The following is a 72,089-nucleotide window of genomic DNA, read 5'->3' as shown; positions in this document are numbered from 1 at the left end:
ATTAAAGTCTGAAATAATTGAGGTCAAAAGCAGTAACGCAAAAATGTCAGCCAGTAATGTTAGAATAACAGCTGAGTTAAAATCTGATTAAATTGAGGTAAATAACAGAATTGTGCCCAGCCAAACCAATTTTAATAAACGGTTTGAGGCAATGGACAATAAATTAGAATCCAATAAAGCTGAATTAGAAAATTCCTGCAAGGCTAGTTGTAATAAGTTGAAAGAGGATCTGGACTGTTTGAATTATAAAATTGATTACAACCATGAGGATATTAAGAAAAAGGTTGCTCAACAATTTTCTGAAACATATAAAACAGTAAAATCCGAAGTTGCTGAAGTTCGCAAAGACTTCCAAATGGAAGATGCGAAGCTGGAGCACAAGTTAACAGAAAAGATCGAGGTGGAATCTGAACTGTGCTCAGATAGGTTTAAAGATGTTAATATAAAAGTAAACATATGTCAAGCAGAAGTAGACGCAATCAAAACTGACACTACTCATATTGTGCAAAGAGTAGATAATGTTGAAATAAGAGTAGAAAATATTAGTACTAACATTGCTAACATTGAGAGTAAAGTACCTTCAGTAACTTCTGGTAATGGTACTATGCAACAAGTTGTAGCTGCAAACGCCGCTTTTATCGGGTGTCGGCAGTTCTTGCGGTTCGATCCAGATAAAATTATCCACCCGCTAGATTTCTGGAACGATTTTGAAGGTGTGATTCCACCAATTTGGTCTGAACGAGAGAAAATCTCATTTATTACAAGCCATTTAGCAGGTGACGCCATGCGTTGGTCAGCTGTTGTTAGGTTGAAGTGTAAAACACTAGCGGAATTTAAAACTGCTTTCATTAGTGAGTATTGGTCTAGCAATAAGCAAAATGAAGTGTTGAGAGAATTTTGGAGTGGAAAAAGCTTCAATGCAGGCAAGGAATCTATTAAAGAGTTTGCCAGGTCATGGATCTCCGTTTGTCACATTTGGCCAAAAAGCTAAAACCTGAAATGATAATACTGGGTCTTGAAGCCAACCTGCCATGGTATTGGCAAACTAGAATTATATCTGCCCCTAGAGACAATCTTGATCGTTTCATTGAGTATTTGGAACGTGTAGAGCGTGTTGCTGCCAATGAGGAGCAAGCACGCAACAACAGAAATGGTAATAACACTAGTAGTAATTTTAAGAACGAGCAGAACGGCAATGTAAACATCAGAACAGTAGGTGTTCGCCATCCTAAGAGAGGTAGGAATTGGAGAAATAATTATCAGAACCAACAATGGCATCCAAATGATAGTAATTTTGTTCTGAACAGAATTATGCAGGTAAACAACAGTGCGGAAAGCAATGCTGTGCCAGTTAACTATAATGGAAATAAAGGAAACAGTAGTAGGCCGAGGCAGGAAAACTAGTTCCCGTCTATGAGGACACTGGCGCTCCCCAGGCGGTTACTTTTCCTAAGCCAGTAATTATAGTAATTGGTAAGGCAGATCAGAATACTCAAACTGAACATGTGGATGAGGGATCGGTAGCATCTAAGGATACAGTAGAAATATTAGATCACTCACAGTATTTGATAGATGCCATGTTGGAGACGCTTTCTAAGTGGGAAGAGAAAGAGAAGGCGCAGCAGTGTAACGGTAGGGAAGAGCTACAAAATACTGAATTGTCAGGTGAAGAAGCAGAAGAAATTCATGCTTATATTTACGATAAGGATGATGTGCTCTTATCTAAAGTGCCTATGCAGGATATTGATACTGTATTAATAAATTTAGGGCAGGAGGTAAGTGAGAATGTAGAGGGTTGCCTGTTGGGGGTCGATGAACCCAGTAGCTGTGACCAGTTGTCACTTGAGAAGGAACGCGACGATAATGGTGAAAGTGGTTTAGCTGTAACTAGTGTTATGCCCAGTCTGGAGGCACAGAATCGCTCAGACTGCAATAATTAGGGTCATGTTCAGCAAACTAAGTGCAATGAAGTCGTGCGGTGTTTCGATTTAAAATTATTAGACTGACTGGAAAAGGCAGCTGAAAATGTAATTCAGGAAACCCCTACACACTTTGACCTAAATGCAATGAAGTCAGATGTCGATCACTTTAGTTGGAGACAAATCAAAAAGGAACTATTGGATGAGTTTGAGGAACCACCTGTACAACCTAGAATAAGCCACCCTATAATAATAGTGAATATGTTGGGTATCAATGTACGTTGTCTCTTAGACAGTGGAAGTGAGGTGAGTGCGATATCTCAGTACTTCTTTGATGCGTTACCTGGTGAATACAAGCTTACAGTAATGAGGGTATCAGGACTAAGAGTATTTGGTGCTACTGGCAAGGTGTCAAAAACGGTAAAGCAAGAAGCTTTACTGCCCTTTGATATTAATGGTAATTTAATTGATCATCCGTGCTTAATTGTAAACAATCTCAGTATTGAGGTTTTAATTGGCATAGATTTCTTGTCGAAATATCAGAGTGTTGTTGTCTTTGAAAGAAGCCAGTTAAAATTGGTCTTGCCGATAACAGGAGTAATTATGGTACCTTTTATTGATAAACATGTAGTAACTAATGATGAAACTTGGGAGCTGCCTATACGAGTTCTGAAAAATAGGAGATATTGGGACGAAGGTGTTAATCTTAGTAAACACCAAGGACTTTTCAGGATCATAGGAAAACCACATGCCAATGAATATAGGCTAGATTACCCTAAGAGTAAAAAGCTATTCGGTCTCAGGAACGTGATCGACCTAAAGAAGTTCATAGGTAGTGAATGGTTGCTGTAGGGAGGAGGTTGTTCTGTAACCTCCACACAGTGTGGCAGCTGTGCAGTCCCAGCTGTGTGAGATCTTCTTTCCATTTCAGATCTCACTCATTATTCATCTTTCCTATCTACCATAGTTTCGACTCCTACTTTGCAATACAAAAATTTTCGTAATGGCTATCAAGTCATGAGTTCTGTAACCATTCTATCCACCGATTAGTGAAGAAAATACCTAATGTGACAAACCTAAAAGTGACATAAACAATAGAGAAGTATGACGTAATTAAGATACAAATGTATTTGAGTAACAAGTATGTATAGAACCATGGTAATATTGTAAGTACAAAGTGTTGCTTTAATGGAAATGGACAAACAATAATATTTTTAAAAAAAGATATACAAATTCGTGTACAAGCAGGATCTGAAGTGGCAATGTGAAACCTAGTGTATGCTGTAGAGCTAACTAATTAATAGTAAAAGAGATTGCTTAGTGTTATGAAAAATAGACAGATAAGTTGTAAAAATGAACTTATCTTGTGTAGCATGGAATGGCAGTGTAATAGAACTGAACAGTGTTTGTGGTTGAGACGTGAAGGACACGTCCCTGAAGTATTTATAAGGTTGGAGCTGGCCATTATTTGGTGTTGGGTGTGCGGTGACACACCTACAGGTATTGAGGTTATGAGTTGGAGGCGTGAATGCGACCATAGGTACCCTTATGTTAGATGAGACAGAGTAGCTCATGGTGTCCTATAGGTTTAAGGAATTTAGCATTACGCTCGTCCATAATTACTTAATGCACTTTATTGGTAGGTCGAGAGAGACTACCTGTGGTTTCAGCGTCCGATCGAGTGGAAATGGATTGCCACATGAGCAAACTGATCAGCTGCAATACACTATAGATATGAAATAAATGTGCTATCCAATGCTTTAAATGTTAATAGAGTAAGTGTTAAATACATACACTAGCAACATAATTAAGTAACATAATGGAAGACGTGAAACATTATTTATAGCTCAGCATAAATACACTTCGATGAAGTAAGTACCTAATTGCAGATGTGGAACTGACACAGCAGCAGAGGACCAATAAGTGGATTTAGTAGTCAACTAAACATAGTGTGTTTTGAACACTCAGAACTGTACTATTACCACAAGTTACTCACATGTACAAAAAAGCTGAGAAGACAACTACTAATCAAATATACTCATACTATTTCTAAGAATAAGGTAACTGAAGATGAGTCAGCTAAGTAAATAAAATACAGATTTATCAGGAATGTACCGAGCATTGGTTCAGTGTTCCGGTCCAGAAATAATAAATTGAAATTGAATAGAATTTATGATTGTATGCCTTGAGCATAAATTTTCTCTAGTACGTGACTAATGGCGTTTTGTGCAATTTGTTTACCGATTTTATGACAGTTAAGTAACCGCGAGAGTAAAATTAAAAAAAGTTCTGTTAACTTTGTTCCAGCAACATATTAAAAGATAAAATGTATATATATCCCCATTTCACTGTGACCCACCCTTAAATATTAGGTGAACAGAGTCTGAGGCGCTCTTTTTGTTTGTTCTACAGGACAGACCAGATAAAGGCAGCCTGGTAGCTGTGTGAAAGCGTGGAGTGACTTGGACACAACTCACAGTGACCCATCCCCTTTCCCCACGTAAATTTACAGTGAACGTGAAGGATGCACACCATAGCAACTTCCCCTCCTATACCCTTGTGAATGGAAGTGTAGAACGCAAGCCAAAGTGGCTACAACCACGTGTGTAAAAATGAAATTGTCATGATTTGTGAAACTTTCTTTCAGGTTTAGAAAAGACTGCTAAGATATAATTATCTGTTTATGTATCATGAATAACTGTGTTATTTTCTTTGAATTTGTGTATGTAAAAATGTATTTAATGGATTTAAGATTTTCATATCTTTACATATTTTCATGTGTTTGTTTGTCTAAGGCAATATGTATGCCAAAGTGTTTCATTGATTTTGCTTCAATTTTGAGGGATAATGTTGCTTAAGAGGCAGTGAACATGCCAGCAATTTAAATAATTGAAGTAGGTAATCTGTTTTCTTTTAATATTTCGATATGTTTACATTTCAATTTTAATTTTCATAGGGAGTTAAGCTGTACTCTTGCTTCCTTTTTTGTAATTAAATTTTGTTTCATTCATTATGATTCAAAAAAAAATTTAAGTAGAAGGTGATGTAGGGAAGCAACCTACTCACGCCGTATGAAATTCGCATCAGTCTTTCCATTTGTGCCAGCCTAGCTCTGACGTCATAAATGTTGTGCAATACTTTTAAAATCAAGTAAATAACCTGAAACGTTTCTGGCATGTCAGGAGTAATACTAAATCAATATGTGTTGAATGTCAGTTCAATAACTTTAACCATTTTCGAAATTTGGACGTTTTTCTGTAAAAATCATTGGCGCAACAGAAAACAGCTAGAGACTTAAAAATTTATATTTAGATTCCTTTTTCATAATAACTCAGTAGAAACAGTCTTCTGGATCTCACAAATTAAGATTTTAGTTAAAATTCAATATTTTCTGGTTTTTGTCTTAAAAATTAAGGAAGCAAGATAGATTAAGTAGGCTAATAAATAAGGCTAGGATGTTTAAATTTAAGTAGAATGGAGATCCTCTATAATCATAAAGATGTGAGAAGTTTCAACTCAATAACTATATAACTATAGCGATAGCGTATCTCCAAAGGGCAAGTTCAGAGCTCGTCTACTGCGTGTAGTGTAATTAAATTAATTCTCTCGCGCAAAATATTTGACTTAGCCACGTCAGACTTTTATTATGATTACTTACCTGTGTGCTGAATGCACATTTAAATTGAGAGCTTCATCCACCATCAGCAAAGGAAGCGATGATTTATTCAACAACTTAATGTGGTGCATTACTAGCCCAGCGGCTAGTTGAGAGAGCCGATTTGATCAGGCGTTGCCTTAGCCGTCCGCACCGCGGCTTTATATATAAGAACGCTGCGCGAGGAAAAAAGGCCCCAGTTCTCTCCAGACGCTGAATAGCACACCATCTGTGTCGGGAGTCGCGTCGCGTCGGTATCATTGCTATAAACAGCCTCGGATGCCGTAATAAGTTACTTGGGATACGTGTAACCATGAAATCGTTTTCGAGTGAAGTGTTAATTCTGGGATAACTTTAATGGTATATCTTCAGTTTGCGTATGTCGTATTTTCATGTGCCGCTGCGGGACAGACATTCTACCATTATTTAGCGTGGCATTTGATGAGCATATTCATCAAATTATGGCGAGCATTCACATAAACATTTAATTTGGACAGTTATAGTTGCATCAGCGCGTTAGACTCTGAACTGCTCTGGTAGATGGATTTTATGTTGTTTTTTTTTTTTTTTCATCTGTGACTTTCAGAATATAGCGAACGTTTTTCACGATCGTTTTTGATTATGAATCCCAGACAATCTCCTGATTCCTCAGAGCTATAAGCTGTAGCTATAAGTGTATTTCTCAGATGAAGTGGGCACTAGGAACTCCAATTACAGGCATCACATTTTGCTAATCACTTTCTGGTGTCCAATATTGTAGTTAGAGAGCCAGTGTTGAGAACGGCAAAAGACAGCATAAATAATAGGAACATGTATATAACAATTAATTCCACCCGCCGCCCCACATATGGTTAATCGGCCGGGAAATGCACCTTTTCTGCATCTACATTACATAACAAACCAAACATTACATAAACAATTAATTCCACCCGCCGCCCCACATATGGTCAATCGGCCGGGAAATGCAGTGTTCCTACATTCTATGATTATTAACAACAAATTAAAATCCACCCGCCGCCCCACACTGTCTGTTACAGGACTGATGATAGTATTGATTTGTCTCGAATGTAAGACAAGCCTGATGGATCCATTTTTCTTCTCAACAACATGTAATGGATTGTTGTATGAACTTACTGCAGGCTGAATAATGCCCTCATCAAGCGTAGATTGTATTTCTGTTCTAACGCGGTCCCTATAATGTGCCGGAATTACGTATGGTCTAGCACAAAATTTAGTATACTCACGAACACGAATTTGGTATTGAAATCCCTTGATTGTTCCTGCTTTGTGAGTAAAAACTGTGGCATGTGCTTGCAAAATCTTAAAAAGGTCTTGCAAATTAGTGTCATTACAATTCTCAATTGTTTGAATTTTATTCTGAATTAACTCATTAGTATCAAATATGCCGTCGACGTCATCCCTGTCAGTACTTGCAGAGTGATTGTTAGTGTCAAGTTCCATCGAAAATTCCGAACTGTTGTCTAACAGGAGGTGAAGCCGATTAATTTCTTCGTCATGTTTTGAGAGCCAATCTTCAAATTTCAAAGCTGTTGACTTACCTTCTTTCTTTAAACTTATTTCAGCATCGTAAAAGTTTAAGATTGCTTTGTATTCATTAAAAAAGTCTACTCCCAATATAATTTCCGTCGCCATAGTGGAACATAAGAAAGTTAGTAGAGAAGCTGTGGCTTTGACAAAAGAATTCTAAGTACCGAGCGAGGTGGCGCAGTGGTTAGCACACTGGACTCGCATTCGGGCGGGCGACGGTTCAATCCCGTCTCCGGCCATCCTGATTTAGGTTTTCCGTGATTTCCCTAAATCGTTTCAGGCGAATGCCGAGATGGTTCCTTTGAAAGGGTACGGCCGATTTCCTTCCCAATCCTTCCCTAACCCGAGCTTGCGCTCCGTCTCTAATGACCTCGTTTTCGACGGGACATTAAACACTAACCACCACCACCAAAGAATTCTAAGTTGGTTTGTTGGCGTACATCTACACTTTTTCCAAAGATTGCACCTTGTAATTTAATCTTACGTAACGGAAGTGTGGGGCAATCATTCGATTTGTTGAATTTGCTAAAGGCTGTTTCACTAATTACTGAAATGGGACTGCCAGAGTGAAGTACTGCCGTAAATTTTATGTCGTTTACTGCAATGTGAATCACAGGATATGCAATGTAGTTATGTTTTACTTTGTGTTCCTGAAGTAAGATGTCCCTAATGTCTTCCATAGTTACGTAATTACTAGCTACGCGGCTGCGTCGTCAGTTTCATAAGTACGTTTTGTGGCTGCCAGCGGTATGAGTCATTGCCTATTGTATCTTTGTTGGCGCACGTTGTTACTGGTATTTGGAGACCTAACTGCTACAAATTCACCTTGTCGAGAGTGCCCTGCCCTGTTTGAATCCCGCCAGTTCTGATGCAATACAGGTCTGTCGTTACGATCATATCGTCTGTCGTCATGTCGGTAGATTCCATAGTTTCTTTCTTGTCGGTCACGTGGTGTAGAATTTCTCCCTGAATCGTAACTGCATGCTGGTTCGTTGCGTCTAAAGTTATTCTGTCTCCCTTGATAATAATTATTTTGGTTCCCATATTGTCTGTTTCTCTGATTCTCTCTGTGATAGTCACTACCGCAGAGAGGTGATCTTTCCCTGTAATTATTACTACTCTGCCAATGGTTGTCATACGGGTGGTGTCTGTTCTGGTCACGATTTGTGTTGTGAGGATAGCCTTGCCGTGTCCAGTTATTATTTCTTCCAGCGCGGAATTGCGACAGATGTGACCTGTAATTGTTGTATTCCTGTTTTTGCGTTCCGCGATTGTTAGTGTCAATTTCTAATTCTTGTAACAGTCCCTGAAAAGCTTCAATGTCGTCTTTGCAACGTCCTGCCAAAATAATATGTCGTAAATGTTCAGGTAATTTGATTAAGCAAATGCGGATGAGTTCTGAGGGGCTGTATGGGTCTGACAGGTACTGATTCTTGTGCAACATGTCTTCAAAATATTTCACAATACTGGAAAATTCAGATTGTTCGAAATGTTTCATCATTATGATGCTATGCTTTACTCGGTCTTGTGTAGCTTGAGACCAATATGCTGAGAGGAAGGCATGATAAAATTCTCCTTCACTGTGGCAATCGTGAATGACCAATCGCATTCTTACAGCTGGTTCATTCTCTAAATAGCCACACATAAATTCTAATCTGTGCTCTAATGACCAGTTGGGAGGGAAACAATGAGAGAATTGATGAAACCACGCTTGTGGATGAATGTCGTTGCCAGAATTCTTAAATGTTTTCAATTTACGTGTAGTAATGAACAGCTTATAGTCAAAATCATCGTGTCGGCGAGGCGCATATCGGTCATTGTTACGTCATTTCGGCGGTTCCATTTCAAAATTCGGTGCACCTTGCAAATTTCTTTCATAATTTCCGAAATGCCCTGTGTTATTATTTTGTGGCTTTTCCGTATTTCTAAGTCCCTCTTCTCGTGTTGGAGCGTGAGTGTCCTCTGAAATATGTAATTCTTGTATTACTTGTGTCAGCTGATCTTGTACTTCCCGGATTTCTCTATGGTGCTGCGTATTAATTTGATTCTGATTCTGTTTGAATTTCGTAATTTGTTCGTACTCTTCTGTGTCATTAAAGACTATTGGTCTTGCGTCATTCAGATTGTCATCTACCTTTGTAGATAAATTATTTAGCTGATCCCAAAGTTCGACTACTTTCTCTGATAATGAACTAATTTCCTCCATGTGTCTTTCTGAACCAATTTTCAGAGTATCTACTGTGTCTTTTAAGTTTTCCTGAGTTTCTGAAAGTTGCGTAACCGAATCGGTAGGTGCAACTGAGTCAATTTTAGCTTGCAAGGTGTCGTGATTTTCATGAACAATAGTTTGCAGTTCCTTGAAGGCTGCTTCGTGGTTCTGTAATGCATTTTCATGACGCGAAAAAATAGATTGGAAATGCTCACAAATTTGTGTTTTTACGTCATTACAGGCTTTTTGACATTTCGATTCAATTTTATGTAACTCAGTAGTTAAATCTTCACGTGTTTGTTCAAGCATGGTGTCTAACTTCCGAAGATTTTGTTCCATTGTGTCTAACTTTTGAAGCTTTTGCTTTGTTTGTCTCTGATTTTGTTCCGTTGTGTCTAAGTTTTGAAGATTTTGTTCCATTGTGTCTAACTTTTGCTGTGTTTGTCTCCGATTTTCTTTCATTTGTTGCATTAATTGGAATAATAATGTATTAGTGTCTGGAATCTGTTCCTCTAGGTTTTTCGGCAGTGCATTTGCACCAGCAACATTCACATTTTGACGAGCAGAAAATGTGTCTTGACTCATTCGAGAAAACGGTGAGGACCCAAAGCCTGAGTCTACAGTATTTGCAATATTGTGTTCTGTCATTTCGGATTCCTGAGGCGAGCTGTTGCCGACCGATCGATCGATTATGCTTCCCTGTTCATTACTTGTTTCATTGTCTACACCATTATTTGCCGCCCGCTCCATTTCCCTATGCATAATTACCAAATTCCTACTTCGAATGTCTGTTAATTCACTACACAGTGGTGCTGATAAGCTACGCTCGTCGTAACTATTATTTCTTAGTTTGCTTTGGAGCCTAGTGTTACGTTTTTCACACGCCATTATTTTCACAATATTTCATACGTTAACACAGAAAAGTACGATTTGAAGAGCAGAAATAAGAGGACACATTAACATAGCACTGAAAAAAAATCTAGTTAATTGCAAGCGCAGCTGCGAAATACTTGATGCAAATCTACATGCATGCCACAACTGTTTTACTGTACAACAATGAAAGACTGCAACTACAAAGGAGATTCTCTCTACAATTTCGCGCTAGCAATAAACAAAAGCTACACTAATTACACAAACTACAAGAAAAAATTGGAAGATTCCATTGAGGTATCCTCGGCTAAGGGTCGACATATGAAACGTCCCCTTAGAAAAATTATACATGACTGTGCTGATAAACCTCTTACGTTATTTTATTTTCAAACAGCTGAGCAGAACTGAACGTACTCAGACATTTCTCACTTTACTTATTCTGATCAACGCTAAACTGACACACAATATTTTTAACGCAACGCAGTCTGACTTTCAATAATCCTTACAAAAGAATGGCCCTGACTAACATTAACCTATACCTTTCACAAATCACTTACCTCACAAAAATCTTCGTTAATCGAACTACTGCAATACAGCGAGCGCCACTACTGCCAGCTAAATAAATGATTCTCACTACTGAAGGCACTAACTACTGATAGGCATAGTTAGCACATGAAAGATTTTGATAGAGAACAAACAATTTATTTACCTTAATAGCGTTCAAAAGTCATAATATATATAGCAGTTCATGACATCCAGTCTTACAAATGTACTGTCTCTGATGGACACACGTCCAGATCATCCGCTCTCAAAACGCCGCCATTTCTCTCCCCACATCCACAACTGCGGGCAGCTCACCTCCAACTGCGCAACGCTACGCGCTGTTAACATCCAGCTGCCCAACACTACAATGGCACACAACAATGCAAACTAGCCACAGACTGCACGCAGCACAGCCAGTGATTTTCTTACAGAGCGCAACTTGGCGTAACCAATACGAAAACCTAAACAGCCTACTTAGAACCCATCTGAGCACTGAAGCAAATCGTCATTAACCTGAATCATTGGCCTGTCTGATCATCCGCATCCATTAATGTCCATTGTGCATTCCGACGGACTCCAGCAGGACAATGCGACACCCGACACGTCCAGAATTGCTACAGAGTGACTCCAGGAAAATTCTTCTGAGTTTAAACACCTCTGCTGGCCACAAATCTCCAAAGACATAAATATTATTGAGCATATCTGGGATGCCTTGCACGTGCCGTCCAGAAGAGATCTCCATCCCCTCGTATTCTTACCGATTTATGGACAGCCATTCGGGATTCATGGTGTCACTTTCCTCCAGCGCTACTTCAGACATTAGTCGAGTCCATGCCACGTCGTGTTGCGGCACTTCAGCGCGCTCGCGAGGGCCCTACACGATATTAGGCAGGTGCACCAGCTTTTTTGGCTCTTGATTGTACAACCGGTTTTGCGATAATAAATCGCATCTTCAGGTTAATTTGGTTAGATTACATTAAGCCATTAAAGCAATCCAGCCGTATTCACCTGAAGGTGCGAGGCATTATCGAAAAATTAGTTGTATCTTGATCCCACAATAAATAAGAATTAGCAGCTACAAGTGGTCTCTACAGCTCTTTTTTATATTTTAACACAAAAATTTTAAATGATCTTTTAACTACGTCCAGATCAAAAGTTTTACAGAAGTTCGAAGTATAGCGCGTACTTCAATGAGAGATACTTTTAATAATTTCTACAACGAAATTCTGTCTCGAAATGTGGCAGAAACAGAAAGAGATTGTGATCGTACATAAAGCAGACCAGTGGCAAGACGCAATCAGTACCTTCACAGCGCGATAACAACGGTGAAGTCACTGATAACAGTGCCACTAAAGCAGAGTTATTAAGCACGGTTTTTCCGACACTCCTTCACCAAAGAAGACGAAGTAAATATTCCTGAATTCCAATCAAAAACAGCTGCCAAGATGAGAAACATAGAAGCAGATATCCTCGTTGTAACAAAGCAGTTTAAACCACTTAATAAAGGCAAGGCCTCCGGTAGAGATTGTATACCAGTCAGGTCCCTCTCAGAGTATGCTGATAAAATAGCTCCACATTTAGCAATTATATACAACGACTCCCTCACAGAACGATCCGTACCTAAGGACTGGAAAATTGCTCAAGTGACACCAATACCCAAAAGGGGAAGTAGAGTAATCCACTGAATTACAGGCCTATACCACTAACGTCGATTTTCAGTAGGGCTTTGGAACATACACTGTATTCGAACATTATGCAGTACCTCGAAGAAAACGAGTTATTGACACATAGTCAGCACGGATTCAGGAAATATCGTTCTTGTGAAAAACAACTAGCTCTTTATACTCATGAACTAATAAGTGCTATCGACAGGAGACGTCAAATTGATTCCCTGTTTTTATATTTCCAGAAGGCTTTCGACACCGTTCCTCACAAGCGTCTTCTAACCAAACTGCGTGCCTGCGGAGTATCGCCTCTGTTGTGAGGCTGGATTCGTGATTTCCTGTCAGAAAGGTCACAGTTCGTAGTAATAGACGGAAAGCCATCGAGTAAAAAGGAATTAATACCCGGCGTTCCTCAAGGCAGTGTTATAGGCCGTCTATTGTTCCATATATGTGTTAACGACATAGGAGACAATCTGAGTAGCCGTCTTAGATTGTTCGCAGATGCTGCTGTCATTTACCGTCTTGTAAAGTCATCATATGATCAAAACGACTTGCAAAACGATTTAGATAAGATATCTGTATGGTGCGAAAAGTGGCAATTGACCGTGAATAAAAAAAGTGTGAAGTTATTCACGTTTGTTGTTGTTGTGGTCTTCAGTCCTGAGACTGGTTTGATGCAGCTCTTCATGCTACTCTACCCTGTGCAAGCTTCTTCATCTCCCAATACGTATTGCAGCCTACATCCTTCTGAATCTGTTTAGTGTATTCATCTCTTGGTCTCCCTCTACGATTTTTACCCTCCACGCTGCCCTCCAATACTAAATTGGTGATCCCTTCATGCCTCAGAACATGTCCTACCAACCGATCCCTTCTTCTTGTCAAGTTGTGCCACAAACTCCTCTTCTCCCCAATCCTATTCAATACTTCCTCATTAGTTACGTGATCTACCCATCAAATCTTCAGCATTCTTCTGTAGCACCACATTTCAAAGGCTTCTATTCTCTTCTTGTCCAAACTATTTATCGCCCATGTTTCACTTCCATATAGGGCTACACTCATACAAATACTTTCAGAAACAAATTCCTGACATTTAAATCTAAACTCGATGTTAACAAATTTCTCTTCTTCAGAAACGTTTCCTTCCCATTGCGAGTCTACATTTTATATCCTCTCTACTTCGACCATCATCAGTTACTTTGCTCCCCAAATAGCAAAACTCCTTTACTACTTTAAGTGTCTCATTTCCTAATCTAATTCCCTCAGCATCACCTGACTTAATTCGACTACATTCCATTATCCTCGTTTTGCTTTTGTTGATGTTCATCTTATATCCACCCTTCAAGACACTTTCCATTCCGTTCAACTGCTCTTCCAAGTCCTTTGCTGTCTTTGACATAATTAGAATGTCGTCGGCGAACCTCAAAGTTTTTATTTCTTCTCCATGGATTTTAATACCTACTCCGAATTTTTCTTTTGTTTCCTTTACTGCATGCTCTATATACAGATTGACAACCCTGTCTCACTCCCTTCCCAACCACTGTTTCCCTTTCATGTCCCTCGACTCTTATAACTGCCATCTGGTTTCTGTACAAATTGTAAATAGTCTTTCGCTCCCTGTATTTTACCCCTGCCACCTTCAGATTTTGAAAGAGACGATTCCAGTCAACATTGTCAAAAGCTTTCTCCAAGTCTACAAATGCTAGAAACCTAGGTTTGCCTTTTCTTAATCCAGCTTCTAAGATAAGTCGTAGGGTCAGTATTGCCTCACGTATTCCCATATTTCTACGGAATCCAAACTGATCTTCCCCGAGGTTGGCTTCTACCAGTTTTTGCATTCGTCTGTACAGAATTCGCGTTAGTATTTTGCAGCCGTGACTTATTAAACTGATAGTTCGGTAATTTTCACATCTGTCAACGCCTGCTTTCTTTGGGATTGGAATTATTATATTCTTCTTGAAGTCTGAGGGTATTTCGCCTGTCTCATACATTTTGCTCACCAGATGGTAGATTTTTGTCAGGACTGGCTCTCCCAAGGCTGTCAGTAGTTCTAATGGAATGTTGTCTACACCTGGGGCCTTTTTTCGACTTAGGTCTTTCAGTGCTCTATCAAATTCTTCACGCAGTATTATATCTCCCATTTCATCTTCATCTACAACCTCTTCTATTTCCATAATATTGTCCTCAAGAACATCGCCCTTGTATAGACCTTCTATATACTCCTTCCACCTTTCTGCCTTCCCTTCTTTGCTTAGAACTGGGTTTCCATCCGAGCCCTTGATATTCATACAACTCGTTCTCTTTTCTCCAAAGGTCTCTTTAATTGTCCTGTAGGCAGTATCTATCTTTCCCCTAGTGAGGTAAGCCTCTACATCATTACATTTGTCCTCTAGCCATGACTGCTTATTCCATTTTGCACTTCCTGTTGATCTCATTTTTGAGACGTTTGTATTCCTTTTTGCCTGCTTCATTTACTGCATTTTTATATTTTCTCCTTTCATCAATTAAATTCAGTACTTCTTCTGTCACCCACGGATTTCTACTAGCCCTCGTCCTTTTACCTACTTGATCCTCTGCTGCCTTCACCACTTCATCCCTCAAAGCTATCCATTCTTCTCCTACTGTATTTCTTTCCCCCATTCTTGTCAATTGTTCCTTTATGCTCTCCCTGAAACTCTCTACAACCTCTGGTTCTTTCAGGTTATCCAGGTCCCATCTCCTTAAATTCCCGCCTTTTTGCAGTTTCTTCAGTTCCAATCTGCAGTTCGTAACCAATAGGTTGTGGTCAGAGTCCACATCTGCCGCTGGTAATGTCTTACAATTTAAAACCTGGTTCCTAAATCTCTGTCTTACCATTACATAATCTATCTGATACCTTTTAGTATCTCCAGGGTTCTTCCATGTATACGACCTCCTTTTATGATTCTTGAACCAAGTGTTAGCTATGATTAAGCTGTGCTCTGTGCAAAATTCGACCAGGCGGCTTCTTCTTTCATTTCTTACCCCCAATCCATATTCACCTACTACATTTCCTTCTCTTCCTTTTCCTACTATCGAATTCCAGTCATCCATGACTATTAAATTTTCGTCTCCCTTCACTATCTGAATAATTTCTTTTATTTCGTCATACATTTCTTCAATTTCTTCGTCATCTGCAGAGCTAGTTGGCATATAGACTTGTACTACAGTTGTAGGCGTGGGCGTCGTGTCTATCTTGGCCACAATAATGCGTTCACTATGTTGTTTGTAGTATCTAACCCGAACTCCTATTTTTTATTCATTAATAAAACTACTCCTGCATTACCCCTATTCGATTTTGTATTTATAATCCTGTATTCACCTGACCAAAAGTATTGTTCCTCCTGACACCGAACTTCGCTAATTCCCACTATATCTAACTTTAACCTATCCATTTCCCTTTTTAAATTTTCTAATCTACCTTCCCGATTAAGGGATCTGACATTCCACCCTCCGATCCGTAGAACGCCAGTTTTCTTTCTCCTGATAACGATGTCCTCCTGAGTAGTCCCCGCCTGGAGATCCGAATGGGGAACTATTTGACCTCCGGAATATTTTACCCAAGAGGACGCCATCACTCAAATCTGAAGGGTGTAAATTCAGCTAAATAATTAGGGATTACAATTACAAATAACCTAAATTGGTACGATCACGAAGATAATATTGTGTGTAGGTCTACTAAAGAGACTGCTTACACCACGCTTGTCCGCCTTATTCTGGAGTATTGCTGTACTGTATGGGATCCGCACAGAAAAATTTAAGTGCTCTTTTTTCTCGCAGGCTCTTCGGGAGTGGAACGGTAGAGAGACAGCTTGAAGGTGGTTTATTGAACCCTCTGCCAGGCACTTTATTGTGAATACCAGTGCAACCACGTAGATGTAGATGTAGACGCAGATGTAGAAGCTGCGGTTGGTCAGATAGGAAATTTATTCGTTAATGCCAATCAAACTTTCCACTACCTGTTCTGGTCTGGACGCTTCCGATTATTCGATTATTGTTGCAGGGTGTTTGCTTTCAGACGTCTCACGCCATACAACCATCTGTCTCATGGAGCATAAAATCTGATTTATCTGAGAAGCCCATCTGTCGCCGTTCATTGGACGTCAAGTTACGGTAATGGTGTGCAAATTCCAACCTTCATCGCCGATAAACAACAGCCAGCATGGGTGCATGAACCAGGAGCCTGCTGCCGAGTCTCATACGCAGCGACGTCCACTGAAGGGTCGTCGAGGAGATACTGTTGGTAGCGCCTTGGTTAATCCGGGTGGTGTGTTGCTCAATAGTTGCTCAAGAGTCGCGTCACCCGTACACATCTCTGCAGGTGCCGTTCACCCCTGTCATCTATGACCCTTTCAGCACCACAGTTTTCTGGATGCCGATTTTGGCTAGCGCCATTTTGCCGAGCACGGTATACTTCAACCACCGCGGCAAGCGAACAATTTACAAACTGCGCCGTTTCGGAAATGCTTCCACCCTTCTACGTCTACATCTATGTGATTACTCTGCAATTCACAATAAAGTGCCTGGCAGAGGGTTCAATGAACCACCTTCAAGCTGAGTCTCTACCGTTCCACTCTCGAATGGCACGCGGGAAAAACGAGTACTTAAATTTTTCTGTGCGATCCCTGATTTCTCTTATTTTATCGTGATAATCACTTCTCCCTATGTAGGTGGGTGCCAACAGAATGTTTTCGCAATCGGAGGAGAAAACTGGTGATTGAAATTTCATGAGAAGATCCCGTCGCAACGAAAAACGCCTTTGTTTTAATGATTGCCACTCCAATTCACGTGTCATGTCTGTGACACTATCTCCCCTATTTCGCGATAACGAGCTGCACTTCTTTGTACTTTTTCAATGTCATCCGTCAGTCCCACGTGAAGCGGATCCCACACCGCACAGCAATACTCCAGAACAGGGCGGACAAGCGTGATGTAAGCAGTCTCTTTAGTAGGCCTGTTCCACGTTGTAAGTGTTCTGCCAATGAATCGCAGTCTTTGGTTTTCTCTACCAACAATATTATCTACGTGACCGTTCCAATTTTGGTTATTTGTAATTATAATCCCTAAGTATTTAGTTGAATTTACAGCCTTCAGATTTGTGTGACTTATCGCGTAATCGAAATTTAGCTGATTTCTTTTAGTAGTCATGTGAACAACTTCACACTTTTCCTTTTTCAGGGTCAAATGCCACTATTCGCACCATACAGATATCTAAATCATTTTGCAAGTCGTTTTGATCATCTGATGACTTTACAAGACGGTAAATGACAGCATCATCTGCAAACAATCTAAGACGGCTACTCAGATTGTCTACCATGACGTTAATACAGATCAGGAACAGTAGAGGGCCTATAACACTTCCTTGGGAAACGGCGGATATTACTTCTGTTTTACTCGATGACTTTCCGTCTATTACTGCGAACTGTGACCTTTCTAACAGGAAATCACGAATCCAGTCGCACACCTGAGGCGATACTCCGTAGGCACGCAGTTTGGTTAGAAGACGCTTGTGAGGAATGGTGTCGAAAGCTTTCTGGAAATCTAAAAATATGGAATCAATTTGACATCCCCTGTCGATAGCACTTATTACTTCATGAGTATAAAGAGCTTGGCCAGAAGGCCAGTGCTATGTCTTTTGGAAATCAGATAAGTCGCTCCATTTCGGCATTACGACAACGACAGCACTGTTATCCACATCCCCACCCCCTCCCCGACACGTTTAATGTACCCTTCACTACTAGTGCTATCCACCTGTCGTCTGTGAACGGTTACAGCACACTGACGTCGAACATAGGGGGTTGTATTAATGTTACTGGACCTGTACAAGACTCGTATCGCTGCACATGCTGGAGCGAGAGGGCTTGATTTTGCCATTGCGAATATATTGCTTTACACTTCTTCGCAGCATTATGTATTCTTTGAAGCGCTCGCGCTGAAACATTCTTTTCGTTCGAACCTCTTAGAAACGGGCGTCGTGCGACACAAACTACGCGACGTCCTGCAAAGTCGATTTAACCGGAAACATTTACTGGACAAGTTTTTGAGCCTCTGATCTGCTAGACAATCATATCAGTGTAAACAAGGGTCACCGTACTCGCTTTGACTCGCAGGATAGGGTTAAAGTTCTTACTATTCCGAAGTCGATATGCAAAAGCTCGGAACCAATCCAACTACTTTCAGAAAGATTACGAGATCCGACCATTAGAATGGAAGATGTTCAGCACTTACAACTGGCTCCTGGTTGCTAAATATATCTGACATTGTCAGAACAGAGGAAGGCGATCGTAAACAGATAATCAACTATAAAATTATAAAAATCTTAAAAACTTCCTATATAACTTTATAAAATTTTCAAAATTATCGTATGTAATGTCTCAATCGCATTAAGGTAAAATTTTTAAGAAGTGATGATCAATTTCAGTAGCTACCATCTTCAGATCACATGTAATATTACAAATGAACTCGCCGTGTACAAGACGGTTGTATCGTTCAGAACATTCTTATTTTAAATCTCAGGTAAAATGTGCTACGTGATGATGATGTCCGGTTTGAGGGCGCTCAACTGCGCGGTCATCAGCGCCCGTACAATGTCCCAATTTTTCCGCAATCCAATTTTTTTCACAATCCAGCCACTGACACGAATGATGATGATTATGATGAAATTATGAGGACAACGCAAACACCCAGTACCCGGACAGAGAAAATCCCCAAGCCGGCCGGAATCGAACCCGGGACCCCGTGATCCAGAGGCAGCAACGTGCTATGTGTAGCCACGTTATCTACGAAAGTAATCGAAACTACTGAAACTACTGCTGCAAGTATGAGTACGTGGTGGTCATGTGTCACCCAGCGTACATGTATTTTTATTGTGTGGACAAGTCACACTGTGTCTCGACGTCTTATATATTTTATGTTTTACTGTTGACCTCAAGTACAGCTTACATGCCAAATCTTTGCTTACATTTGCTGACTGTAAGGAAATAATCACACTGACGCTTCGATGTACAAAAATTTTTTACAACACTGTGTAGGCTTTTTGTTTCAGTTACTGTCATTGATATTTACTTGCGAGAGTTAAATCTTGCCATAATCGTCTCGTTCACTAAAACACTACCATCCAACAAACTACTAGGTCTGCAACCTGATGCTGAAGCCTTGCCCACCGAGCAGTGACAACACCATCTGACAGACAGGCCCAACGGCTTTAACTATGATATAATCAGCGTTGGGCTTGTGAAACAATACGTTGCCATAGAAACCTAAATTCACCACAACAGGACGTTACGGTACTAGAGATAATGTAACAGAGATACTTACAGTAAAAGTTAACGAACAGGGTTATGAAATTATTCTTCTGATCGTAAGTTTAATTACTTCGAGAAAAATGTGATTCAGTGGGACACTGACCTACCACAGATCGCATCAATGTTCGTGACATTGTCGCCATGAGTTTAATTATAAACGCTCATGCAACCAATTTTCAACCCACAAAGCAGAAAGAAGTGTTTTATAAGTCTGGCAACTTTATCTGTCTGTGTCATCAGACATCTGAAATATGTACCAGAATATTGCTGTTAATGAAATGGAATATTTGTAAATAGGATATAGGTCTCTTTCCACGCACACCCATTGCTAGCAATACAGTTACACATATCAAGTTGATAAAATTAGGGATGCAGAGACAATGACAAGTGTAAATGATTGTTAACCTTACAAAAAATTTATTCCAAACTACTTTACGGCTGACAATTTCCCTTTTTGATGTTACCGTTGTGATGGTTATCGCTGATTATTTAACGGAATTGTTGAGAAACATTTTGCTTGCTTTTTTACTACACACTGGAGTATTCTATCGTCTCTGTGATCTACCTGACTACAAAAGAGGTCCCTCAAGAAGGAGTCTTCTCTTTTAATTGCATGAATTAAAACTAAATTCCTCTTGGACGAGAACCTCATGAAAGAGTGTTTCTGTTACTCAGACACAAAGTTTTAACCACCCAATGATTAAAAAATAAAGGAATTAATGACCTCATTATTAGGACAATACAGTCTCCGTCTATCTACCTTTCTTGTAAGTTCATAACCTTCATTGGTTTCTATTTCTGATAACATTTTATCTAGTTTTAAGTATTTTTACACGTTTCACACTTCGGCTTCTTAAGAACCGCTCTGGCAGAGGATCTTGACAAGAATATGAAAACAAATATGTATTCCTGAAGGGGTTGAATTATCTCCTCGCTAAAGTTCATTCTGCTGTCAAAGTTTCGTGGTGATGGTAAGGTGCAATCATCTACACAGTCACTTTCATAAGAATCTAAATCTATGCCAGTTTCACCAAGAGCACTTGATGAAATTTTCAAGGATGACAGGATCTGAATTCTTAGCTTGAATTCAAATTCAAATACCTATCTCAAAGATACCAAATACTGAGAAGATGCTATTGTTTGATATTTTCCAAACCTTGCTTCTATTGCATCTGCAAAAATTCAACTCCTCAGTACGGTATTTTGTCAGTTCTAGAAGAAAATAAGTGGTATGTGATATTGCCAAATGTGTATCACTGGTTAACTAAAATGTATGATAGGAATATGTTTCCATGTATCTAGCTATGATATAAGTCTTTCTAAATATCTCATATTTTCATAACCTGTGCTGGAGAATGGTTTCTGCAATGCATCCTTGAAAAGAATGTCCTTACCAGGTGAGTTAACATTTACAGCCTTCCACCAAGTGCAGATTAATTTAATGAATTTAGCAATACTTTGAAAACTTTCAGTATGATGGTGGCCCTGAGGCTACCAAAACTTGGGCAGACATCTCACTGAAAATGTTAAGCACAAGTTTCACATTTCACCACCTGAGGTTTCTTGGACTTTAACTTTATTGTTAATTTTATTGCCTGTGTGCACTCTAGGTCATATAACTTTCTAATTCAGGAGGACTTCGCCATAAACAGTTGCCTATTTTCTGAAACAGTTTCAAACTAAGGGTGTATTATTCTCTGATTAGGACCATTTTTATCAACCCAATTGTTTCTGACACATTTTAATATGTGAACACAAAGTAAAAAACAATGAATGTCATCACAAAGCTGATTGTACACAGTTGACAGTTTGTGAGAGGAAACAAACAATGAATATTGTAATTTGGTAATTGAGTTGTTATCACTAACAACACAGACTACCTTAAAAACTATTGAATGTCATCCAGAAATTGTTTTCTTGATTAGGCCAAAGAGTCGTTCACCTTTTATGTTTATCACTGTAGGAATGTGGACAACGACCTTATATGAAAAAAGCAAACAGTGTATCATAAAAAACTGAGCACTAGTTGCCACATTTTTAGAATTCAATGCAGCACTCAAAATGTTACTTTCGGTGAAGTCCAAATAAGGCTTTGAGTGTATTTCATCTGCCATTAGTTATTTATTATATTCTCAGCCAATTTGATTTTATTCAGCCAAATAAAATTTTTCTCCTCTAAACCTAACCTTATTAAAAGAGTAGAAAAAAGGAACAATTCAGACAAAAAAACCTCACCTGAAAATCATAACAAATTTGTTCTCAACATGTGACCCATTTTAGATTGATACTCTAATGTCATTTTTAATTACTTCCTTAGATTATCTTAGATAATCATTTGATGAATAAGTTCTCTGAAGTTTTTGGTATAAATTCTCAGCATTACCAAAAAAATCATCCAGGTCGATTTATTGAGTTTCATCTACCATTAGTGAACAACACGATCTGATTCACAAAGAAATTGGAACATCTGTTTTATATTCAACAGAAAATTGCCACCTAGTTGCTCAGCTGCCGGATTTGTTTGAAAATGTGAACAAATTTTATGCACATATTGAAACGTCCCCTTAGAAACAATTATACATGACTGTGCTTAAACTGACATACAATATGAAACATCCCCTTAGAAAAATTTATGAATTACTGTACTGATAAACCTCTTACATTATTTGCTTTTCAAACAGCTGAGCAGAACTGAACACACTCAGACATTTCGCTCTTTACCTATTCTGATCAACACTTAACTGACACAGTATTTTCAGCGTAATGCAATCTGACTTTCAAAAATCCCTACAAAAGAATGGCCTTGACTAACATTAACCTATACGTTTCACAAATCACTTACGTCACAAAAATCTTGGGTACTCCAACTACTGCAATACAGCTAGCGCCACTACTGCCAGCTAAATAAAAGATTCAAACTACTGAAGGCACTAACTACTGATAGGCATAGTTAGCAAATGAAAGATTTTGATAGAGAACAAACAATGTATTTACCTTAATAGTATTGAAAAATCATAATATACATAGCAGTTCATGACATGCAGTCTTACAAATTTCCAAACTCCGCCATTTCTCTCCCCACACCCACCACTGCTGGCGGCTCATCTCCAACTGCGCAACGCTACGCGCTGTTAACATCCAGCTGCCCAACACTACAATGGCCAACAACAATGCAAAACAGCCACAGACTGCACACAGCACAGCACAGTGATTTTCATACAGAGCGCTACATGGCGTTACCAATAAGAAAACGTAAACAGCCTGCTTACATAGCCCCCATGCTCCTCACAAAAAATTTTACAAATTGTTTTGGGCAGTGGCCAATAATGATTTGATAAAATTTTTCATAATTACAATAACATAGATATCAAATGCACACACTTATTGATACAACGTTGGTCAAAAGCTAAAATTTTCTCACAGTCCATAAAGACAGTCCTGATCATTCATCACAGTAAAATAGCAGTGTTTTTCTCAAAGTCTGAGCAGTAAAAGAAAATGCACACGGAAGTAGTCGATTTCCATGCAGTCTTGAAGAAGTAGTGTTGTCCTTCCAATGGAAAGACAGTGCTGACACTTGACATGCAGACAGGTAATGGGCCACAACAGAGCCAACCCACCGCAGAGTCAGTCGAAGTTTTGAAGAATATTGGTATGTAGGTCATCACAGAGCAGACCACTGTAGTCCTGTTAGAGATTACGGTATTGGTGGGCCACCAGAGGCACAGAGCCACTGCAGTCCTTGTAGAAATAATGGTATTGGTAGGCCATCAAAGATGCAGACCCACTGTAGTCCTTGTAGAGACGGCCAGCAGCCATCTGTTACGACTGTGCAGGTGCCACAATCACCATCGAAGAGTCTTGAGGACAATATAGCAAGTCCATGAACCACCACTTGTGCACTCACAAAATTTTTTTTGAAATGTCCTTAGAACCATCAATGCTGTTATCCAGTCCCTTGCAGAATTATTAACACATGTGCAAACACTTTGAGTCCCTAATTCTCACATATTGTCCATATACTATGGCCAACAGAAATGTGTGCAGTGAAATGAAACTTACAAGTTACTTAATTTGATGAACTGGTATCAATTACAATTTTATAACATAAGAATACAATAACAAAGGTACAAAATACATCATTAAAAACATAATAATACAGATAACATTTGTAGTACAGGCTTCACAAAAGAATCGAAATAACAGATACACCAGTGTTACAGGAATTATGACATAAGTACATACATAAAAGAATAGAATAACTTTTGAAACATCAAATTCACACATGAGCAACAAAACAGAATAAATAATGTCCAAACATCTTTACAAAGTAAATAACATACGATCAGAAAAATTCTACAATGTAACTCTCATCAGTTAAACACATAAAGACAGGAAGAACATAAATACCCAAGGGTACACAAACACATAGTGGGATAACACAAGGAAAGGACAGGGTTTGTTTTCAGTGTAACATTTGGTACTGCAGTCCAACTCAAAACTTCATTCCATAGATCGTCCCTCTTATTTCAACATTTGCTCCAGCCAAAACAAATCCTATCCAAGCATGTTTTGTGTATTCTGTTCACATCCTCTTTCAAAAATAGTTTTTCTCCACTGTACACCACTTTTTTTTGGCCAAACCATTTTCCTATAGCTTCTCAATGCAGTTCTTACAATTCATCATAGTTAGTTTCTTATATAGTCTACCCCCTCTTAAGCTAACTTAAATCTACTGAGCTCTGATGCTAAACTAAGGTACGATGCAATGCAGCAGCACAAAACAATTAACACAAACAGCATATATGTTATTTATAAGTTAGCAAAGCAAATGCCACATTATCACTAATATGAGCCAATGTGCAGCAAAAAGAAAAATAAAGCAGTAGTAAAACTGGCTTAACAGAGTAATGCAAAGTGAAATTTGGTAGCACTATGCCTGGCAAACAGCAGCAGCTAATGCAATAACTAATATCTGAACATGACAAAGCTCAAGCAGAAAAAATAGTACACTAAAGACAATAACACAGATAAGGGAAATGTCTATTCACATCTTGATATCTATGTCATTAAAGTGGTGCACCACAAAAACTAATTCAACAAAAAATTACAGAGTACTTGAAAAGAAAATTATATATGCAGTTACTGTTATTAGTCCCTTCTTATTGTTCTTTCCATTCCAAGAGCTCCTTTTTCAGAGATTGTGGATCAGAAAATAATTATTTAATAGATCTGTTGACAGAAAGTGTTCACATTAGCAGATGCATTTAAGTTTATTTTATAAAACCAATGCTGCAACACAGCTGGAAAACAGATATCAAATGAAATAAGCACTTATGCAAACCAAAGCATAAAAACATCATTCAATAGCTATGTGGCATTTTGTAAGTCAGTAGCCCTCAACTCTCATAGAAAGACACTTGTCATAATCAGGTTTGCAGATGTAAGAATATTTCCCATCAATTCATAAGCATTTCAGTAAGTAGCACAAAGAACAATATGTTTCCAAGTAATGAGCATGTCGTAATTACAATGCTTTCTACAATGGAACGTCAATAGCGAGGATAATGGCCTCCTTTTTCTCCCCCTGCGCCTCTGAAAGGCACACACTAATGGCTTTTTTCCAGGTGACTGTCGTGCAGCTGAGTGCCCACGACTCATTACGTGAAGGTGGTCACTTAACTTTCTTATTGAAATATTTATGACAGCAGTTTGCATTACAGTGACAGTCTCATATAAAAAATTTCACAGGTTGAGAATGTGTAGAGACAAAATCCAATGAATGTAATAGTGTACAAAAAATTTTCGCCTGCATTGTGATACATTCACACATTTACACACATTTCATAATTCTTAAAGTACGATTCTTGAACATCCTTTATCACAAGTCAGAGTCCATAACCACTACTCAATACTCCTTACCTTATTACACATGTACATATTCATATTCATCAACACGTCTTCAATATTCATCGTAATAACTACATAGCATAATCAGATTCCTCATATAACATCAGCTTATTGATCATAAACATACCTGAGCAGTGTAATACACATCGTCATCGTAATAATATCATAACATCTCAGTCAATTCTCAAAATCGTCGTAGCTTTCTGCAATAATGTCAAAACCTAAAAAAAAATTCTCTGCTCATTTCAAGATTGTCATCTACCTCAAACGTACTTTAAAATCTGGCTCTGTTACCAAATACATCATTCAAAGCTCTCATAGTATCACAATGGTTCCGAAAAATATGGACAGTTCACAAAGTACAGACAAAATACAATTTCATAAGTGTGAAGTTACCCAACTGTGTAATTGCGTAAACATGTGTCACTGATGTAGTAAAAAAATGTTTATCTCTCAGTTAAATGATCAGATAGCTGTGTAATTTGTGTGTTAGAGAAATATGGTACCGATGTGTAAAGTTGTATAAGCAAATACCATATTAGCTAGGGCTCCTTGTGCTTGCCAAACACATGGTACACAAAGTAAGCGTGTACCCCCCTGAAAATTAATGTAATTACACCCTCAGATGTTACAGATTACAGCAATGGAATGAAATGTATCACGGAAAACCTTTGTATCATTGTAATTCAAAAATCTTTAAAAATAAATGTTTTAAGTACATAATTAATCACTCAAATGCGTGTCCTGTAGCGCTAAATTGTGCGTCTTGTTGTAACATAATCTCTGTCATTACTTAAGGGTAAAAAATGTGCCAAATGTCGTAATTATCGTTGTCCGTAAGCAAAGTTCTGTGGAAGTCAATGTACTTACCTCGTCACAAACAAAAGTGAAATGCTTTGCGTATAGACATCGTAGATATTATTCTTACTGCGGTGATGAAGAAAGTACTGTACTGAAACCTATTTTTGTGCTACGGAAAAGGCTGTCTTATTGTAGCTATACCACAAAAGTTACATGTTTTACTTTACAGAAGAATTCAGAAAAACTGTGCGGATATAAAACAGATACACCGCAAAAGCAACATTGTAAATTGTCACTCATTAGTAGCGTCGTGATAAAATCGTGTAGCTGTCACATAAACTAACCACTGTGTCATCTGGTATCTCACAGAAAGTACTTTAAATACAGAATGTATTTTCAAGTAAACCAAAATGTTGCATTAAAATCTCATTAGCATTACTGGTAAATGTTCTAAGTATGTGAGCCTTATAGTCGTTACGTAATCATGCAACTAACAAGCAAGAATGTACACCCACAATAACACTGTGTCGTCTGTTCACAATAACAATGCATTCGTAATTTCTGTTTAAATAAGTTCTCTTGGTTCTTGACTGGATATTTAACTTCAAACATTGTTGCATGTTAACAGATTCTAAGTCTGACAAAGTATACTAGCAATGTAAAGTGAAAAGTTTTATGGCAAGGACTAAGCTAAAAAGCAGATTATCTTTCAATAAACGGTTTTACATGTGGAATGTGGTGTAAACCTTTACTCTTGCTAGTACGCAGAGTTTCAACTTCAACACAATTATCATGTGGTATACGTCGGACTCTGTAAGGTCCATTGTAAACTAGAAAGAATTTGTGACTCAAGTGTTTCTTCTTATGTGACAATGAATGAGCTTTAATGAGAACTTTCTGACCAATATATAATTTCTTTGCATTTGATTTACCGTGTAGTTTTCTCCTTTTGTCTGCTGCAGATTTTATATTTTTAATAGCCAAATCAATTATGTCTCTGTGTCGAAGTTTACGTGTATTCCGGAAAGGTACAAGCTCTCTGATTCTGTTCAGTGGTTCTTCATTCTTCAGTACAAGAGTAGGTGGTAAAGCAGTGGAATCATGAGGCATTTCATTCAGCACATTTTGGAATAAGTGTAAATATCTGTCCCAATGCTGATGCTTTCTGTGACAATAAAGTCTGCAAAGCTTATTGATTTCTTTCATAATCCGTTCACACAGGTTACAATGTGGTGAGTACAATGAAATTAAAACAGGTTTGATTTTATGATTCTGAAGCATGCGTGACCTAACAGCAGATGTGAATTGCAGTCCGTTATCTGAAATGACTTCAGCAACGTGCCAACTTCAAGTAAGAAATTTTTAACAAAGGCGTTGGATACAGACCGTACAGTGGCTTTACGTAATGGAGTGAAAGAAACAAATTTTGAAGTAAGTTCAACAGCGACTAGAACGTACGAAAATCCATTAGATGTTCTGACAAGCGGTCCCAAGAGATCAACAGCAGCAAATTCTTTTAATTTAGAAGGGATGATAGGAAACAATGGAGCACGATGGGAGATAGTAGATGGTTTCAGCTTTTGACAAACTTTACAAATAGACAAGACTCTTCGAATTCTCTTTTCCATATTGCTAAAATAACAAGTCGTTCGAAGAATACGATAACATTTTCGTGGACCAAAATGTGCATAGCTGAAATGAATGTACCAAATGAGCTTATTAACAAAATCGTCAGGAATGCAAAGTACCCATAGCTTGTCATCAACAGTGCAGCGTTTGAAGAGTATGTTGTTTCTAACCAGATAATAATGCCGAATCTGTGTGTGTGTTCCTTTTCATGCCATTTGCTCTTGATGTCTTTCCAAATCGGATCTTTATTTTGTTCATGAGCAATGTCCTTTAAAGATGTGGTGATGAAGTTTTCAAAGGCGACTTTCTGAATGTAAAGAATACTGAAATTTTTCTCGTAGCTGCCTTCTGTGTTACTTTTCTCAAAACCAGCCGGTGCGCGTGACAGTGCGTCCGCAACAATGTTCTCCTTGCCGGGAATGTAGACTATTGTGAAGTGTAATTCTTGCAGAAACAATGCCCAACGTTTTAACCTGTCATGATTTAATTTTGAAGACATAAGCAATTGTAATGCACGATGATCACTGTATACTTTTACGTGTTCACCAGAAAGAAAGATATGGAATTTGTTAAAAGCCCAAACGATAGCTAAAGCTTCTAATTCAGTAACGGAATAATTTTTTTCAGATTTTGTTAACACTCGGCTAGCAAAAGCAATGGTTTTCTGAATGGTAGTGTCATTTTCTAAGGCTTCTTGAAATAAATGGGCACCAAGAACGACTTTAGAGGAATCTGTGCTAAGGCAGAAATCTTGTGGCAGATCTGGATGAGCTAGTATTGGCGCGTTAAGTACCGATTCTTTCAAAGAATTGAATTCGAACTGTGCTGGTTCGTCCCAGTTCCAAATAGTATTTTTTCCAGTGAGAGAACAAAGTTTTGGTGTAACAAGAATTTACATATTCAGAAAACGACGGTAAAAATTTACAAGACCTAGAAAACTGTGGACTTGTTTTTGTGTGTATGGAACTGGAATGGCTCTGATTGCTTCTAACTTTTCAGGATCCGGCTGAATACCTTCAGAAGAAATAATATGTACCAAAAACCTCACCTCTGACCTACCGAATTCAGATTTTTCCAAGTTAACTGTAATTCCAGATTCTGCAAAAATACGTAACAAACTGTTGAGGATGCGATTATGCTGTTCCCATGAAGCTTCTGCTATTAGAATATCGTCCACATATAAGGTCATGTGACGTTTTAAGAACTCAGGTAATACGGAATTTAGTCCGCGAATGAATTCTGCCAAAGAAATGTTCAAACCAAAAGAAAGTTTCCGAAACTGATAACAAACGCCGAAACAAAGGAAAGCTGTGTATTTTCTACATTCTGGACGAAGTTCGATCTGATAAAAGCTGGATCTGAGATCAATGGAAGACAACACTTTTACACCACTAAAATTTTGAAGAAGTTCTTCCAACGTTTGCGGCCTGTCTGTTTCAGGAATAATGATAGTGTTGATTTGTCTCGAATCTAAGACAAGCCTGATCGATCCATTTTTCTTCTCAACAACATGTAATGGATTGTTGTATGAGCTTACTGCAGGCTCAATAATGCCCTCGTCAAGCACAGATTGTATTTCTGTTCTAACACGGTCCGTAGAATGTGCTGGAATTATGTATGGTCTAACACAAAATTTAGTATGCTCACGAACACGAAATTGGTATTGAAATCCCTTGATTGTTCCTGTTTTGTGAGTAAAAACTGTGGAATGTGCTTGTAAAATCTCAAAAAGGTCCTGCCTATCAGTGTCATTACAATTCTGAATTGTTTGAATTTTATTCTGAATCAACTCATTAGTTTCAAATATGCCATCAATATCGTCCCTGTCCGTACTTGCAGAGTGATTGTTAGTGTCTAGTTCCGTAGAAAATTCCGAACTGTTGTCTAACAGAAGGTAAAGCTGATTAATTTCCTCATCATGGTTTGAGAGCCAATCTTCAAATTTCAAAGCTATTGACTTACCTTCTTTATTTAAACTTATTTCAGCATCGTGAAGGTTTAGGATTGCTTTGTATTCGTTCAAAAAGTCTACTCCCAGTATAATTTCCGTCGACAATAATGGAACAATAAGAAAGTTCATAGAGAAGCTGTGGCTTTGGCAAAAGAATTCTAAGTTGGTTTGTTGGCGTACAGCTACACATTTTCCAATGATTGCCCCTTGTAATTTAATCTTACGTAATGGAAGTGTGGGGCAATCGTTCGATTTGTTGCATTTGCTAAAAGCTGTTTCACTAATTACTGAAATGGGACTGCCAGAGTCAAGTACTGCCATAAATTTTACGTCATTTACAGTAATGTGAATCACAGGATATGCAATGTTGTTATGTTTTACGTCGTGTTCCCGGGGTAAGATGTACCTAATGTCTTCCATTTTTACGTAATTACTAGCTACGGCAGCTGCGTCGTCAGTTTCATACGTACGTTTTGTGGCTGCCAGCGGTATGAGTCATTGCCTATTGTGTCTTTGTTGGCGCGCGTCGTTATTGGGATTTGGAGACCTAACTTCTACAAATTCACCTTGTCGAGAGGGCCCTGCTCTGTTTGAATCCCGCCAGTTCTGATGCAATTCAGGTCTGTCGTTACGATCATATCGTCTGTCGTCATGTCGGTAAATTCCATAGTTTCTTTCTTGTCGGTCACGTGGTGAAGAATTTCTCCCTGAATCGTAACTGCGCGCTGGACCGTTGAATCTAAAGTTATTCTGTCTCCCTTGATAATAATTATTTTGGTTCCCATATTGTCAGTTTCTCTGATTCTCACTGTGATAGTCACTACCGCAGAGAGGTGACCTTTCCCTGTAATTATTACTACTCTGCCAACGGTTGTCATACGGGTGGTGTCTGTTTTGGTCACGATTTATGTTATAAGAATAGCCTTGTCGTGTATTATTTCTGTCATTGCGGAATTGTGACAGATGTGACCTGTAATTTTGTGCTCCTGTTTTCGCGTTCTGCGATTGCCAGTGTCAATTTCCAGTTCTTCTAACAGTCCCTGAAAAGCTTCAGTGTCATCTTTGCAACATCCTGCCAAAATAATATGTCGTAAATGTTCAGGTAGTTTGATTAAGCAAATGTGGATGAGTTCTGAGGGTCTGTATGGGTTTGACAGGTACTGATTCTTGTGCAACATGTCTTCAAAATATTTCACAATACTGGAAAATTCAGATTGTTCGAAATGTTTCATCATTATGATGCTATGTTTTACTCGGTTTTGTGTAGCTTGAGACCAATATGCTGAGAGGAAGGCATGATAAAATTCTCCTTCACTGTGGCAACCGTGAATGACCAATTGCATTCTTACAGCTGGTTCATTCTCTAAATAGCCACACATAAATTCTAATCTGTGCTCTAATAACCAGTTGGGAGGAAAAAATGAGAGAATTGATGGAGCCACGCTTGTGGATGAATGTCGTTGCCAGAATTCTTAAATGTTTTAAATTTACGTGTAGCAATGAACAGCTTATAGTCAAAATCATCATGTCGGTGAGGCGCATATCGGTCATTGTTACGTCGTTTCGGCGGTTCCATTTCAAAAGCCAATGCGCCTTGCCGATTTCTTTCATAATTTCCGAAGTGTCCTGTGTTATTATTTTGTGGTTGTTCCGTATTTCTATGTCCCTCTTCCCGTACTGGAGCGTGAGTGTCCTCTGAAATACGTAATTCTTGTATTACCTGTGTCAGCTGATCTTGTACTTCCCGGATTTCTCTCTGGTGTAGCGTATTAATTTGATTCTGATTTTGTTTGAATTTCCTAATTTGTTCGCACTCTTCTGTGTCATTAATGACTACCAGTTTTGTGTCATTCAGATAACCATCTACCTTTGTAAATAAATTATTTAGCTGATCCGAAAGTTCAACTACATTCTCTGATAATGAACTAATTTCCTCCATGTGTCTTTCTGAACCAATTTTCAGAGTATCTACTGTGTCCTTTAAGTTTTCCTGAGTTTTTGCAAGTTGCATAACCGAATCGATTGATGCAACTGAGTCAGTTTTAGCTTGCAAGGTCTCATGATTTTCATGAACAATAGTTTGCAGTTCTTTTATGGCTGCTTCGTGAATCTGTAATGCATTTTCATGCCACGAAAAAATTGGTTGAAAATGCTCACAAATTTGTGTTTTTACGTCATTACAGACTTTTTGACATTTAGATTCAATGTTATGTAACTCAATAGTTAAATCTTCATGTGTTTGTTCAAGCGTGTTGTCTAACTTCCGAAGATTTTGTTCCCTTGTGTCTAGCTTTTGAAGCTTTTGCTGCCTTTGTCTCTGATTTTGTTCCACTGTGTCTAACTGTTGCTGTGTTTGTCTCTAATTTTGTTCCAGTGTGTCTAACTTTTGAAGATTTTGTCCCATTTGTTTATGATTTTGTTCAAGCGTTGTGTCTAACTTTTGTAGCCTTTGTCCCATTTGTTGCATTAGTTGTAATAACAGTGCACTGGTGTCTGAAACATGTTCCTCAATGCTATTCGGCAGTGCATTTGAACCGGCAATATTCGCATTTTGAAAAGCAGAAAATGTGTCTTGATTTATTTGATAAAACGGTGAGGACGCAAAACCGGAATCTACAGTATTTGGAAGATTGTGTCCTGTCATTTCGGAATCCTGAGGCGAGCTGTTGGCGACCGATCGATCGATAATGCTTCCCTGTTCACTAATTGTTTCACTGCCTACACCATTATTTGTAGCCCGCTCCATTTCCCTATGCACAATTACCAAATTACTACTTTGAACATTAGTTAATTCATTACATGGTGGCGCTAACACACTGCTTTCGTCTTCACTGTCATTTCTCAGTTTACTTTGGAGCCTAGTATTACGTTTTTCACACGCCATTATTGTCACAATATTTCACACGACAACACAGAAAAACACAATTTGAAGAGCAAAAATAAGAGAACACATTAACATAGCACTGAAAATAATATCTAGTTAATTGCAAGCCCAGCTGTAAAATACTTGAAGCAAATCTACATGCATGCCACATCTGTTTTATTGTACAACAATGAAAGACTGCAACTACAAAGGAGATTCTCTCTACAATTACGTGCTAGCAATAAACAAAATCTACACTAATTACACAAACTACAAGAAAAAATCAGAAGATTCCAGTGAGGTATCCTCGGCTAAGGGTCGACATATGAAACGTCCCCTTAGAAAAATTGTACATGACTGTGCTGATAAACCTCTTACGTTATTTTATTTTCAAACAGCTGAGCAGAACTGAACGTACTCAGACATTTCTCACTTTACTTATTCTGATCAACGCTAAACTGACACACAATATTTTTAGCGCAGCGCAATCTGACTTTCAAAAATCCCTACAAAAGAATGGCCCTGACTAACATTAACCTATACGTTTCACAAATCACTTACCTTACAAAAATCTTGGTTACTCGAACTACTGCAATACAGCGAGCGCCACTACTGCCAGCTAAATAAAAGATTCAAACTACTGAAGGCACTAACTACTGATAGGCAAAGTTATCAAATGAAAGATTTTGATAGAGAGCAAACAATGTATTTATCTTAATAGTGTTGAAAAATGATAATATACATAGCAGTTCATGACATGCAGTCTTACAAATTTCAAACCTCCGCCATTTCTCTCCCCACATCCACCACTGCTGGCGGCTCACCTCCAACTGCGCAACGCTACGCGCTGTTAACATCCAGCTGCCCAACACTACAATGGCCAACAACAATGCAAAACAGCCACAGAGTGCACACAGCACAGCCAGTGATTTTCATACAGAGCGCTACATGGCGTTACCAATAAGAAAACCAAAACAGCCTACTTACAGTATTAGGATGATGTAGCACAAGATACTGTGCGTCTTACACACTTGAGGGCGTGTGATGATGCTGAAAATAAAGTACTACAAAATATAATACGATCTGATTAGTATGTGTTATGGTTCTTGTGGACATATCTTAAATTCGCTTGCTCACATAAAAAATTAATTTCTCTAGCTGCAATCTCATCAAAAAATTTTACCATATTTTTCACATAATTAGTGACAAATAGCAATTGGTCAGTTCCTGAACTACCAATGTTCCTCCCAGTTAAATTTTCGAAGTTATCAGTAGTGATAATTAAGTCAATGAAATGGCTTATATTTAAAGGGAACTTCCTTGTACGAAGCTTCGTGATCTCACGTGGCTTAGTATTCACCACATCAGAACACATAGATGTAGGGATACTTTTTGTTTCTACTAGAACATTAGTAACGACACTTTTCGAATTTATCGTATGCCAGTTATTGGGAACTGAATACTGAAGCAAGGCATTAAAGTGCACGAAACGTCTATCCTGTACCTAATGAGCATGAGTTGCTACAATGGCTACATTGGTTATTTCTAAGGCTCTAGTTTGCAGACGCTCCCTTCTCTCACCTCCACTTTCCCTTGAACGAGAATCTAACGAAAGGTATTTTTGTCGTTAGGCTGAATTAGTGGTAATGCTCCCGGCTTAAAACGAGGTTTCGAAAGTGAGTAGAATACTTCTTCCCTACTCAGCTGTCGAAACATTAACTATCTCTCGGAATATCCTTAGTGAAGTCGAGTGCGCAGACCTGGAAATAATGAGAAAATCTATTACCACCTACCAATGCCCAAGGGAAATGATGCCATTGAGTACTAATACAAATAATGGATGAATGTCAGGTACCTTCAGAACAAGTCGATTACCACTGTCTCAGTATTTCAAAGTAAAAAGATAAAACTGTTCCTGTATAAGTAAATTACAGTTTGCCAGTGATTCAGTAATGTATGCAGTGCACTTGCTCTACTAGAGAAGGGAATCAGATTGACCGAAATTGCGTTGTTAATGAACAATTAACCAGAATGCTACAATAACCCCATTATGAGTAGCTCATGATCTCTAATTTAAAACACATATAGCCTGAGACTGTCTATCTGAATTGTAAAGACGCTGATCTTAGCTTCGAATTCAGTGTAATCTGGAAACTTCCACGGTGTATTGCAGCTATCAGTTTCTTCTAGAGTTTGACGCTTTTAGGAAAATGAAACACCACTACTCATGGCTCATTTTCGTAATTTCCTCTGCAACGTGACACGCAACACTTGTACACCATTTTGATCGATTAAATACAAACATCAGAATTAAACACAGACGTAATTTTGACGGATCGAGTTTCACGATCAAGCTGTAAACTTTGAATGTGGCTAGCAAGCATGAAGGCGTTATTCTCAATTGCACGCCAAGGTCAATCCACAGAAATTAACGATATTATCATACAGTGAAGATTTTTTACCGGATATTGTGAGCCGTGCGTGGCTCGTGTTCGAGCCATCTCTTATTTAGCATCCTGTTTTTGCCGTACTGCCACCGAGCTATGTTAGTTTCAATTACTTCTGTCACTGAGATGCTGCTTTGCTTGCCCATGAGTTGCAGCAGCAATGGTTCAAATGGCTCTGAGCACTATGGGACTTAACAGCTGTGGTCATCAGTCCCCTTGCAGCAGCAGTGCTTATCGATATAAGCCCTGCTGTATTATCTTTGCAGCACTGTTATTGCTTCCCAGTCGTCGTATGTGGGGAAGTCAGTTGGAATGCGCCAGCAGTGGGGTTCGGACGTGGCTGTTGGACAGTTGGGACGCGGCAGAAGTTCGATCGGGTTGGAGCGAGGTTCAGATAGCCATGACTCACGCGACCGTTGCCGGCATACATGGCTTGAGTGGGGACGGTGTTGGTTGATCGTCGGTTGGTTGTCTTACCGGACGATGAGTATTTGCTCGCCGATCGTTTATGGGTTCTTGGTGTGTGTCTCAACTCGTGGTTCGTCCTTGTGACTGCACGGTCACTGCTTTTAGCATTGGTCGCGTTCTTCGTCTAGGTGTCTGTGAAACTGTGCGTAGCCTGTGATGTCGACTGCCCAGTTATTTTAGTGCTGTCTCCGTGCTGATATGCAGCAGTCGGTCGGTTGGCGTGGAGCAGCGAGGAACTCTCGGCAGGGCATAGTTTGGCCGGGCCTGCTGGTGGTCTCCACGCGGTGTCGGAGTCTGTGGCGCTGTTCCCATTGCTACGAGGACCGTGGCTCACCGACCCTGGACACGAAAGTTGAGTTTTGATTTAACCTACCAGCAAGTCAAGACTGTTCACATTGTGTCGTTTGGAGTTTGTTGTCGGCTGTTGGGATATTCCCGCAAGCAACAACGTAGTTTTCAAGTTGGAAAATTCTAGCCACCCTCCAGTGGCGTTTCACTGTATTTGGTTATTTGAATCGAAGTGCACCAGAGGAATCTTCTGCCTTACGCTCGTTAACGTTCCGGTTACCTGCCCTGGCCGTTGACGTAAATTTCAGGCAGTGTGGTTCCCTCATCGTGTTGTTGCTGTCTATGACGGTCTGTAGTTTGGCAGCACCATGTGTGATTGGTTGTGGGCGCCAATATCTTCTACGTTGTTCCGGGTTGAACTTCCTGTTGTGCCGTGGTCGGGTGAAGTGGAAGTTATGTTGTCGGTGGGTCCGTTGACTGTTGTCGTCGGATCGTGAATGGTTAGCGCGACTGCCTATTTCACCTAAGCGAGCGTTAGTGTTGAATTCCGGGTCGTCTCTCGAACGTCTGAGCGCCCTTAAGTGTAATTCCCCTTTTTTTTAATTTGTTCGTGTTGTTTGTACTTGTATCGCTTCTAGGCGATTTTTTTTTAATTAGCATTATATTGCTCTTGGGGCCTTCGTTTCACGTAGGACCTCGGCTTTTTAAAGGTTCAATGTTGTTGAATTTTAAGTGTTGGCATTCAGCTGACCATGAGTTTGAGTTGTTGTGCTTCTAAGGCCTTCAGCCTAGTTCAAAGGCCTTTGGCATTAAAAAAAAATTAATGTTGTTGAATTTTAAGTCTTAAGCCAACAGCCGACTTTGCGTTTGAGTTGTTTCTGAGGCCTTCAGTCTAAATTAAAGAAATGTTTCACGTAAGGCCTTTGGTATTTAAAAAACATTAATGTTATGGTGTTTCGCCGATTTGAATTTAACTTCTTACTTCAACCTAACTAAGGAACTGTTTTAAGATAAGGCTTGCCTTTTAAATTTCTGATTATGCTTGCGTTTTAAGTTAATGGCCTTCAGCCATTTTTAAATTAAAGTGGCTTTCAGCTGGTAATTAAGTCCCAAAGATTAAAGCTGTGTGTTTCAAAAAGCAAATTTTTTGGGATCTTGTTTGATCAAATAATAAATTTGTATGTTCAAGTGTAACTGACAGCCACATATTTTGGCCCCTTTCCACAATTTATAGTATCTTTCCTGTCCTGCGGGTTTAACAGGGCGCATCATTTGCTTTGTAAACAGTGCTTTCTTGCAGTGCCTCAAAAAAAATGGTTCAAATGGCTCTGAGCACTATGGGACTCAACTGCTGAGGTCATTAGTCCCCTAGAACTTAGAACTAGTTAAACCTAACTAACCTAAGGACATCACAAACATCCATGCCCGAGGCAGGATTCGAACCTGCGACCGTAGCGGTCTTGCGGTTCCAGACTGCAGCGCCTTTAACCGCACGGCCACTTCGGCCGGCTGCAGTGCCTCACATATTAATTGAAACGAGTAATGTGTTCAACCGGTACCTTTAGTTGCATAGTTGGTACAGCCACTAAATGCGGCTCTGGCCACCAGTAGCACTAGTTTTGCAGAATTTGTTTGCCCATTAACAGACTACCAGAAATGAAGTCACAAGGCACATAGCCCACTCGTCTTCGTACGGAGTGCGGTATGTTAGAAGGTATTGGTAGTACACGCTCACTTAAGTAACACTCGCCTTGAACATAGAAACATTCCATCCGCAACCCAGGCTCAAGAACCTCAAAACTCGTTCGAAATCCGTCAACTTTTCGTGCACCAAAGTAAACGACAGACGTTGCAAAAGGAAGTTTCATCGTTGTTTTTCACGTCGAAACTTGATTGCCACATCAAATACACCATGAGCTATAAACCTGGCACTATTTTCGACGTAGTAACGTCCGAAATTGAACCATTTGTCGTAGCTTGCAATCAGTTTGAAGAAACCACTCTGGTAAAATTCGGTGTCCTGCGATGCTAGGTATTGTTGCACAGCCTGCTCCACCTCAGCACTGGTTTGGATGTGACTTCCAGGGAGTGGAGATATCAATGGAGGGACCAAGGGAAAGTCCGATGGGCAAGATTGTGGTTGTAGGGCGGGTGACCCAATCTCTCTCCCAACCGAAGCGACGAATCTGATCCTGTGTGAGCCTTCATGTATATGGTTTAACTTTGTCATCCAACAGCATGTGATGCCATGACTAATAAAGAGATATAATTATTTTTTTTCCTTTCTTCTACTACCTTATACTTGATATATCTATTTCTGACGACATAGAATATTTTTCATTTGGTTATATAGCGTAGAAAATGAAGTGTATGTGATTGTATTTATTGTGCTATTTTCTATACGAGTTCCTTATGTAAAGGCTTGGATTTTTTTCTGATGATCTTTCAGATAGTTTTATTACATGTATTGTGTGAAACAGAATACAATAGGCAGAAGTGTTGTAAGAACTGTGGAGCGAGAGAAGTATCGATAATTCACTGTTCGAACAGTGAGGCAATCAGTCGCAGATGGCGCGTGAGCATGGCGTTACGGAAGCAAGTACTGTGTGTAGTAATGGTGTGCGTTTAACGCGATATTAATAACGGATTTTCTTGTGTTAGATCGGTTTGAAATTTGACCTTGCGATGGATACTCTAAACGGACGTTCTATTACGCAAACGCTGTTAGTTTTTGCAGAACGATACTTGTGACAGTGACAATACACTCGTGATCAGACTGTGCTGTCATCGGTTTAGAATTAAATTGCATTACACAATATTGTGAATTCATTATTGTTCATTTTTCTTGACAGCGAAATATGACGTGTGCTAAAACACTAACTGTGAACTGTGTTGCTACGTAAGTGACTGTTTTCGCGGGAACAGTGTTATCGTGAACCATGGATATTAACCGTAGATGGACTGTCTAACTTCGCAATTGGCAACTATAGCAAATATAATGTTAATTTAAATACGTTATGTGGACTGTGCCAAACTATCGTGTGTTAAAGTTGCAGTTGAATTAATACGACATTCAGGTGCTGTATAAACAGTCACTTTGTACCAGCCTACGACAAATGGATGCTACGCAAACTTATTGCCACCGCCAGCCGAAACAGGATGTAAGGAAATGAGGATATATTAATGCCAGGGACACGACTGGATGAATATACAGGATTCATACCAGCAACTTCAAACTGCTTCTACCACCGTCGCCACATCACGCCGACGCAGAATAGATAAGACTCAAAACCATTCCTCTCTTCGAGAAACACAATTGTAACCAATTTAATTTCTTTCTCCTTTGTAATAGACTATCTCTTAGCATTTCTCTCTGTAAGTAAAAGTAGTGTATTGTAAAGACTGTTCACCTTCAGCGGTTGTTGACCCCACCACTAACAGTAGTTATTTCCATCATTTATTTGTTTTTGCTTTTCAGTGTATTTGTACTAGTCGTTGCATGCGTTGTATATGTCTTTTGGAAGGATGAGCATCGATGTGTTCAAGTAAGCACATTAGAGGGAACTTTGAATCTGACAGCTGTCAAAGTACACCATCTTTGTTTACGTGTCACTTAATTTCACATTTCCATTGATTCACGTTTAGATGCAGATTTATCTGGATTAACTTTTACTGATAAGCAAAATTACAGTACACTGTGTCATAATTTATCAAATTAGCTTCAGAGTGCTTTACTGTTTTCCACTATCAAAGGATTTTATTATCAGAATTTTAACAGGATTGGAAAACTTCATATATGGAGGTTTGCTTTTGAAGTTTCCGGAAGTAAAACGGGTTCTCGGCGTTTATACAATATTCATTTAATTCATGCAGTTTTTCTTTAAACATTTTCTGATTACAAATTCACGGTCATAGTAAATCTCCAGGAACCGTTTTCTACACAAGCACAACACCTTCTCTCAAGAGCTCTGGTCTCTTTCGCCCAATGGTGAGGGTGTGGAAGAAGCGTGATGCATTGGTGGTCCCTTCCTGGAGGAAATTAGGGAGAATCACAAATTTTGCGTCCTAGATCACCATGGCCATAACCTTTCGCGTGGAGGATGAATTTTTCCTCACTGGTGAAGTGGATGCGGCCTTGGATTCTGGAATAAAGTGGATCACTCATGTCTCAACGTCATAGATAATTCTGAAAAGAAACTCATTTTCCGCTCGTGCATAACAGATCAAGAGATCGCGGCTGATTCTCATTCCTGCACTCTTGTGATCCAGTGTCAGGTTTCCCGGCACCCACCTTACAGAAACTTTTCGGTAAACCGACATATCGTGGAGCAAGCTATGGGCCCGACCGCGGCCATACTCAGTGTGGACGCAGTGTGTCACATCGTTACAAGCCTTTTCATTAACACCATGTCCTGTACTCTAGCAATGTCGTTTTCATTCATGGATCTGGAGGGATGCCCTCTTCGACCTTCATCCTCCACATGCTGCCTTCCTTCTCTGAAATGCAGCACCAAGTGCCCAACCACCTGATGAGACAAGACCCCATTATCACACACGGTCTGTAGGCGCTCATGGATGACAGACACACCAGTCACAACGTGCCCATTCATACCGGATAAGTGCACGCACTTCTATTGGCACGCACTTCTATTGGCGACGACGTTGTCAGCACACGTCCGTCTGCCATCGTGATGTGTATCCTAATAACCTCGGCCACGCCGGTCTGCTGTCACTCTCTTTTCTTCGGCGCTCTGCGCATACGTTATTTCTCCTCCGCCGACGCGCCCTCCGTCGCTAAACTAGCAACGGGTGTGGATTCATACGGCGTTTGTTTGTGTCATCTGGCATACCACCTTCTCATTGAAAAACAATGACGAAAAACTTTCGGAACGTTCCTCGTAACTCTGTTGATCACGGCCAGTTTCTGTCAACTCCTGAAATGCACTATGAAAAAATCAGCTCCGCCTCAAAGAGCACACGACTTCTACAGCACACGACGACAGCCTTCCGACTCACAACTTTCGCGAGTTCCAGACCGATCCACAATGTGATTTAACATTTATGGCTTCCAGCCAATCCAAATCAGGAACAGAATACATGCATTTTCATTGGTCATTTCCTGCAGCCGCTAATAGAGCGTCTCTAGGATGCTGCAGGCGTTCTAGATCTTTTTCTGCAACGAGCGTGGAAAAACACCGGTCGTCACGGGAAAATTACTCGCCCTTGTTACCAATCTGGGCTGCTCACCATCAATCATATAGGAGGACTAGGTAAAAGCCGGCACATCAGTTTCAGCGTGAACAAAATACCCCGTCCCCATTCAGCCAGAAACTAGCCAAGGCTATTGCAATAGTGAACAAGACTAACACACGTTAGTGGCCAGGATATCGTAACTTAAACGTTTATGTGCAGCACTGTTGTTGTTCACCGACTCAGACGTAATTCAGCCAGTGAACAAAAGTTTTTATTACTTACTCAAGCATATTTCTCGCAGAGAGCCTTGAGTTAACCAGTAAGCTCTGAGGAACATAAAGTGGAATACGCAGCGTATTTCCGTGAGGGTGGTGGAAACTTACAAGCAAGGTATAAAAGGACAGTTGCGTCGATGTGAGATAATGAGCCACGGTGCAGAAACGTACGAGTCCCGGGTTATAACTGAAAATGAGATAATTCAAGATTTTCCACTGTTCTGCTGACGATAGAAATCCAAACATAAAAGTTTTAGGTAACAAATGTATTTATCTGCCCAACTTCCACAAGGTACAACACTCACAACTGTTGTCCTAAATTAGACCCCAAGCGTATGTATGTAGGTATGGCACCGCCGAGCAAAGCTTGGCCTTAAAAGTTCGAACGACCCAAGTATTATTCGAACAAAGTCACACGCAGCGAGAACTCTTGCCAGGATATTCTATTCAGTATCCATAGGTGTCTCACGCAAAAGGCTCTTCACGTGGTCTCGTAAGAACAGATCAAGTGATCGAGATGGGCACGAAACAGGACCTCTCCATCATGTTCGCCTTTCAGAAAACGAATTAAGCTGGTGTTCACAGGTAACATGTGGGATTTTTTCAAGTGGTAGCCTCCGAGCTGTCATTTGTAGCAAATAAACGAAATACCCTTGCGTTTATCTATTCAAAGCTGCAAGCCAGGTCCATTCGATATACCGACAGCAAACTGTTAAAATGCCTATGCTTCATGTGTATGAATAATTGATACTTTTTAACGGCATGTGTTTGTAGTAGTGATCCAATAACACTCAAAATCTGCACGGCGCTTACGGGGAAACCTTAACGCTTCAGTCGCAATTCCTCTTTTGTTACGATTGTTGACCTTCTAGGTAGAAGTTTCATTACTCCACCAAAAACGCTTTCAATAAGTAACTAACTTTGTCCTCCTAATAGTTATTAAAAGTAGTACTATACGATTCTATTACGAGGGAGCACAAAGCATGAACTGGTACTAACAGCTGCTCCGCGCGCGAACATCTGGCCTTGACAGGAAGAGAAATCACGTGACTGGAATCAGCGTGTTCTATTGGTCGTAATGGACTAGTTCCTCTTTGCACGAGCTGTATATGTTGACAGGTTCGTGTTTGTTCTGAACCATGTATTTTCACAGGCCTGTATGATGGGACATGTTCGAATTCTCTTAAACTGCGTAGTGTATTTAGATACTGCTTCTCCCTTACATACCGTTCCATTTCGTATCTGGCATCTGGTTATTTTTTTTACTGTGGACATGTCGCCTTTGTGTGTCACCTGCTCTTTTGCCAGCTGTACGACGGTTAGAGTTGATTTCCCTCATAATAGTGAGCATTCACGTATCACTTCAAGGTCATATACCTGTATAGCCCTGCAGTTCTGCACAATAGTTGTTTGAAGATTAATTAAGCAAAAGACAAGAGAAGCTAAAGTCGCATAAGTAGCTGACCCTTGTAACAGACAGCCACTACGTACTGATTCACATGTGTGGTAAAGTGAGACACTGTCAGGCAAGTCGCTAAACATGTGCTTGAAGCAAGGTAAGTTAACACGTGCAGCACTTGCCCCAAATAAGAGTTGTTCTGTTGTAGTACGTTCTTTCTTTAGACGTCATCGAAGTGTATGTCTGTTCAGTAAAGTAATTAAATCCTAGTGGAATCGAACAGTGTACACCCTTCACAAGGGCAACGTTGGGACATGCTGCCTCATTTTCTGTGTGCCAGCACTGCAGTAATCCATTGTCAAAAGCCACACTGATTACCTTATTACGGCCACGAGCCTTTTCATTCCACTGGCTTTTAATCACTACATTGAAGACCAGTCTCCGCAGGCGTGGTCTTTAACGCAGGCTAGTGCGGCTGCGCTCGGCCGGTTCAGATCAGGATTGGCAATGGATGAAATTACCACTCGAAGTATTTGGCCTGGAAGGGGAGGCGTGGTGGTGGCGTAAACTTCCAGATCATCTGACCTGGATTAAATTCCAAATATCTCCGCAGTTCCTCATCAAGTGAGCGCACTGTCGATGGTGTCCCGTCCTTCAGATGGGAATTTTAACCTCGGAGTCCACCTTGGTGCATCTCGACAGGAGTAGGCTGTGCCCGCACCGGGTTTTTACCTTTTCCCTTCTCTCATCATCACACAACATAAACAGAGCACTATGATATACACGCGTCCATTATACTCATCCACAACCTGCAAATACGCAAATGACGTAACTCTGGAACATCCGTAAGGAAAGGGGACAATGTGCACGGAAGAAGTACACCGTTCCCGAAGTGCGGCTCACTCCACCCTGTGGAATGACCCCGCAAACAATGTCATTCACCAGTTGCACTTTTACACTATTAAAACTGTACATTTATCGAATGGGATTTTCACTCTGCAGCGGAGTGTGCGCTGATATGAAACTTCCTGGCACATTAAAACTGTGTGAAGGACCGAGACTCGAACTCGCGACCTTTGCCTTTGGCGGGCAAGTGCTCTACCAAAGGCAGAGGTTCCGAGTTCGAGTCTCGGTCCGGCACACAGTTTTAATCAGCCAGGAAGTTAGTACATTTATACTTCGATGACGAAAAAGGGAAGGACGTACAACAAAGCAAGTGCTACGAATCTGTAAGCACTACATTTTGAGAGGCACCCACATGCCTTGCTCATACTGTGGCATCAAGCAGTCAGGCCTGCAAGATGAGTGGTCTGCCAAGCGAGTGGATTCATTCTTATTTATCGAGTAACATGAACTCTCGTACTCACAATTAAGTTACAAATTATCCTCCTGTATGAATAATACGCAACGGAAACGCACATCTGACTATCAGTGAATTACAGAACTCTGACTGTTCACTACGCACTGGCAATACCACATTTTCTTTTTGTCTTTTATTTAACGGCTTTTATCAACATGTGGCCACCGCACTGAATATGAATGGCGCACACATAAATTCGGGACATCACGACAACATACAATTCGAAGGAAAAGTCCACCAATCTTTTTCTTTTCACTATCTTATTTATTCCGATAAATTCTATAACCTAAACACACAAATTCTATAACCTACAACAATAACACATGAGAAATTCCGCCCAGTGGGCATGGCTTTACGTTGGTGATTCTCTACCTTATGGTCTCGTAAATATTTAACGCTGCAGTGCACTTTCTGGATAGGATGGTGGATCTTTTATTATATCTCACACTTCGACTCTCACAATCATCATCACGAAACTTTCCTCCAGATCGAGCGGTACAGAAGTAACAAGCATAACCCACTAATCTTTTGAAACTACCTTGCTACTCTCCCATGCAAACCACACCTACCCAAATTACATGACATACACCACACTACAACATGGAATACAATACAATAAATAGTCACAACACTATCACTTTCAGCTTTCCCACTTCAATTAGTATTTATCCCAGTTTCACACGACACTGCCCCACTTTGTAATTCTACTTTCCTACTATGAACTCTGGAGATATATGCACGTCTTCCTGTGCAATGCAAGCCAAGTGGCGTTGTTGGATAGACGGCCGACTCACCTTGCTTCTCTCTCAGAGTTTGAATCTAGCGTCACACGGAATCATATCACGCAAAGTAATATTAAGAACATATTCATCACACACGCGAGTCCTCAACTGATACCATGGACGAGTACTTCTCTTTATCCTTTGTCTCATACACAGATTGAGACTCACACAGTACTCACCACGTGGAAGTACTCGTCTCTAATTTCAAGTCCTGCACACGCCATTTCTTAAATATTTCAACTTATGGTACACACGCTATTTCTTAAATATTTCAACTATTGTACACACGCTAGTAATTCAGCTTAACTTAAGCACACGGAAGTATTTCAACTTATTGCTACACGTGGTTTCATTGTGACTGTTGGTCACTTCCGAAGATTACTACGATCCCATTAATATTACCTGCCTGATATTTAATTCTCCCCACAAAAGTTCCTGAAATAGAGAAATTATTATTTCAAACTACTCTTAAATATTCCACATGCATACCATGTCTCCACTCTTTTGTCTATACGGAGCACACCTGAGACAGGTCTTAACAACACAAGATCCAGCGGCAGAGTGCTGAAACATGGCCGTTCTTCAGGTCCTCTCGCACCTCTGCTGAAGTGGGGGAGCACCTTGCTACCGTATTGGTCAGCCACATTTCAGGCGCTCAAAGCTCAGGTAAATTTCATCTCTTTGGTCCCACCAAAGGTGGCCAAAGGATCGTCTCAAAGATGATCATATATTCAGATTCACTATCTGCAGTTAGCAGACGACCATACACTCATTCATTTCACAGATCTCACCAAACTGGATGTAGGGATTTACTTTGTGGGAGTGCACACATGATCAATTAAATAAATAAATTGTCATTCTTTCCCACACTGGTATCCGGCTTCTCTGTATTAATTGAAATTGAGTTATTATTAGAAAAAAATGTGTTGTTCTAACAAAAATAATGAAGTATGTTGTACCTATTTTCAATGTCGGGCAGTACTGTACCCTTTCAATGTGTTAACGCAATAGTTACTAATTTCCAGGGTTCTGGTAGGCATGACGTCAGTAGATGTAAGGTTTACCAAATTATACAATGAATTGCGGAGAACCGCCCAAGTTGCAATATTAATTTTCTTTATTACTTGATGACTAGCTCCGAGCTTAAGCTCATTATCAAATCATCCACTAAGCTATGCAATAACCTCTATTACGACAGCCACATTCCTGTTCAATTAAACATATCTTATAAACTAGTGCAGGACCGAACACTATTCACTAATTCATCCCAAAAGAATGACTGAAGTTCAGACCTGGTCTAATTTACAAAATTAATATTGTAGCTTGTACGGTTCTCTGCAGTTTATTGTATAGTTTGGTTAACGCAAATTATTTGAAGCAGTGTTTGGGTTCTTGCCAAAAAATATCTCATTTTTTACTCCTGTGAATCAGCCGGTGACAGGTGCCTGTTACGACGTCCCATTTCTGCAGCGAGTTGTGTTACGGTAGTCTTTAGGCTCGTTAGCCTTGATATATCTATTGTACAATTTACAAATGCAGATGACGGACGTTGACAGGCGGTAAGAGAGACACATCTCTTCAGTTTAAAAACATTTTTATTCGGTTTTAGTGGTTAGAGCTGGTGTACTTCTCCTGTTTGCACCAAGAGTAAATTAGTTTACTACGTCTATTTTCATTCTCTGCTTTCGTATGGCATCATATTCTGGGGTAACTCATCACTGAGTACAAGAGTGTTCATTGCACAAAAGCGTGTAATCAGAATAATTGCTGGAGCTCATCCAAGATCATCCTGCAGACACTTACCTTCACTGTAGCCTCACAATATATATATTCACTTATGAAATATGTTATTAACAATCCGAACGAATTCAAAAGTAATAGCAGTGTACATGGCCACAACACTAGGGGAAAGGATGATCTTCACTACTCAAGGTTAAATCTAACTTTGGCACAGAAGGGGGTAAATTATGCTGCCATAAAAGTCTTTGGTCACTTACCTAACAGCATCAAAAGTCTGACAGACAGCCATATTGCATTTAAAAGGAATTTGAAAGAATTTCTGAATGGTAACTCCTGCTACTCATTAGATGAATTTTTGGATATAGTAAATATTATGTTGGCAGAAGAGCCAACACCGTGTTACTAGTGGATGCCGAAATGCACGCGTTTTAGCTCACGCAGGCTGGCGTGAGGAGGGAAGGACTATAGTGACATGAGGTTTGGAACCTGACAAGGAATTAGAATTCAGAAAGAGGACGTAATTAGTTCGATACTTAACTTTAATCCATTAATGATGAACGTCGCTCTTGACGGTACATGAGTCACAATACTATCTGTTGAGAAGACATACGTAGCAAATGACGTAGCTGAAGGCTATGCTAAACTGTCGTCTCTGCAAATGAGAGCGTATGTAGACAGTGAACCATCGCTAGAAAAGTCGGCTGTACAACTGGGGCGAGTGCTAGGGAGTTTCTCTAGACTAGACCTGCCGTGTGGCGGTGCTCGGTCTGCAATCACTGATAGTGGCGACACGCGGGTCCGACGTATACTAACGGACCGCGGCCGATTTAAAGGCTACCACCTAGCAAGTCTGGTGTCTGGCGGTGACACCACAGTAAATGGGTAATTTCGCCACTCCCCCACCAAAAAAAAATTAAAAATATTAAGTGTCATGTAATATTTTGTGTAGTGTAATATCTTGTATAGACACCTTTTGTTAACCTGACACGTTTCAGATCATTACGAAGTGTCGTATTCATGATCTATAGAACAAGTACTAATCTAAAGAGGGATCGCGACAACTGGAGGCAGTTCTTGTTTAACATCACATTTCATTTATGCACATTTAAAAAGAACTGTTATTCAGTTTATTAAAAGGAAATAATGTCAAGCCGTCCAATAGCCAGGACGATAGACAGCGCACAAGCTGAGAGTGATGCTGAAGCTGACAAGCTGAAACTGATATAGTATTTCTTTTTATGACGCATTTAAGGGCTTCTGTTTTGGTTCCTGTTGAAGATATGCCGTCCAGCATAACTCACTGGAATTTATCTGTCAAACTCTTTTCAAATTAATCTCTACTTGAGAGCATACTCTGTATGTTTATGTGTTCGTTAAGCAGAGTACTCACCGCTCGAAATCACGACAGGTTAGCAAAACACCAACCGAATCAGACTTCCGTCTATGCATAATATCGAGAAGCGTCCCAAAGTGGCTCTTGTGATAGAATGTCACTCCGTGAAAGGAAACTAGGTCGTTACGAGGCACATAGCATCCCCAGTCGTCATTTCGACTGAATACACATGCGCTGGAGCAGAACGCGCAGGGTTGCAATCTGAAGAGTCTGCAGACTGAACGGCGCTGTCAGATGCGAAGAGAGCAAACGAGCGCCATGTAACGAAGCCGGGAAGGCAAAAGAAGCAAATGGAGGCGGGAGGACTTGGGGAGCGGTGCAGTGGGGAGGGGAGAAGTCAGCAGGGCGTACGGTTGGGGGGGGGGGGGGGGGAGGCGCCCTCTAGCCTGCCTCCTGCCTACGGATGGCTGGAAGCACGAGGTGAATCGGCCGCAGGAAAACGAACCGAGCGCCTTCAGCAGCCAGTGTGTCGCCGCAGACGCCTAGTCAGCTAGCTCCGTAGTTTCTGGAGTTCCGTAGACGTCCTGCGTACTGCTCCGCTCATACAGCTAAAACATGTACAAGCATTAACATTGAAAGCACTCCCACGTGAAACACTGAACGGACCGTGCCCATTCACAGAAGCCGGAGTGAAGTATGAAGAAAGACTACCGTAGAGTACATCTACATGAACTACAACTACTTATACAGGGTGAATCACCTAAATTTTGCACAGCAAATATTGCGGAAATGGGAAGTGCTGTTGATGTGCGGTTTTCACTGATTGGTTTGGATTTCATAGTCTCGTAGCGTTAGCCACTCAAAAGATATTAATAATACTGAAACATCCCCTTAGAAAAATTTGTGAATTACAGTGCCGGTAAACCTCTACGTTATTTGATTTTCAAACAGCTGAGCAAAACTGAACGTACTCAGACATTTCTCTCTTTACTTATTCTGATCAACACTAAACTGACACCCAATATTTTTAGCGCAACACTGTCTGACTTTCAATAATTCCCACAAAAGGATGGCCGTGACTAACAGTAACCTATACCTTTCATGAATCACTTACCTTACAAAAATCTTCGGTACTCGAACTACTGCAATACAGCGAGCGCCAATTACCGTCAGCCAAATAAAAGATTCTAACTCCTGAAGGCAGTAACTACTGACAGGCATAGTTAGCAAATGAAACATTTTGATAGAGAACAAACAAAGTATTTACCTTAATAGTGTTACAATGTTCAAAATGGTTCAAATGGCTCTGAGCACTGTGGGACTTAACAGCTATGGTCATCAGTCCCCTAGAACTTAGAACTACTTAAACATAACTAACCTAAGGACATCACACAACACCCAGTCATCAAGAGGCAGAGAAAATCCCTGACCCCGCCGGTAATCGAACCCGGGCGCGGAAAGTGAGAACGCTACCGCACGACCACGAGCTGCGGACTCACACACAAAGAAAGAAAATATGTTATGTGGACATGTGTCCGGAAACGCTTATTTTCCATGTTAGAGCTCATTTTATTACTTCTCTTCAAATCACATTAATCATGGAACGGAGACACACAGCAACAGAACGTACCAGTGTGACTTCAAACACTTTGTTGCAGGAAATGTTCAAAATGTCCTCCGTTAGCGAGGATACATGCATCCACCCTCCGTCGCATGGAATCCCTGATGCGCTGATGCAGCCCTGGAGAATGGCGTATTCTATCACAGCCGTCCACAATACGAGCACGAAGAGTCTCTACATTTGGTACCGGTGTCATGTAGACAAGAGCTTTCAAATGCCCCCATAAAAGAAAGTCAAGAGGGTTGAGGTCAGGAGAGCGTGGAGGCCATGGAATGGATCAGAATGGATGCGCCTCTACCAATCCATCGGTCACCTTCTAACATTCTGCGTGGTGTCTGTTTGTTCTATATCGTGCCTCCCTACCACTTTCGCGCAACGACGCTCTGAGCGTGTTTTTTAGGGAATTCACTAGTTTGAACCTGGGGCCTGTTGCTGGTAAGGAGACGTCAGACCACACATGACATGTAGAATTCAGAAGAGTTCAGTGAGACTAGCGATGATATAACCAAATGCTTAATGATTTCAGCGTCAGCTCCACTGCACTCCCTGTAAAAGAATCTTAATACTAACTAAATTTAGTGGAAGGGGTTCAAGGCTTTCCTATTTTTAGTTAGCTGGTAAAATAACGTCGAAAAAACACTTGAGTTTACCATTGGAAATTTTATTCTACTCACAAAACCTTGTTTGTAAATTGCACTATTGATAAAAGGAAATGTTTTAATACAGGATGGTAAAAACCAACTGCGTTCAACAAAAATGTGAACGAATATTCCCTGAATGGGTTTCCAAGTTCTACAATGGATCGAAGGATGACCTATGCCATATCACATCTATAATCTAGGTTTAAATTAAGTTTCACGAAAGAGAAAACTATCAAAATGGTCTACAGTGACCCTCAATTATCTTTAATTACTTATCTAACTTGTCGTAAATTATAGTGGCTGATGTGGCTTCTCAATACCTATATAACAGAAAAATTATCGCATTTCAGATTTTTTACTTCAAGTGGCAAATGTGAACACCATGAGCTTTAACTGACGATCTACACTAGTATTACGCAAAAAGGGGGTGTAACAGATGAGAATTCTGCAGTTCTGAGTGAAGCTTTATGCGCTGTTATGCGGCATCGCGTGCGTTCATTACCTTGTCGGTGTTCGTCAGGGGGCGGCGGGCAGCATGGCTCCGCTCACCTCGCTGTCTCGGAAGCAACCTCTCTCCTAACTTCTCCTTACTACAATTTACCGAAGTTGGTTTAAAAAAAAACTATCTGGCTGTGCTTTCATCTGGCCAATCATGGTCTCAATGTTAACCTTAAGCTCCGCCCACAAAAATTCTGTCTATCCAATGAGAAACGTTATACTTTTCGTGGTGGGGCAATGTTTTTATAGTTTGCAACGTAACAGAGACGTGAAAAAGTCTCACGCTAAGACTTGCAGCTGGTGTGGTCCTAGCGGTTAGCTGGCGACGTGGGTGTCCGTCCCTTATCGTAGGGCCTTCTAACTTAACACGGTTCTGCTCTCGGCTTCTGTTCTAGTTTCTCCCCTTGGAACTGCATCTGTCTCACGGTGGGAAGGTATGACATGCATTTAGGCATTCTTGTGTTAGTCTGTGGTATTCCATTTGCTCACTCGTTACTCGTATTACTTTGGTTAATTTAATGTCACGATTTATTCGGAGCTATGTGACATACTACTGGATTTGCTTATCATGTCAGGGTTTTCATGGAAGATGTTGGATTTGCCTGACACCTTACAACCTTATCTGTTGTTGAGAAGCGTACGAACACTTTGACTGAAATGTGCAGGAGCTCCATCGTGCATGAACCACATGTTGTGTCGTACTTGTAAAGGCACATGTTCTAGCAGCACAGGTAGAGTATCCCTTATGAAATCTTGATAACGTGCTCCATTGCGCGTAGGTGGAAGAACATGGGGCCCAATCAAGACATCACCAACAATGCCTGCCCAAATGTTCACAGAAAATCTGTGTTGATGACGTGATTGCACAATTGCCTGCGGATTCTTGTCAATCCACACATGTTGCTTGTGAAAATTTACTATTTGATCACGTTGGAATGAAGCCTCATCCGTAAAGAGAACGTTTACACTGAAATGAGGATTGACACATTGTTGGATGAACCATTCGCAGAAGTGTACCAGTGGAGGCCAATCAGCTGCTGATAGTGCCTGCACCCGCTGTACATGGTACGGAAACAACTGGTTCTCCCGTAGCACTCTCCATACAGTGGCGTGGACAACGTTACCTTGTACAGCAGCAACTTCTCTGAAGCTGACATTAGGGTTATCGTCGACTGCACGAAGAATTGCCTCGTCCATTACAGGTGTCCTCGTCGTTCTAGGTCTTCCCCAGTCGCGAGTCATAGGCTGGAGTGTTCCGTGCTCCCTAAGACCCCGATCAGTTGCTTCGAACGTCTTCCTGTAGGGACACCTTCTTTCTGGAAATCTGTCTCGATACAAAAGTACCGCGCCATTGCTATTGCCCCGTGCTAATCTATACATAAAATGGGCATCTGCCAACTCCGCATTTGTAAACATTGCACTGACTGCAAAACCACGTTCGTGATGAACACTATCCTGTTGATGCTACGTACTGATGTGCTTGATGCTAGTACTGTAGAGCAATAAGTCGCATGTCAACACAAGCACCGAAGTCAACATTACCTTCCTTCATTTGGGCCAACTGGCGGTGAATCGAGTACAGTACATACTGACGAAACTAAAACGAGCTCTAACATGGAAATTAAGCGTTTCCGGACACATGTCCACATAACATCTTTTCTTTATTTGTGTGTGAGGAATGTTTCCTGAAAGTTTGGCCGTACCTTTTTGTAACACCCTATATATATATATATATATATATATATATATATATATATATATATATATATATCAGTTCATGACTCCAGTCTCACTAATTTCGTTTTTGTGACGGACACACGTCCAGATCATCCGCTCTCAAAACTCTGCCCTCTCTCTTCCCACATCCACCACTGCTGGCGGCTCATCTCCAACTGCACAACGCTAAGCGCTGTTCACATCCAACTGCCCAACACTACAATAGCAAATACTCCAACAATGCCAACCAGCCACAGATTGCATACAGCACAGTCAGTGATTTTCATACAGAGCGCTATGTGGCGTTACCAACATAAAAACCAAAACAGCCTACTTACATAGTTAAAATTTTTTTAACAAATATGTATTGGCCAATGCCCAATGTAAAATGTTTTGTGGGAGCATGTGACAGTCCAAGTAGAAGGTCGTGAGTGGACAATGGGATTTACCAACGCAGAAAAAGTCGACATGCTCATAGTATATGTGGTGCATAGGAAGAATGCAGTTCGTTGTTGTACAATGTATGCGGCAAGATATCCCAATAGACTGCCATCTCGGCAATTATTCATCAACCTCTTCAACTAGTCACTTGAAAGTGGTAGTAACATCCGGATGACGGAACACAAGAAAACAAATGACGACAGAAGAGGGGGAATTAATGTTATTGCTGCTCTTGTAGTTGATCTGCAAGTTAGCTTCTGTGCAATTGCATGAGGAAGTGATAAAGTCAGGCATTCTCTATCGACGTAGGTTCCATCCCCATCACATCTCTCTGCATCAATAGCTGCGTGCAAACGATTACGAGAATCCTGTTAACTTCTGTACATGGACATTAACAGCAGATACACCAGATATATGACGTATCTAGTTTAGTGATGAACTCACATTTGCTAGTGATGGTCAGATAAACGCCGAACATGCTAATTGGTCTGTTGACAATCCCAGTTGGCTTCGTCAGTTGGAACAACAGCTTACATGGCGTGTAAACAGGTGGTGTGCGATAGTGAACCATCAGCTCATAGGCCGGTTTTTCATAGACGGAAGATACAGCAGCCTTCTAACAAATCGTCTTCCACGGACGATGCAAACTAAGCGGAACCTGTAGCACCAATATGATGGCTGTCCAGCCCATAGTGCATGACGTACTACTGCACATCTTCACGTACTGTTTCCAAATCGTTGGGCTGGATGCAAAGGACCTGAAAGGGCAACAGCCTCAACGGGTGCGGGGCAAAGTCAGGACATGCGGGGACCAAGCAGCAATCGGTATTGTAATTGTCAACTGTCGAAGCTGCGTTGGTAAAGTACCGGAACTTCAAGCGCTGATAGAAAGCACCGAAGCTGAAATCGTTATAGGTACAGAAAGCTGGCTTAAGCCAGAGATAAATTCTGCCGAAATTTTTACAAAGGTACACACGGTGTTTAGAAAGGATAGATTGCATGCAACCGGTGGTGGAGTGTTCATCGCTGTTAGTAGTAGTTTATCCTGTAGTGAAGTAGAAGTGGATAGTTCCTGTGAATTATTATGGGTGGAGGTTACACTAAACAACCGAACTAGGTTAATAATTGGCTCCTTTTACCGACCTCCCGACTCAGCAGCATTAGTGGCAGAACAACTGAGAGAAAATTTGGAATACATTTCACATAAATTTTCTCAGCATGTTATAGTCTTAGGTGGAGATTTCAATTTACCAGATATAGACTGGGACACTCAGATGTTTAGGACGGGTGGTAGGGACAGAGCATCGAGTGACATTATACTGAGTGCACTATCCGAAAATTACCTCGAGCAATTAAACAGAGAACCGACTCGTGGAGATAACATCTTGGACCTACTGATAACAAACAGACCCGAACTTTTCGAATCTGTATGTACAGAACAGGGAATCAGTGATCATAAGGCCGTTGCAGCATCCCTGAATATGGAAGTTAATAGGAATATAAAAAAAGGGAGGAAGGTTTATCTGTTTAACAAGAGTAATAGAAGGCAGATTTCAGACTACCTAACAGATCAAAACGAAAATTTCTGTTCCGACACTGACAATGTTGAGTGTTTATGGAAAAAGTTCAAGGCAATCGTAAAATGCGTTTTAGACAGGTACGTGCCGAGTAAAACTGTGAGGGACGGGAAAAACCCACCGTGGTACAACAACAAAGTTAGGAAACTACTGCGAAAGCAAAGAGAGCTCCACTCCAAGTTTAAACGCAGCCAAAACCTCTCAGTCAAACTGAAGCTAAACGATGTCAAAGTTAGCGTAAGGAGGGCTATGCGTGAAGCGTTCATTGAATTCGAAAGTAAAATTCTATGTACCGACTTGACAGAAAATCCTAGGAAGTTCTGGTCTTACGTTAAATCAGTAAGTGGCTCGAAACAGCATATCCAGACACTACGGGATGATGATGGCATTGAAACAGAGGATGACACGCGTAAAGCTGAAATACTAAACACCTTTTTCCAAAGCTGTTTCACAGAGGAAGACCGCACTGCAGTTCCTTCTCTAAATCCTCGCACAAACGAAAAAATGGCTGACATCGAAATAAGTGTCCAAGGAATAGAAAAGCAACTGGAATCACTCAATAGAGGAAAGTCCACTGGACCTGACGGGATACCAATTCGATTCTACGCAGAGTACGCGAAAGAACTTGCCCCCCTTCTAACAGCCGTGTACCGCAAGTCTCTAGAGGAACGGAGGGTTCCAAATGATTGGAAAAGAGCACAGATAGTCCCAGTCTTCAAGAAGGGTCGTCGAGCAGATGCGCAAAACTATAGACCTATATCTCTTACGTCGATCTCTTGTAGAATTTTAGAACATGTTTTTTGCTCGCGTATCATGTCATTTCTGGAAACCCAGAATCTACTATGTAGGAATCAACATGGATTCCGGAAACAGCGATCGTGTGAGACCCAACTCGCCTTATTTGTTCATGAGACCCAGAAAATATTAGATACAGGCTCCCAGGTAGATGCTATTTTTCTTGACTTCCGGAAGGCGTTCGATACAGTTCCGCACTGTCGCCTGATAAACAAAGTAAGAGCCTACGGAATATCAGACCAGCTGTGTGGCTGGATTGAAGAGTTTTTAGCAAACAGAACACAGCATGTTGTTATCAATGGAGAGACGTCTACAGACGTTAAAGTAACCTCTGGCGTGCCACAGGGGAGTGTTATGGGACCATTGCTTTTCACAATATATATAAATGACTTAGTAGATAGTGTCGGAAGTTCCATGCGGCTTTTCGCGGATGATGCTGTAGTATACAGAGAAGTTGCTGCATTAGAAAATTGTAGCGAAATACAGGAAGATCTGCAGCGGATAGGCACTTGGTGCAGGGAGTGGCAACTGACCCTTAACATAGACAAATGTAATGTATTGCGAATACATAGAAAGAAGGATCCTTTATTGTATGATTATATGATAGCGGAACAAACACTGGTAGCAGTTACTTCTGTAAAATATCTGGGAGTATGCGTACGGAACGATTTGAAGTGGAATGATCATATAAAATTAATTGTTGGTAAGGCGGGTACCAGGTTGAGATTCATTGGGAGAGTGCTTAGAAAATGTAGTCCATCAACAAAGGAGGTGGCTTACAAAACACTCGTTCGACCTATACTTGAGTATTGCTCATCAGTGTGGGATCCGTACCAGGTCGGGTTGACGGAGGAGATAGAGAAGATCCAAAGAAGAGCGGCGCGTTTCGTCACTGGGTTATTTGGTAACCGTGATAGCGTTACGGAGATGTTTAATAAACTCAAGTGGCAGACTCTGCAAGAGAGGCGCTCTGCATCGCGGTGTAGCTTGCTCGCCAGGTTTCGAGAGGGTGCGTTTCTGGATGAGGTATCGAATATATTGCTTCCCCCTACTTATACTTCCCGAGGAGATCACGAATGTAAAATTAGAGAGATTAGAGCGCGCACGGAGGCTTTCAGACAGTCGTTCTTCCCGCGAACCATACGCGACTGGAACAGGAAAGGGAGGTAATGACAGTGGCACGTAAAGTGCCCTCCGCCACACACCGTTGGGTGGCTTGCGGAGTATCAAAGTAGATGTAGATGTAGATGAACCTTGGCCAGGTGGTTCCCCGGATTTGACGTTTGTATACTTTTCTCTGTGGGGATGCTGTCTACAAATGGTTCAAATGGCTCTAAGCACTATGGGACTTAACACCTGAGGTCATCAGTCCCCTAGACTTAGAACTACTTAAACCTAAGTAACCTAAGGACATCACACACATCCATGCCGAGGCAGGATTCGAACCTGCGACCACGCGACCATAGCAGCAGCGCGGTTCCAGACTGAAGCGCCTAGAACCGCTCGTCCACAGCGGCCGGCTGCTGTCTACAAGGACACACCGTCTACACCCGATGCAGACTGCACAGATATTGCAGCTGAAATGCTGGTACGTGTGCGTTAGTAATTGCATACCAGACTGGAAGTGTGTATTGTCGCCGCGGGTGGTTATTTTGAACAGAACATGTGATGGTCAGTTGTCTCGTTGCTGGTCAGAATCTACATAGCAGTGTTGGTCTTTAGTGTGTGCTACCACAGGTACTGCACAAATGTCGGTGTGGGAACTTATCAAAATACGATGTCTCGTCAGCGAATCGCATTAGAATCCTACAACAAACACCACTGACATTCTGATTTACCCTACTTTTAGTATGTTGATATTGAAAGGTCTCTGTGTACTGCATCGCTAAGAAGTACTTAAATTACCTAATTGTTCAAACACAAACCCTCAGTTAGATTTACATTGAATTTATTTTATGCTCCTAGACTTCTATCCCTCTCATTCCCGTCTGTGTGAAAGTGCATGTGAATGTATTTTTCGTGTTTCCGTTGGTAGCTAGTAGTATGTAAGTTGCTGTCTGCTGTGGTCAGTCTAGCCAGCTTTGGGCCGGCCGTTGTGGCCGAGCGGTTCTAGGCGCTAGAGTCTGGAACCGCGCGACCGCTACGGTGGCAGGTTCGAATCCTGCCTCGGGCATGGTTGTGTGTGATGTCCTTAGGTTAGTTAGGTTTAAGTAGTTCTAAGTTCTAGGGGACTGATGACCTCAGATGTTAAGTCCCATAGTGCTCAGTGCCATTTGAACCATTTTTGATCCAGCTTTGGGTGTTTAGTGTAACATCCACGAGATAAATTTTAGCTACAGTACGACGAGGGAAAATTATGCCTCTAACAGTTATAAACATTATCTATTCGACGTATGAAAAAACAGTGAAAACGAATGAGAATATTAATTATTTATATAATATTCTATGATGTAATTGGACGTATCGATGTGTATCATACAAAGACAATGATAATTGTAAATTCCTTTTATGATCTGCGTTTGTCTTCCTTTGTTTTTACATTTTTGGTTGGCTTTTGTAGGTTGCGGACGCATATCGAACTGAGGTCTGTTAAGAAATTGTAATTATTTGTTAATTATTACTTGAAAATAGAGTTCATTATTATTATAAACATGAGTGAATAATTATTTGTAACTCTAATTCCTCTCTCAGTAAGCATTATATGTGTTAATTATTTCTTTCCGCTGCAAGGAGCGCAGCCATTGATGATAGCGATTTGTATCGCGTTTTTGTCTGTGTTTTCCTTAGAAACAAATCAAATGTTTGCTCGATGAAGTCTAAATAGTGCACAATACGAAAGTATATTTTATGGCGTTTAATAAGCATTTTAAATATTTACTTATTTGCTCTAACAATAGAAAGTCTCTATCAATTATCTCAGCGGCAAATTCAAATTTAAATTACGCAACTCTGCAGACTAAATGCCGAAGGTAATACAAATGTGTAAAAATAAATGTGCACCGGTGGTCCCGAACTCATTTTAATGAAAATGATTCGAATCAGATTGGTTCTTTAAAAACAGTGCTCATAGCACGATCCTTAAAAGAAACTTTTCTAGCTGATGTATGGAGCCGAAATTAATTACGCACGAGTTGCGAAGAATATTGTTTCAGGTAACGTACGTCAGTGTTGTGCGCTGCTGATATTCGGTGGTTTTAATGATCATTTTGCTGAAGATAACTGCTTCCATCTTAATCAATAGTTGTAAGGAATCTGTTGTATGAACTGTGATTTAGTGACACTTACGTAACTTACAGACAACACTTTAACACGACGTTAACTTGGAGTTCTTTAGCAACTTGATCAAATCTTTAGCCGGGAGAAAAATTATTTAGTAATTACTCAATGTAATAAAATAAGATTATCATTTCCATTTACAAATTAGTTAAATACCAAACCACTGAATAACACAGCAAACGCCACATTAGTCAAAGCAAAGAGGTTTGAGCCTTCTAAGTCGTCTTTATGGACAGGGGGTAGATTGGTACCGGAAGGAAACGCTTTGGTCTGTTCTGACTACCTGTGGAGATTCATAGTTCTTGGGGGTGCTTAAGCACTTGACACGGGGCAGTCGGTGAGTGTGGTCGGTAGCTTAAGACTGAGTTTAGGGTGAGAGGTGTAAGTCTTTAGGTTAGCTGAAATAGTATAGTTCACCTTTTATTACAGCGATAGGTTCATCATATGATCCACAGTTTATGCAGGATAGGCCTTGGTGCAATTTACCAATTTTAATAAGTGTCTTCTGGTACTTTCTTTGTGCTACTAGAACTTCTAGTGTGCAAAGTCTTCGCCGACTGGAGTGGCCGAGCGGTTCTAAGTGCTACACTCTGGAACCGTGCGGCCGCTACGGTCGCAGGTTCGAATCGTGCCTCGGGCATGGATGTGTGTGATGTCCTTAGGTTAGTTAGGTTTAAGTAGTTCTAAGTTCTAGGGGACTGATGACCTCAGAAGTTAAGTCCCATAGTGCTCAAAGCCATTTGAACCATTTTTTTGCCAAGTCTTCCCATCTAGTGATGCTGACATTACCCTACAGTAGATTTTCCTAAGTGTGTAGGCGTGCGTGGTTATATTCTCGTGTAAATGTTTTCATTTATTATTGCAGTTTGAATTCTTTCGGTTTCAACTGTGATTTGATAAATTTGCCTTTATGCTTCGCACCACATAGTCCGAACTTGCCTTCTGTGTTGTTCAGCGGCAATCAGTCGTGTTCCCTTGAGTGAATTTAGGTTGTGTTGAATGTTCTGTGTAATTAATGAGTTTTAGTGAATTTTAATGTGTGAAATTTCAAATGGATAGCGTGCTTGCTTTGTTAGTCTGAACTAGGTGCTCGGACGAGCCAGTTGAGACCTCAGTTCTCTGTGTCCATCGAGGGATAAATTTCTTGCAGTTCATTTTTCCTCTCTATGCGCTTCGCGCATGTAATTTAACCGTTTTGTGAAAATATTCAGGCACCTGGTAAATGTGCTATCTTTTTTTAAATCTAGTATACAAGTGGTCTCCCCGCCCCACCTTGCATCGGTTTCATTTATGTGAGAATTTTTTAAGTAATTGCATTTGTCAAAAGATTACTACTTCGGAAGGTACGAATCTCTTTCCCCGACTCTTTGGAGAAGGCGTAATGTGTCTTGACCTTTATTCTTCAGTATTGATCTTGCATATGAACGTACATTTATCCTACCCTCTTCCCAGAATTTTCACATACCTTCCCCTTCATATGGTCCGTCACTATTTAACCATTTGAAATAGTGTTAAATTTCACTCAGGGAACGGCAAGCGCTATTACAATGTTTATTGTATAGTGTTAACTTGTGTTTTTGCTTAAAATAAATTGTGTTTATACTTCATGATTGTCCATCAACGCAGCCACCTCTTCCGAAATCGATCTTAGTACATCCAACCTGTCGTTACCAAAGCGCAGTATTCTTGCAGGCCCAAATTCTGAATTTTAATTCGATTCTACAGAATTATGTTTTAATTTAACAAACTGCTTTCATTCAGTATGATCACGCTTTTGAGTAAATTAATTTCAGTGTTCATTTGATGAGAGTGCTGACATCTTAAGGGTTGCTATGCAAAAAGTTAATAATTTCTTTAATTAATTGTAATTAATTTATTCCCAACTTCGTTGGGTGGCGATCCTACATGATTTACTATAAAAGAAAATATCAGAGCGCTTATTTGCATTAGCATTCGCTAGTCCAGTAAATTTAAAAAAATCACGCATCCCGTTTCAGTATAGCCATTTATATAGCCGGCCGCTGCCACAGGATGAGACTATCAGTGGCAGTAATGAGAAGCAGTCAGTAGGGAGGATGCACTAACCGCACAGTTTTTGTTCTCTAGCCTTCGAACAACTTCCATGTTGTTCAGAGACGAAATTTCTGATCAATTCACAGCGTTGTTTGGTGATACGCATCGCTCTGTTTTATATTTTTTGTCTTATTTTTTTGTATTTTTGGGGGTTCTTTTCATTTTATTGCTTTATGGGGATCTATGGCGCGTGACAGTATGCGCTAGGTTGCGTGTGAAATTTTGAGTAAGACTGTATGTAATATTTTAGAGATATAGAGTTTTTTAGTGTTATAGTAATCGTCCTGCGGAAGTAGGATTGTTTGTGGTGACGCGTAGCAGGTCTAAGAGCGTTAGTAGGCGTAATAATTTAAATAACATGACGAATCAGGGAGAGAGCGCAGCGCCAAATTCTCCTGGTACTACACCGGAAAACGGGCAATTGTAGTGCCGGACTTCACTAATGCCGCCGCACTCTTAAACTCCGGAAGTGAGCAGAGGGCATCTCTAGATTTGTTGAACAGTGCCGGGAAAAATTTACGATGCCGTAGTGAAAGCGCGGTTGAAACCTCAATTAGCCCCATGGTTAGCACCCCTTTCGATATGGCACAACTAATAAGAACCCTACAGCAGATATGAACAGATACAAAGAAAATATCCCAGGATAAGCAGAATGTTACAAGAAACCTAAAACAAATGCTATCTGAGGGAAATCAAAACCTAGCAAAAAAAGTTGTTAGATCAAAATCAAAAATCATTCAAAAAAATCTGTCCGAACAGAGTGAGAAACATGCAAAAAAGTTATCCGAGGATACGGAACAATAGTTAAATAGTCTCGCGGTGAAAATTAGAGAGGATGTAGTTACCGAATTTAAAGAGCATACTGAAATTGCCGATCGGCAACTTAGTGCACTGGAAGCGGGGCAAGAACGAGTAGACGAGCAACTTCGCCAGCAGGCAGAATGGCATCTTGGGTATTTCCAAGCACTAAGTGAGCCGTGCAGCCAGGAGCACAAGGACCTGCAAACAAGCGTCGAAAAGGTAGAGGCGCAGGTATTGAAGGCCATTGAGGTCCAGGTGGACGAGAACGCACAGGCGATCCATGTGCTGGAGGCCGAAATAGCAAAGGTAGTATGGAGGATAGGAAACCTCTCTACCACTGAGAGCAGTGACAAGACTGGACCGTTTGGGGTGGACGAGACGTCAGAAGTGCGATCGCTAATGAAACTGCAACAAGGTCAGCATGAGATAAATGGGCAGCATAAGGAGGTTACACACGACCTTTGTGAACGCATAAAGCATTTAGAGGAATGCCTCAAGTGTGACACTGAAGCATGCGAGCGCGTACGAAAATGCACGCAAGATAGTTTGGACAGGGATTCCGGACACGGTGCGGGATCTGAGGACGATAGGGAAGAGTGTGATATTGGGGGCAGGTGGGTGCGACAAAGGAACCCTCACGAACGATCTCCAAGAGAGGAAACACTCGATGCTGATTTCAAACACTTCCTCTCGGTGAGGAAGTTTGAGGTATTCAGAAAAGCGCCAAGCGGCGTCCACCCTCGTAGTTGGTTGCCACAATTTGAATTTTCCGTCCCCCCTACCTGGCCAGAATTTTCACATACCTTCCCCTTCATGTGATCCGTTACCATTTAACCATCTGAAACAGTGTTCTTACAATCCGTTTACTGTATAGTGTTTAAAAGTCTGAATTTTAGTTAGATTCTAAAGAATTATGCTTTAATTTAACTAACTGCTTTCATTCAGTATGATCACGCTTTTGTGTACGTTAATTCTAGTGTTCATTTGATGAGAGTACTGACATCTTAGTAGTTACTATGCAACAAGTTAATAATTTGTTTAATTAACTGTAATTAATTTATTCTAAACTTAGTTGGGTAGTGACCTTAAATAATTTACTATAAAAGAAAATATCAGAGCGCTTATTTGCATTAGCACTCGGTAGTCCAGTAAGTTTAACAAGAAACGCATCCTGTTTCAATATAACCCATTTAATATCAATAGGCAATGTTGCACTTAAAGTAATGTATGTTTGCATAAAATGTGCACTTTCTAAGTACTATTACAATCTATGACTGGCTAACAATACGACCCCTTGACCACCAATCCATGCTGTGAAAATTGCACATCACCAGCACTTCCCATTTCCGCAATATTTGCTGTCCAAGTTTTAGGTGATTCAACATGTGTACACGATCCGTTCCACAGGAAAGTTGACTGATGTGAAATAAAATTGAAAATGTTGTTTATTTTATGTTGCACAATTTTTTATTCAAAATAGGCTCCTCATGTGTGTTGGAAAAATTGTTCGAACAAATTTTGATATTCAACTTTTGAAGCAGCCTGGAGTGCCACGGTCGGAGCCTTCTAGATATATGAAATCATGTCGAAACGCTTTCCTTTCATTACCATTTTCGGTTCTGTAAATAGCCAGAATCGCATGCAATCGCTCGTTGATGAAAGCAGTAAAAAATAAACTTACCTTGCGTAAAACCATTCATAGCATACTGAATAACTTTATATGGAATTTTCACACATAGCAGTATTCACAGCACAGGATAATGTCTAGTTCACATTTAACCAGCTGTTTATACAGCTTAGGCTTTCAGTTGATATAGCCTCTTATGAAATTTGTTCTGAAAAATCAGTCACAATCTGAAAATGATATTAACATTCACAGATAAAACACTGGGAACAAAATAATCATCCACACATACACAATTTAACTGTACCTTTGCATAGAAAGGGATAAAGTATGCAGACATACCATTATTTGACCGTATTAGTTTGAATTAAAGATAGATGAACTTCTGAATAGAAAATATGTGTGTGTTAGGATTACTTTTCCTATACATACATCTGAGATTAAATAATCCAATAATTTAACTAGCCAGCATGCAGCCACGTTTTCACAGAGAAAATGAATTTTATTTGTAAACCTACTGACACATTACAGAGAACTGACGCGAATATGATCCAAAGAACATGCAAAAAACTAAACACTATTTAATTATACATAAACTGAAGCCCTCCCCCCCCCCCCCCTCATGAACCATGGACCTTGCCGTTGGTGGGGAGGCTTGCGTACCTTAGCTATACAGATAGCCGTACCGGAGGTGCAACCACAACGGAGGGGTATCTGTTGAGAGGACGTACAACGTGTAGTTCCTAAAGAAGGGCAGCAGCCTTTTCAGTAGTTGCAGGGGCAACAGTCTGGGTCATTGACTGATCTGGCCATGAAACATTAACCAAAACGGCCTTGCTGTGCTGGTACTGCGAACGGTTGAAAGCGAGGGGAAACTACAGCCGTAATTTTTCGCGAGGGCATGCAGCTTTACTGTTTGGTTAAATGATGATGGCGTCCTCTTGGGTAAAATATTCCGGAGGTAAAATACCCCCCCCCCCCCCCATTCGGACCTCTGGGCGGGGACTACTCAATAGGACGTCGTTATCAGGAGAAAGAAAACTGGCGTTCTACGGATCGGAGCGTGAAATGTCAGATCCCTTAATCGGACAGGTAGGTTAGAAAATTTAAAAACGGAAATGGATACGTTAAAGTTATATATAGTGAGAATTAGTGATGTTCGGTGGCAGGAGGAGCAAGACTTTTGGTCAGGTGAATACACGGTTATAAATACTAAATCAAATAGTAGTAATGCAGGAGTAGGTTTAATAATGAATAGAAAAGAGAAGCGCTGATAAGATACTACGAACAGCATAGTGAACGCATTATTGTAGCCAAGATAGACACGAAGACCACGCCTGCCACAGCAGTACAACTTTATATGCCAACTAGCTCCGCAGGTGACGAAGAGATTGAAGAAACGTATGATGCGATAAAAGAAATTATTGAGATGGTGAAGGGAGACAAAAATTTTATAGTCATGGGGGATTGGAATTCGGTAGTAGGAAAAGAAAGAGAAGGAAAAGTAGTAGGTGAAAATGGAGAGGAGGTAAGGGAATGAAAGAGGAAGCCGCCTGGTAGAATTTTGCACAGAACATAACTTAATCATAGCTAACACTTGGTTTAAGAATCAGGAAAGGAAAATTTGTGCGTGGATGAGGTCTGAAGACACTGGAAGGTTTGAGATAGATCATATAATGGTAAGACAGAGATTTAGGAACCAGGTTTTAAATTGTAAGGCATTTCCAGGTGTAGATGCGGACTCTGGTCACAATTTATTGGTTATGAACTGTTGAATAAAACTGAAGAAACTGCATAAAGGTGGGAATTTAAGGAGATGGGGCCTGGGTAAACTGAAAGAACCACAGGTTGTAGAGAGTTTGAGAGAGAGCATTAGGGGACGATTGACAAGAGCGGGGGAAAGAAATACAGTAGAAGAAGAATCGGTAGCTTTGAGAGATGAAACAGTGAAAGCAGCAGAGAGGATCAAATAGCCAAAAAGACGAGGGCTAGTAGAAATCCTTGGGTAACAGAAGAGATACCGAATTTAATTGATGAAAGGAGAAAATGTAAAAACGCAGTAAATGAAGCAGGCGAAAAGGCATACAAACGCCTCAAAAATGTGATCGATAGGAAGTGCAAAATGGCTAAGCTGAGATGGCCAGAAGACAAATGTAAGGATGTAGAGGCAAGGTAGATACTGCCTATAAGAAAATTAAGGAGACCCTTGGAGACAACAGAACAACCTGTATGAATATCAAAAGCTTAGATGGGAAACCAGTTCTAACCAAAGAATGGAAAGCAGAAAGGTGGAAGGAGTACATAGAGGGTCTATACGAGGGCGATGTACTTGATGACAATATTATGCAAACGGAAGAGGACGTAAATGAAGATGAAACGGGAGATACGATACTGCGTGAAGAATTTGATAGAGCACTAAAAGACCTAAGTCGAAACAAGGCCCCATGAGTAGACGATGTTTCATTAGAACTACTGATTGCCTTGGGAGAGCCAGCCATGACAAAACTCTACCATCTGGTGAGCAAGATCTATGAGGCAGGTGAAATACCCTCATTCTGTGTATTGTGTATTGAACCGGGGACCTAGAAACGTAGCCCTCAATGGTTCACAACCCCACAAAAGGCCACAACAGTCCACCCACATCACCGCCGCCGCACACCAAACTCGCCGTTATTGTGCGGTTCGGTCCCCAGTGGATCCTGCGAGCTAAAATCCCAAAGATATTCGGGCTCACATGCGGTTCCTCTTCGTCGAAAAGTCTTGGCTCAAACTCCTCTAGGGGTTGAACCGCATGTGTCGCGTTACACGCCCTAAATTAGACACTTGTGATCCCTTGGTTAAACTGTCTAGCTGATGGCAAGTTCGAAAATTACAAAGTTAATATAACATATAATAATAGCAATAACCTTCGGTGTCCCCAGCCGAACTGCTCTTTTCCGCATCTTCGACCGAACTGTCCACTTTGGTGTCTCGACCAGAACTGTCCGTTTCCGCGTCTCCATCCGAACCGGTACCCTTTGGTGTCTCCATCCGAACTGTCCGCTTTCGCGTCTGCACCAGCACTGTCCACTTTGGTGTCTCCAGCCGCAGTTCCCGCGTGCCGAATATCCTCGCTCAACTGACTAGAGCAGTACCCTTTCCTGAGGCCGTCCATCTGATTGGCTACAGCTTATTCTACATTATTTTAGCTTTTAACATATTTAAATAATCAAAGCTTGACCACTTTCACGTTCTATATAAAGTAACAATCATATCCATCACATAATAAACGTTAAATTCTTTTACATAAAACCAATACAGTTCCCCTCTTAACTTCGAATGATTCAATAAGGTGTCATGCCGTCTTCGTTCAACGTGTTTTGTGTGAAGGAAATGATGATATGATGCTTAACTGAAAATACTGATAATTTAAATTTACTATATCTTTTAAACAAATGAAGCTACAGAGTTGATATTTACAAAATTTGTCATTTTAATGATTCACTTCTATATGAAATGTCGATCGTTAAGATCGACCAAAGTGTTCAGATTTTAGAATTCAGGTCTTTGTCACAAACTTGTTAATTCCACTTTAACAGTAAATCCTAAACTATTATAGATATGATGAATATTTAAGTTTTATTGGGATCACAATGAAAATTTATAGAGGACAGCAGATTAAAATTACTGTGGCTTCATTCCCTGAACTACTACAGAATTAAATACTTTCCACAAATGTTTCCCTTTATGGCCGATCTTAGGTCCGCCACATTTAGCACTGCTATGCTTCCCTGGGTTTCCCTATGACGTAGGTTCTCGTCTGTCTCACTCGCACACTACAGCGCTTAGGCCTCAATAGACGTCTGTGAGTTTTCCCATCTCGTGGTGAATATGCGCCCTTTGTGGCACGCGGTCCTGGGCGACAGGGTTCGTTTCACAATTCCTGAAGGCTGACTCTTTCGGCCATACACTTAAATGGGAGCGAAATGCTCGTTAACTCACACACTTCCACTTCATAAGATGTTGGTATGCCATATATGTTATGAAGTAGCACCCAAATTTGCAAGACACAAATTCATAATACAATAACATAAATATCCTAAGCGCCAGATCTATAGTGTAATTATATGTAGTGGTGTTGATGCAGTATGCTTTAAATTTAAAGAAACTATATCTAACATAAATTATGAATTGCGGAATATTAATTAAATGCAAAATAGGCCCATAAATTTATCAAAATCTATTGCCTATTGAAATGCTGCAGAAATATCAGCCCCACTGTGCTCACTTTCATAGAACCTTTTCGTCACAGCGAATTGTGTGGATCTGTCTTATGGCCTTTCTTAATAACGGAAATGACCTGCGCCTTTTTCCTGTCGTTAGGTACCTTTCGTAGCTCTAGCGATCTATGATAAATTGGGAGAAAGTCCCTTCGCATAATATTTATAGAATCTTATAGGTATCTCATATGGTCCTGAAGTCTTTCCACTACTAAGCGATTGTAGCTGCTTTCCAGTTCCGCGATCGGTTATCTTAACATTTGCCATTCCGATGTTCGTAAGACGACTGAAAGGAGGGACAGTGTTATGATCTTCCGCGGTGAAACAACTTTGGGAGACCGAATTCAGTATTTTGGCCTTCTCTCTGTTACCTTTCGTTATGGTGCCGGTGTGTTCCCCGACAGAACAAATAGATGATTTTGATCCATTTACTGATTTTGCATACGACCAAACTCTCTTAGGGTTTTTGTTCAAATCGGTTGACAACGTCTTACTTTCAAAATCATTGAATGCTTCTCTCATTGCTCTCCTTACGCTCCTTTCCGCTTTTTTCAGCTTTTGCTTGTCAGCTAGGTTTTCACTTCTCTTGAATCTGAGATGAAGTGCTGTTTGTTTACGTAGCACTTTTCTAACACGGCTATTAAACCATGATGGATGTTTCCCATCCCTTAAAACATCATTCGGAACATACTTGTCTAGGGCATATTGAACGATACCTTTGAATTTTTTTCATTTGTTCTCCACATCTTCGTCCTCATCACTGAATATTTTATGCTGACTGCTGAGATATTCTGAAATTTGTTTCCTGTCACCGTTGCTGAGCAAATATATCTTCCTACCTTTCTTAACATTCCTTGTAGGACCCGTCGTCATAGATGCTGTCACAGCCTTATAATCACTGATACCTTCCTCTACGTTAACTGACTCGATCATAATACCCACTGCAAAGCAATTGTTGTCAGGTATAGACCTAAAGTAGGAAGCAGCTGTTCAAGTATGCAGTGTATCTGCATAGCAAGTGACTTGACAAGTAACTAGAAAGACAAAAATGCTTCTTTGATAATCAAATTATGAGTCCAACAGTATATGAACAGCTTATTCTATGCTGACGAGCAAGTAATTATTTCAAAATGAACACCAGCTGTATAGGGCAGCACGTAAGCTACATCTCTTTAACTCTGCATGTAATTTACAAATTTAAACTAGTAAACCTAAAGTCTTCTAGAAAAGGGACCAGTTAGATCAAAAATCTGTATCGATTGCAAACACTGGAGAAATTGTCTCATTTCCAGTACCTCGCCTCCAACGTAACCCGTAGAGAGAACAATGACATAAAAACGTAAAAGTAACATCTAACAGAAACCTTCGGACGCAAAGTGAGTAAAAAAGATGCGTATGATATTTTATAACGTGATGGCAGTTCCCGCGTTCTTGTACACAGCAGAATATTGAGCTCCAGGAAAGAAAGGCAATGCCAGAAATGAAGAACTTCAGGTCTGCATAAGGTTACCTCAGAGAGGATGGTACCGGCAATATCTACCTAAGAGCAAAATTAGGAAAAAAATGAATAAACGGAAACCACCTCCATATGTCCTAGCAGGCCAACCGACTGCAGTGCCATCTTCTGCCAATGGCATCACTGAATACGGTAACCGGGTGAGAAACTTGTACCGTGATACAACTCAGTTCTTTAGAAAATCAAAATTGCAATCTCACCACAGTTATTTAAAGAAAATAGGAAGCCCGGGACCACTGGTGATGGACAAGCTTGTGATTGTTTTACAATTTTAATTTGCCTGAAAACAGACTTTATTATATTCAATTTGGACATTAGCCCTCTTACTGATGCAATATACAAATTTTCACTCTAATTGAATTACATAAACACGAATAAGAATCATATTTGGCATCCGCAACCAAAAACATAGATAGCAGGCACGGTGAATAATCAATCATAAACAATCGTTCTTGTTTAACCATATCTCAAAAGGCTAGTAACACTATACACTTCCAACCCCAAAGCTACACAACCACATAATACCACAACTTCATAAAAAAAACGGAGATCTTAAAGCTTAATAAAACTGAACTGTCCACATAAAGGTCCACAGTAAAACGTGTTTATACTAAAAATGCAAAGTGGGCCAACCAAGGTCGCAAAACTGGCACACAGGAAAAATAACAAGTTGCACATTCATTAGAGATACTCAAATGATTAACATAAGTATTGAATAAGAATGGCTATTAATTACCAGTAAAATAACTTACAGAAACGCTAATATTAACAAAGTGGCCTCACTTAGCTTTAGAGAACAGCGTTAAGGCCCACAGCAGTATTCGGAAGCAATAATGCTACGGCCGGCTGGCAATACGAGCGTTCACTCCCCACGGCTTGTGCACAGGCTCACAGGCAGGCGGTATATACTTATATATAGTCCGGCCGGCCTCACAATGCGCAGTCCTGACAAGAATCCATAACCGCACCGATGGCAAGGAACGAGCGATTAGATTGCAATGAAAACAAGGTCAAATCACAGACGCACTGGAATTGCTGGAATTGCTCGACACGTGGGGCGTGAGGTCTCCACAGTACATCGATGTTGTCGCCAGTGGTCGGCGGAAGGTGCACGTGCCCGTCGACCTGGGACCGGACCGCAGCGACGCACGGATGCACGCCAAGACCGTAGGATCCTATGCAGTGCCGTAGGGGACCGCACCGCCACTTCCCAGCAAATTAGGGACACTGTTGCTCCTGGGGTATCGGCGAGGACCATTCGCAACCGTCTCCATGAAGCTGGGCTATGGTCCCGCACACCGTTAGGCCGTCTTCCGCTCACGCCCCAACATCGTGCAGCCCGCCTCCAGTGGTGTCGCGACAGGCGTGAATGGAGGGACGAATGGAGACGTGTCGTCTTCAGCGATGAGAGTCGCTTCTGCCTTGGTGCCAATGATGGTCGTATGCGTGTTTGGCGCCGTGCAGGTGAGCGCCACAATCAGGACTGCATACGACCGAGGCACACAGGGCCAACACCCGGCATCATGGTGTGGGGAGCGATCTCCTACACTGGCCGTACACCACTGGTGATCGTCGAGGGGACACTGAATAGTGCACGGTACATCCAAACCGTCATCGAACCCATCGTTCTACCATTCCTAGACCGGCAAGGGAACTTGCTGTTCCAACAGGACAATGCACGTCCGCATGTATCCCGTGCCACCCAACGTGCTCTAGAAGGTGTAAGTCAACTACCCTGGCCAGCAAGATCTCCGGATCTGTCCCCCATTGAGCATGTTTGGGACTGGATGAAGCGTCGTCTCACGCGGTCTGCACGTCCAGCACGAACGCTGGTCCAACTGAGGCGCCAGGTGGAAATGGCATGGCAAGCCGTTCCGCAGGACTACATCCAGCATCTCTACGATCGTCTCCATGGGAGAATAGCAGCCTGCATTGCTGCGAAAGGTGGATATACACTGTACTAGTGCCGACATTGTGCATGCTCTGTTGCCTGTGTCTATGTGCCTGTGGTTCTGTCAGTGTGATCATGTGATGTATCTGACCCCAGGAATGTGTCAATAAAGTTTCCCCTTCCTGGGACAATGAATTCACGGTGTTCTTATTTCAATTTCCAGGAGTGTAATAAGCATGCCCCAAAATTCTTATGGAGCAATACTCCAACAGTGCCCGTCTCCCAGTAAATTAGCAAGAAACTTAGAGATCACTTGCAATTGCCTTAAGGCACTTTCAGCATTAAATAAACAAACCAAATTCTGCCGTGACAAATTATTAAACCATTAAGTCTACGGCTGCCGGGGGCATGCACAACGGCAACCAGTCCCCAAGCGGTCAATATGTCCTAAAACAAGTTAAAACTTGGACGAAAACCACTTAAAACACACACTCCACAAATAATGAGAAACGAAATGAGGGACATCAGCCTCCTTAAAGTAGCCACTGTGGAACCAAGTTCAGAACCATCTCCGGCAGCTACCCGTGCCACAATAAGCTTCAACAATCTTCATAGTTAAACACAGAATAACTTGGAGCTTGCAAATTACGAGCTGGGAAGCTGTTCAGCGTGGGACAACGAACGCACCACAATTTTGCACGTCAAGGCACCCAATGATCGGCACCGTACATCCGACGCGACAAAAGACAATGACGGCGAGCACGGCGAGGCCCATGCACCACGGTGAGGGATGCCGGCTTGATTTCAACACAAGTTGCCTCGATGAACGCCGACCGGAGAGACTTCCGTCACACGTTCTCCCGGAAAACTCGCCGGGGGGAGCAGTCAAAGATAGCGAGACAGCCGAATTTGATATCAGCGATGCAAGTAGAACACCCTAGCGCCAGCCGCCACGGCTCAAAACTTATAACAGAAACAACCGCACAAAGAAAAAAGGAATGGAAGGAACATGTAGTGCACATGTCCGAAACTATGCTCCAAAGCAAGCATTTTATTATAAACGTGCAGGAGAAGATAAGTGGACAATTGAAGATAAGTCGGTGAATTTGTGTAAGGGTCATCTTAGCTTCAACATGGAAAGCCGGAAGAAAAAGATGAAGCCATTAGCATCCTTGTGCTCCAGCACGATTTTAA

This window comes from Schistocerca serialis, chromosome 2 (genome assembly GCF_023864345.2).
Source record: "Schistocerca serialis cubense isolate TAMUIC-IGC-003099 chromosome 2, iqSchSeri2.2, whole genome shotgun sequence".
Lineage (NCBI taxonomy): Eukaryota > Metazoa > Arthropoda > Insecta > Orthoptera > Acrididae > Schistocerca > Schistocerca serialis.
Note: the sequence above shows the minus strand (reverse complement) of the source record.